Source organism: Staurois parvus, unplaced genomic scaffold, assembly GCF_062004578.1.
Source record: "Staurois parvus isolate SC_StPar_1 unplaced genomic scaffold, SC_StPar_1.0 ptg000291l, whole genome shotgun sequence".
In the NCBI taxonomy this organism is placed as follows: Eukaryota; Metazoa; Chordata; class Amphibia; order Anura; family Ranidae; genus Staurois; species Staurois parvus.
In genome coordinates this window covers 8,287,068-8,359,156 of record NW_028318087.1, presented here as the reverse complement: position 1 = coordinate 8,359,156, position 72,089 = coordinate 8,287,068, and the positions used below count along the sequence as shown (strand labels likewise).

General features: G+C 40.4%; 1 protein-coding gene across 1 annotated transcript; it reads right to left on the bottom strand.

Moving 5' to 3' along the window:
• Positions 1-41,463: 41,463 nt before the first annotated feature.
• ZNF503 (zinc finger protein 503) lies at positions 41,464-47,598 on the bottom strand. Its single transcript, XM_089682572.1, has 2 exons — positions 46,989-47,598; positions 41,464-43,526 (listed from the first exon to the last, which is right to left on the bottom strand). Exons 1-2 carry the CDS (start codon positions 47,253-47,255, stop codon positions 42,138-42,140), a joined length of 1,656 nt encoding a protein of 551 aa, XP_089538698.1. The 5' UTR covers positions 47,256-47,598; the 3' UTR covers positions 41,464-42,137.
• Positions 47,599-72,089: the final 24,491 nt, after the last annotated feature.

The window sequence follows — 72,089 nt, the reverse complement described above, 5'->3', positions numbered from 1 at the left end:
GTCTTGTTTCTTACATCATTTATTCCTAATATACGTAGAAATAATGGGGGACATTTGCTAACACTGGAGAATGCAAAATCTGGGGCAACTATGCAGAGAATCCAATCAGCTTCCAGCTTTTATTGTCAAAGCTTATTTGAACAAGCTGAAGTCAGAAGCTGATTGGTTATTATGTAAAGCTGAACCAAATTTTGCACTCTTCAATTTTAATAAATCCACCAAATGTTTCTGACACCATGTCTTCCAGTGACATTGAATGTGTCTTTTACAAGTCATAGTAGTGTTGATTTACTAAAACTGGTGCACTTAGAACCTAGTACAGCTGTGCCTGGTAGCCAATCACCTTCTAACTTTAGCTTGTTGATTTATGCTTTGGCAATAAAAGCTGGAAGCTGATTGGTTTCTATGCAGAGTTGCACCAGATTTTGCACTTTCCAGTAAATAAACCCCTGTGTGTTTTAACACATTTAACACATTAGCTTGATAAATGAAAAAAGGTGTCTGATTTAGAATTTTTTTTTTTAATCATCTTGTTATGACGCAAGATGTCTTTCTGTTAAACAGCTGGGAGTAGAAAGGGTGCCATGATTAGGCACAGTATAAAATGCTTCATGCAAGATGAAATCATTAATTAATTGCATCTCTTAACGAGTTTGAAGCATACAGCCCAAGTTTATCTGTGCCTATTAATTTGATATTTCAGGACGCTGTCACTTGAAATTAATTGCAGCTAATTAAAAATGTTAAGACAATAGTACAAAAGTGCCTGGGAGACATTGAGCCTCTGATGCCCTAGAACATGGCTTTATTATGTCTTTCATTCTCAAGCTTAGGAAGGAAGGAACTGGTCTTACGGAATGCTGTTCTTTAAAGCCTTTTGCACCACTTGTAACAAGAATAGTAAAAATAGAGATATAGATATAATCAACAGAGGTATTTCTATTACTGTTGACAGACAAGAGAAAAGAGATGTTGGTAATAAAGAAGAAAAAAAAACACAATGTAATTAATTTGCATTTTAAAGGAATATATTAATACATATTCTGGTTTATTATTCTAGTGGTTTATGCCTTGAAAATAGGTTTAAATGTGCTCTTTCTCCAGGACCAGACCCATAGCAGTTAATATCATGGAGTGTTTATTATATAGAATATAATTTGCTATTCAGATGAATTTAGCCGTGTTCCATGTTTTCCATGTAAAATGTGAACCCACAAGATAATTCTGGTTCCCACTTCCACCATAATAATCTCTGGCCGATTTTCTTACACTGGTTGAAGACAAATATGGACTATAGTCTTTATAAACCTATTGAAAACAATGTGAGCTTCACAGTGGGAAGCACTGGTACAAATGGATAAAAGATAGTGTGGAATATTTCATAATCGCCTGCAATAACACCCACTGCAGTATTATTTGGGAGCTATTGAAACCAGCTGTGACCACGTTTATGTGTGCTGGTTATACTCTTTCTATACAAAGATTAATATTGCTATATTACCAGCATAATCTTGTGTATGTTTCTAGTCTCCTTACCACTGATTATATCACTTGAATGCATATGTGTACTCTTACCATGATGTATCTGATCTGACCTTGCAAGCTAGTAGACTTGTACATGTTTTAACAAATATCTCTTCCTCAAACATAATTTTGTCTCAAATATCTCACATTTGTATGATTTATATCTAAACTTATAAATATATCCTTGATACCTATCTCTGGACTTTGGTTACACTCTCCAAATTATAGAAAGAAGCTGCTCTGTACCTGAAACAGTATATCTACAGCAGCCATTCTCAACCATTTTTACATGGAGGAATCGTTGAAATAACTTTATGATCCTGCTAATAATTTTTAGATCTTTGGCCCAGAGCACATTAATGATCCCTGGGAAAAATGTGCCTTACAACTTTTAGTCAGTGGGAAGAATTCCTCCTTACAGATAGCTAAAAGATCATTGGTTTCAGTGGTTACTTATCTGAAAATAAATTGTTCTTTGATCAAGGAAATTCTAGAAACCTCCAGAGGAACCCCAGGGTTCCATGGAACCCTGGTTGAGAAAGGTTAATATACAATATGAAATGGATGCACCCTGCTTCAGCAAAGATCTCCAAACAAATTTGACAAGATTTGGTCTAGGTGCGATGATACTGGCCAACTAGCATCACCCTTGTTTTGACCCAGCTTTACCATTTGAAAACCATGGAGCTTGGATTGTGAGGCTGTAAAGAAGCTTACATCCAGGGATGGACTGACCATTTGGAAACTCGGGCACTGCCCGAGGGCTCGGGGTCAGTAAGGAGCCCCATGAGATGCCCCTGGTACCTTTTTCATAGGTTTTTTTGAGTTTGTGCAAGGACACAGGGGCCCCATGATCCCCTAATGCCCGGGGGCCCCATGAGTTGTCAGTCCACCCCTGCTTACATCTCAGCATTCTGATAATCTGAAAAGCTATGGTTGTTAGAACAAATAAAAGTATCATATTTCAATTCATGAGATCAATGTGATCTTTTATATAGTTGGTAAAAGATCATTTCATACATATTTATGAATTAATCCTACCATGTAGCAAAAAATAACTTCACTGGGTACATTTATATAGTAACTCTTTAGTCACCTGAAAAAAACTGTTACCTTTAAAAGAAGACTTTTTAATACATACCTATCCCGTTATCCACACAATGGTTTTCACTTTCTCTACCATTGCCATAGAATCTTCTGCATCTGACATATTTCTGGGTTTGTCAGATGCCTGGCCTCTCTGCTGTATATTGTGGGGTCATCTATTGACCCTTAAGTCACGAATTAGTCTTGTAGTGACATTACCAGTGGATTGAACCAGGAACCATAGACTTCAGCAGGGGACTCTGCATGGGACTCATCTGGAAGTGTATGGGATACAGAAGATAAGCTGACTTAGCTTAAAAGAGAGAGAAAGTCAGCAGCGCAGGAAATAATACAGGCAAGTATTTAAAGTCTTCTTTTACAGGGAGCTATGCATAAAATGTATTCAGGTGGCAACTGGGTCTCTTTAAGATTAGATCTTGTTTTACAGAAAGGTTGAGGCCCTCTGGAATTGTCATTTCACAGGACCTCAGGAACCTTAGGTTTTATGGAAGGCCTGACGTTTACCACCATACTTCAAACTACTTTTTTATATATAAAACCTACCTTGATTTACTTTTAACTATATGTAAATATCACATTTGCCATCACCAATCACATCACTTCAAATTTTAATTTGACTGGTGGCTTTCAGAAACTGCTTATCTGTATTTTTTTCATCAGGCTTTCCTCATGTGAAAAACTGCAAGAAGGTTTTTACAGCATCAACAGCAGGTAAGTTCTAGAATCACCAGATTACAGAAATAATGGACAGGTGAAGGACAGCAATATCTGAATGAACAATAAACTGCACAGTACAATATACTCCTTCTTGGTTTATGGCTGGAGTAAGGGAAGGTTATAACACTTGTCCGTTTTCTTTTTCTGCCATCTGTGTCCCATTGAGGACATTTCCCTTTACTTCTTGTCCATCAGCCATAACAGGAAGTGAGGGAAATCCTTTAAAAGTGAGGGAAATCCCTGGTAGTCATCAAAGTTACCAGAACAAATCTCCACACTGGAAGATTTCCCTTTTGTTCCTGTTCTAGTGACCACTCAAAATTTGAGATTTTTCTTTCAGTTTTGGTGATAATGATCACCAGGACAAATAAAGAGAAGAAGATGAGTGATACAGCAATAAAAACCTAATAGCTGTTCTAATCCCTCTCCACTATATCTAAAACTAAAGAAAACGTTTTACCTTTAGTTACACTTTAAAATGCACATGTTCCCAGATTATGGACATTAAGTATTTACAAATGCAAGCAGTAAAGTATCTTTAAAAGAAGTTCTCACTGACCTCTGTAACTGCAGGTACTATAGGGTCTTTAATCCTCAAAGATCAATACCGAGGCTCTGAGGTCAGGTTGCAGTCAGTTTCCATTCCACACAGTTATTTCAGAGTTCTGGGTGTGTGAAATACCTGTTGCCCCACCACACATTGTGGTCCATCTCTCCAGTTCATACCTTACTACAGACCATATGAGCCCATGAGAGGAACCACAGTGTTCATTGGGGGAAGGGGGGGGGGCAAGTATTTGATCCAGTCAAAGTGTCAAAAACCTGTTGCAGCCTGAGGAGAAGTAAAGTGTCATTGTTGCAACTCATAGGCCACCAGAAAGGTCAAAGATCACAACAGAGACTCTGTAGTTTATAAGTAGCTTATAAATATCTGCAGTGTGTTTACATTAGAAGATTGAGCTGACAAATCCCAGCTGCGAAAATTGTAAATTTTGAGGATGAATTTCTCTACATAGTGCCTGCAACTACATGGGTCAATGAGGGCTTGGTTTAAAACCCGTTACAGCTTGTTAAGACTATGTGAATACTTTAAAATAACCCATTTACCCAAGGGTTGGTTGTGCTCAAAGAAGGTCCTGGAAAATAACAGGCTTCATACTTACCTTTCTGGAAACCTATGTGTTGAAATTTTTAGATTTCTGCAGAAAATGTTCACAGCTGCTATCTAAGAATTGCTACAGAGTGAGGGAGTGCAGCACTACCCCTGAAGGAGCCGCTTGGTAATTTGTGTTCTCTATTCTGCACATCAGTTCCAAGAACAACCTCAGCCCTTCTGGGACACCTTTAAGGAACACAAGTGTGAATACCTTTAACTTGACTATGAATTGGTATCAAGAAAAGGACACAAGACCGTTTAGTGGTAAATTAACTCAATGTATTGGTACAGGTTAGAGTAAATGGTAGTTTGATCATAAATGAGCATACAGAAAGTAGACTCAGACACAGTCTGCTAGACAGCATAATCACTATGCCAAGTAAGTTAAAAAACAGTTCTGTGCCAGTACTCATGAATCAGCAGTCAGCAATATATTGTTTATATAAGCATTAACTGCAATGTGAATAATAATACTATATTTAGTCTAGAGTTCACTCTAGGAGGAGGTCAGGATATGGTGCAATGTCCCCTGAGAGGTACCTCTTAGCATAGACAATAAGTAAAGGCCTCTGTGTAGCAAGGTTAAAGGGGCAGTATTTAGTCCTAGCTATTCAGACGGCTAGTATTGGGACTCAATTGTACTGTTGGTGCACAGGAGTAAAGTCCCGGTCATGCCCACAGACAGAAATAATATTACTAGATGGCTGTATGGTGAGTTCCTAAAGGACTTGGTCTATCTAAAATCAAATAGTAAATCCCCATAGCAGCAGCTCACCAGTCATATTGCAGCTCACCATCCGATCACACACAGAAATTAGTGCACTCTCAGCTCTGCACCCAGGTGACTCTGGCAGTCAGCACATCTGGACTCAGCACTCTGGATCCTACTGAGACTGCCATTACGCAGCAGTAGTGGTGCACACTGGGCAGTAATGTGCATTCTCCACACTCCCTCATGGAGAGTCGAGCTATGTCCTGTACAGCTTGAGAAAATGCAGTTCTTTCCCTCCTTCCTGGTAATCTCCCTATGGGAAATGCAGTTCAATTGTCAATACAAGTCCACAGTGTGGCTCCCTACCTGAACTTCATTTCCTTACATTACACTGCAGCCAGCATAGAAGTCTATGGAGCTCCTTGACTTCCCAGCTCCCCCTGCTGGCGGGGGGCAGACAGTGAGCTGAATCAGCATATCAGTTCAGTGATAGTGTAAAGAGCTGCTGCAAACTGACATACTGTACCTTGTTCATCATAGCCAAGTACTTGACTTGGGAGTAATAAGCTTGAAACTGATACTGTTATATGAGGCAGCAAGGGGAATGGTAGGGGCAGTTTAATTATCTATATTGACTGGAGTGTACCTTTAATAAAAATAACACCAACTACATTTGTTTATAGGGAAACTTCCACAAAATAATATTTTGTAGAACTGTAAGGGGTAAAATACAAAATGTCTGCTGTCTTTTGCAATCTGGCAGGGGACAGTTGCAGGCATTTCTCTTCATTCTCTTGCACTTAGATCATCTGTTGTCTGTCTCATTACACAGAATGTAAATATCCATCTTAAGTAAACATGATATTAATGAGTGTGCAGGAAAAAGCTTCAGCCATTAATGAATGAGGCCATTACAGGACAAGGTTTTTGTTCTGGTGGCAGACTTGTTTGCTTTGAGCAGATAAAACACATGCTGTATAAATCAATGTCATATATCTTTTCTACTAAGCATTTAACTGTTCTGCCACAACCTGGCTGGTTTTGAGCTCCTCTCTACCTTGGGAGACAGAATTGGAAAGGTAAATGTACACATTGGTCTTTGATCAGTTTGGCAGGACCTCCCAGACCCTCGGCTGCTATGAAGGATATGTCCAGCAAGGTCTCTTTAGAGTAGAATTGGCATTAAACATTTTTAGCCTATTCAAATGCAAAACTCGACTTTTGCTATGATCTTCTGTCTGTACATGGTCAGATTGTTGCATATTTGCATTGTAGGTTATCAGGACATGCAATCGGATAGCGTTTGAATATCTTAGGACCTAAACAATACACGTTATATTTCATTTAGTAATTAATAAGTCAGGGCACCTGGTACCAGGACCTCAGCCTGGTTGTGTCACCCAAATCTTTGTCTGTGATTTGGCCATATCTTTTTCCAGACCCATTTCCAGCAAAAGTCTTGTTCTTGTAATGATCTTCAAAGCTGCAAGTTCTGCTCTCAAATCAAACATGCTTTTTTATTATTATACAGGATTTACATATAAAGAGCCAACAGTTTGAGCAGCACTCTATTTGGCAAAAGACAACAATATAATTGTAATACAATTCAAACAAGAGCCATAGGAGGGCCCTGTCCACAAGAGCTTACAGTCTAAAACAGTAGGGGCAAGGTAATAAATAGCTTACTATGCAATAGTACTTTGCACTGATTACCATGTTTATGTACTTCCAAAATCTCTATGTATTATCTATTTACACCTTTTTCTTCTTATGGAATTTACAGTTTACACAACTACTTAAAAAATAAGTTTATGTACTATTAACCTTTCACACTGCTGCCCTTGTCAGCCTGTGCAGGCATGCAATCATTGATTTGTATTAGAAATAATGTATTGTCCTTTACTCTGTCCTTTACTCAATTCAGTTTGTACCAACGTCAATATGACCTCTTCTATAGTATATATTAGGTTGGCCATATACTGTAGGACTGTATTTAAAAGAGATCTAAACCTTAACTGGATGGCATTCAGTTTCCTAGTGCTGAGTATCATACAATTGCCATTTTTTTGCATCTCAGTGCTGCTGATCACCTTCAGCATTTTGAAGCCACTTCATGCACATGCATGTACTCTAGCAGCAATTGCAAATCTTTTCTGACAATGTCAAAACATCCCTGTGCAATGAGGACCGGCATGGCCACTTATAATCTCCAATAGAAGCGCAGGTGACAAAGTGACAATGCAAGAGAATAATTGAGTGTCAGGGACAGAACACTGATATAAAAAGGAAATGTTTGAACAGGGACCTTCCTGGCAGGATTACCGGTTATTATTTTAAAGAAACCTGCAGAATTGAATAGATTGTATATAATTTTAAAAATTTGTTATGCACTTTTAGTGAGTAGATCTACAACTTTAAAGGAGAAGTAGGGCCAAAGCTCTTTTAGCCCTACTTCTGTGGGTCACAGGAGTGCACTTTTTAAAGGCCACTGTTAGCTGCCATCACAGAGGTGGTCCAGGCTCTGGAGAGATCCCGACTTCAATGTTGGGATCCACACAGATCCCTGACGGGCATCTGGCCCAGCCTCTCAGCGAGCCACTGGGAGGCTGAGCCAGCCACTCCCGACCTCTCCACAGTCCAGTGCTCCAGTGAGCACTGGATGGACAGAGCAGAGAGCCGAAGGGCAAGGCAGACAGTCCCTGGATCTTTGCTCAGTAAAGACCAAGAACAGAGTAATCAGCAGTCTTTGATTGCTCAGTTCTTGGGCTTAGAGGTGTGGGAGACAGATGCAGGATCAGACTGATGCTGCATCCACCTAGATGAGTATAGATGTTTATTGTTTTTGATTCCCGAAAGTATCTTTTAAGGATTATACTGCAATGGACACATATCTTTGATCTTTTATATAAATTTTTGGCATTGTACCTAATAAGTAATTGATATCTTTATCTGATGATTTGGAGTGGTGTTTCTTTGTTACATGGTCCTTTTTGAATAAGTAAATACATTGTTTGTTTTGACCCTAATAACACTCATTTTTTTTAGCGATGTGGAGCATATTGGTTACCTTGGCACAGTGAAGGATGACACTCTACAGGTTCAAGCTGTCATGGGCCACCACATCCCCACAACCCAACATTGTTCACTGTTGCTTCTGACACTTAACCCACCACTTTAAGCTATCTACATTTTGACCATCCTGTGTCCCCAAAGCCCACACATAGATCCTGCCACTCCACACCACCTATTTGTTAAACGTCAGGCAGTTGGATCCCCTTCTGTGACCTTCAGATCCCCTTGTGTCAAAAGCTGCTCAACCAGTCACCATCCTGTGCGTCCGGCACCCTGTTTACTGAACTCAGGAGGCTATGATGTGCTCAGCATGGGCGCAATTCAGAAAACGCTTTTCATTTTCTCAAAGGATGTAAAGTTTTCTGTGATTGGGCAAGGTGGAAATGCAGGGCAGTGATGTCATGATCTCCAACTCATCCAATCAGAAAACACTTTGCATACATTGAGAAATGCAAAGTGTACGCTGATTAACCTCCCTGGCGGTATGATTATTTCAGATTTTTGGTGCTGAAAGCGGTACCATTATTTGGCATGGAAATATGTAGTTTTTTTTATTGTAGGCCTGTCATTTTTAGGATTAACTCACTGAAATCTGTCCGAACAAGAGTCTAGTAAACATTCTGGATATGATAAAACTTGAAGCACAAAATAATAAATTATAATTTAATAAATAATCATAAAAAATAATAATATAATAATAATAAATTTAATTCAATAATATAATCAAACCAAAAAATTTGAAATATAGCGCCAAGTTCGCACATCGCTGAGCAAAGTCGCAAAATCATTTTCAGTGTCTGATGACGAATTTCCCCACGAATCATTATCACTCAATTCTGCAAGTGGTTCTGATTTACTATCACTGTTCTCTAGCTGGTCTAAAACCGCTTTTGACCTAAATGGACGCTTTTTGGACGCCATGGACTTTTCCCAGTTTCCAGGCAGAGAGAACAGTCAAAATGCAGGCAGGGCACAGGACAAAGCACTAGGGACAAAATGTATGTGAAATGCTTTGAAACAGCAATGTTTTGCTACGTAATAATCGTTTTTAAAAAAATGACATTTTTTAAAACTTTCAAATTTGCCGCCGGTTCCGGCGCCCGTACATCCTGACGTCACAGGGACAGGAACACGGAAGCTGGATGCCGGCATTGGCCGGAGGAGATGGCCGGGGACGCTGCAGGGGACACATCACTGGAGCGAAGGGCAAGGTAAGCGCTGCAGGGAATCCCTGAGCAACGCCGCATGGTAAGCCCGAGTGTAGCTCGGGGTTACCGCCTGTGGTACTGAAATTTTACCCCGAGCTACACTCGGGAATACCGACAAGGAGGTTAACGCTCATGCTCACCACAAGACTTGTGTTTAGTGAGCAGCAGTGAAGCCTCTCAGCAGGGGACCCAGAAGTCGGCGGCAATCACTGTAGTAGCGGTGCCTACTACAGTGATTTCCAGTTTCCAGGAGGATCCCACAGGTATGGCACATTGAAGCTGAATCAGTGTAACTACAAAAAAATTGCCATACCTGGAATTCAGCTTGAAGGTAAGCCCAGAACCAATCATCAAAAGAACATTTACAAGGCCATAGGTCTTTAAGGTGAATAGTTCTCTTGATATGTCACCCTTTACCCACTGATACCTACCTTTCCCATGCTTGCCTATTGCTCCATTTCTCTGCATGTTCCTTGAATTGAATCCTTGTGCAAGTTCCATGTTGGTCAATATCAGAACTTACTCAGGGTTAATGACTTTCTCACTATCTGGGCCTTCCAAATGACTGCTCAGGCCCAAGTGATGCATCCAGGAAGCAAGGGAAGAAGGTATTTCCAAGGACTCCAACAGACAAATAGGATGACAGAGGAGCTCAGTGCTATTGAATAATGAGAGAATAGGGTTATTAAGAGAACCTGTCACTTTGCCCATTCAAATGGATGAATGGGCTAAGTGACAGATTCTCTTTAAGAAGGAAGAACCGGTCATACATCAAACAGTATTGGATTAATCTGTGTAAACTCTGTTCTCTTCAGTTCTGACTCCCTAATTGCCAACAAATCCAGTGGACATTCAATAAAGAGACAGTGAGGGGAGCAGCCGAGAACACTTTAAGCATGCATAGAAGTTTAGAGTGTTTCAAATGTAAACCTGAGACCAAACGGTTACAGTTGCTCCTGCTGATCCACATTTTCAAGCATGCAAATGAGTTATAATAAAAAGGCAGGAAAGGAGGGGGGGAGCTTAAAAAGAGCTGCTTATTCTCAGCAACATCTATTGTGGGAACCGCGCTCAGTATTTATCTGTCAGAGAAGATGCTTTAGTGTTGATGCATACAACGTGTGACCATTAATGATGCTGATGTTATATCCTCAGATTAGCATGATTTAAGTCCAATGTGTAATGATGTCGTTGGTTTGATGCAGTGCCTCTGTTTACGAGCTGATTAAATTGGAAGACTTAGCTTGTTTCATGCTCTGTGCTTTACAGCTTCATTACTGCAATCACAGAAGCTGTGAATATGCCCCCATACATCATGTCACAATATATCACTCCTTAAGATTGAAGCTGTGGGAGCTGTTTATCAGGCGCACACAAAGAAGCTATTGGCAAAAATTCACACAAAAACGCCTTGAAATTTTTCTTCTTGTTTGGCAAAAGATTTCATTATTTTAGTTTGTGCTACTTGCTTTTATGTATCTGTATGTTTGCGGGTATTGAATCTTGATAAAATACGTATTTTTTTTTTTTACTGCTTTGTTAGATCTTTAATTTTTCTCCTGTGTTATCACTTGGAATGTCTGCCTCTCTGATATAATGAACTTGGGTGCTGAATTTTAATTATAATACTGGTAATGAGAGTTTACTGTCAATAGGATAAAAAGTACAGTTTTATGTCTGTGCCCATGGTGATGTTCAAAGGGACCCATCAGATGGTGCATGTTTTGCATTGCATCCTCATTACAGAATGAGTTTACTTTCATTCTAGTCATCAGCACCATGGCTTATAAATGGTACCAGCACTACATTAAACCATGACAAGATATTCCAGGTAGCAATAAACAAACTTTGTGAACATCTGATGGTTTGCACCATAGAATTTGGACCATTTTTGGTTCTTTGTGAACATGGCAATAATCTGTAAGGATTGGACTTGGACTTGAACCTCACAAGCAGCCCCTCTGGAAACACGTGTTCTTGGCTGTTTTGTTATGTACAATGCAAATCACAAATCCTTAGGACAGCATCTAATTGAAATACATATGACTGCACAACTGACAAGCCCAAAACTCACTGCAACTGGGGCACAGATCAACTCCTAAAAAGTCCAGTCAAACCTTTTTTTTCTGGTTTTGAATAAAGTGGGAAGGGTTAGAACCTCTGTCAGGTATGTATTGCTATGTGGAGCTTCATTAAAAGAGAAGTATGGACTTTATAAATAAAAACATTTATACTCACCTGATGGATTCAGCAATAGTCTGATGCTAAATCTTTCCCCTGCTGCCTCTGTAGTGAGAACTGAGCAATCAAAGACCACTGATCACTCTCCCCTCTGCTTTGAACAGAGAGCTGTGACTGTCAGTCACCAGCTCTCTGCTCTGCCCTTCCAGCGCTCACTGGGGCGCTGGGCTGTGGAGGGGGCGGGAGGGGCTGGCTCAGGTTCTTGATGGTTCAATGAGAGGCTGAGCCAGGTGCCGGTCCAGGCTTCTGGGTGGATTCAACCGTATGGTCAGGATCTTTTCAGAGCCAGGTCTGGCTCAGTAACATCAGCTGACTTTAGCCTGCTGTCGGCTGAAAACAAGTCACAGGAGTGCAGAATGAAGTGCACTCTTGTGGTCCATAAGAGAAGTACAGCCAAAATAGCTTTGGCTATACTCCTCCTATAATGAGATTTCCCATTACTTAACGTCATGTAATAACAACTGATTCACCAGACAGGAAAAATCTACAACATCAGAACATGTAATGAAAGTTTACAAGAATTATGGCACTTCTTATTCTCTACAAATAGATAGAATTTGTTGTTTTGAGTTTTTGAGGAGAAATTCGCTCACTTATCGAATGGTGAAACCAAATGGTGGAACCATTCTAACTGGGACAGTTAATGAGGATAAATCAACCAAATGGGGTTCCTATCCTTTCCCACTCTGCCTAAGCCAAAAAAAGGTTTGACTAGATTTGGCCATCTTAACCTTGTCTTTATTTTGCCTCCGAGTTATTTTCTGTCAGGGTGCAATAGGGATCGCTGCCACATCATCAGCATCACTTATTACAATAATAGACAGTACTTTTGCTTATGGTAGCAACTGCTGGGGTTTATTTACTGAAGGAATTTAGCCTGTTCACTTAACAAAGTAAATGTTCACTTTGAAAAATGATTTTAGTAAATAAAATGAACCTGTGTTAACTTTGAATGCACTATCATGTTCAAGAGAATTTTTTTAGTTAGCAAAAGATTGGTTGATCTAAGTCAGTGGTCTCCAAACTGTGGACCATGGATCCAATTCAGCCCTTTGATTTCCTTTATCCAGCCATGGGGGTACTATTCCTCCCAATGACACCAACAATGAGGTACTATTCATCCCACTGATACCAATGATAGGGCATTATTCCTCCTCCTAATGACCACAGGCAGCATTTTTTACTCCAACCACCAAGCTTGAGGCATTATTTAGTTCCAATGATGCTATGGTATTTCACTTGAACCAGTCTACCCCCCACCCATGCCTGAGGGTTAGTTAATTGGCCCTATTGGAGAACCCTGGTTTAAGAAAACATGGCTAAATTCAGTAAACATTCACCTTCTAATGAGAACAGTTTACTTCTTTAATAAATCGACCAGACTATTTTTTCCACATTCATGCTAATTGTGCCGATTCTGCTGCTGTTCTGCACCCAATAACCAAAATAACAAAATGCAGTTGCCTTCCCTATATGGTCTAGTATGCTGATGATGTAGTATGATGTTCTACTGATGGTGCTGCCACACCCCACCCATTAAAAAAGGTCAGCAAAATAATTGCTTTTCAATGTTCTTCATCATTAGCCTCCCTGTCCAGTTAAAGGCACTGGAGATCTTGTATTATGTACCTGGTGAAGACTGGAATGTTGTGGAGGTCTCTTTTGCACCTCCTGCCCAACACTCCTGAAGGTGGAGACGAGGAATGTGAGGGCAAAGAGTGGCAAAAGTGTCAGAGTAGCTGAATGGCCGTGTCCACTCTGTAGGTGGGTAGAAGTTTTAGGGTCAAACTGTCTAGAGATCTTTTGCATATTCACAAATCCATTTTATGTATACAATGCACTGTTTTTACATTAAATTTTGTACTAAAAATTATAATGTTTTTCTCATATGAATATCTAATTTTTAGATCACCATTTTTATATACAGCAGTGTATAGTAAAATTTACCCCTAAAGAAGAAGTAATTGATTGAAACACATTGAGTTATCGATTGTATCTACTGGATTCAAACACTTTGAAAACGGTTAAATCTTATGTAGACACTGTTCACTGAATTAAAGCGAATGTCCACTTACTGTAATGAATAAGGAGATGTGTTCACCTTGAGCAGCCAATCGGGTACAAAAAAAATGTAAAAAGACAAATAACAGGATTTTTGCTTGTACATAATTAGATGATTGTAGCAGCTTTACCCTATTCATTTTGCTAAGTGGTGAGCCTCTACTCATTTAGTAAATCAATTCAATAATGAGGAATAAATATTTAAATCAGGACTTTATTGCTGCTTATTTGCTGAGAGAAAATCAGGCAACTAGTATTTTTACACAGAGGTCAATATCAGTCAGCACAATTTTCTCATCACAGTTTTTCTTTAAAGCCCAATTTTAGCTAAAGCCTTTTTTTTTAGTCTAGGCAAGGGTCAGCACCTCTGTAGGCTTTTTTATTGCTGACTGTGACTTCCTGTTCCAGTGACACCAAGACAAGAGAAGGCGTTTTCTGTCACCGGGAGAGTAAGATACAAAGAGAAGTAAAACCTGACAGGTATTGTAATCATTTTCCACTTTACTAAATAAATGTGCTTTTGTGGTTCTCTGTCCTCATAGGGGAGACTCCAAAGACATGCTGGTAAGTTAATTGGCTCCTGTCTAAATTGGCCCTAGTATGTGTATGTATGAATGTAAGTTAGGGACCTTAGATTGTACACCCCTTGAGGGTTAGGGACTGATGTGAATGTACAATATATATGTAAAGTGCTGCGTAAATTGACGGCACTATATAAGTACCTGAAATAAATAAGTAAATATCCCATCACTTCCTGCCATTGTAACACCTTGTCAGCCGGTAGGAAGTGAGGGTAAATCATATAGATTTATGGGGACACAGATCATCCACCATGTGTAAAAAAAACCCTAAAAACTAGTTTTGGTTGTAGTTGGGATTTAAAGTGATTCTAAGGGCACAATTTCTTTTTTTTTTTTTAAACATAACAAACCTATCATACTTACCTGCTCTGTCAAATGGTTTTGCACAAAGCAGTCCTGATCCTCCTCCCCACCAGCATGCCTGGCCCCTTTCCCTGATGAGTGCCCCTATAGCAAGTTGCTTGATACATGGGGAACTCGTGTGTGCTTGTTCGAAGCTGGCTCTGAGTGTCAGTTGACACACAGATCGTGGCTTGGCTGTGATTGATAGCAGGAGGAGCCAATGGCTCCTGCTGCTGCCTCTTTGTCCATTGAAGAGAGAGCCAAGAGAGCCTCTGCTCCCATGCACATCACTAGATTGAGATGGTGCTCAGGTAAGTATAAAGATGGGCTGGGGAGAGCTGCATGCAGAAGGTTTTTTACCTTTTAAGGTAAAAAAAAACATTCTGCCTTTAAAACCACTTTAATTCTAGCAAATTCCATAGTGGTAGGATTTGTGAAACATGGTAGGTGTTCACTTGGCGAACCAGACTGTGAGAAGGGGGGATTAGGTGATCTCTAAACAAAGTAAATTCTAAAAGGTTTGCTCAAATAATTTCTTTCATCAGGATATTGCTCTTCCCCTAAAATTGTCTTGTTCCCACTGAAAAATCTCTTGTTGCCAGTAATCATCACCTGGTTAAGCACATTAATAGCGTTTCATCACAATTTAGCACAGTACAGATTTGCCTTCTTAATTGAAAATGGCAGCATCCTCTCCCTTGCCACACAAATGAGTGCATTGCTAAGATAAACTATAAAGATGAAAAGACATTTTTATTTTTTATTTTTTGCAAAATGCACACTGGTGTGACAGGATAGAGCATTCCTCTATATGCCAGTATGGTGAATTGATGTCACAGTTTCCTCTTGTTTCCACTTTGATTAGAGGTTAGTGTCATATGACACAATGAGAACCCTAAATGCAAGCTTTGAGCTTACAGATATAGGATGCAACAAAAATAAAGGATATTTTTTTTCCAGTTATTAATTTTGAAGCTCAAAAAATATATATTTTTCCTCTATTCCCTTGGTGACCTAACTTACCTGTAATGAAGGATGTCCTACACCAATCAGGCAGCTGGATCCTGTTAAAATCTGCTGTTCAGGGTGCCCAGTCCTCATCCTGGCACTAAACTTCAACCACTGCATGGGTTAAAAGCTTTGGGTTGAACTCAATAGAAAAAAACTCCCAATGGGGACCTGCTCCCTTTTCCCTCTTAACAATTGAGAAAAGTCTATGCATAGCATGCACTGCATGTTACATGATCTCTGAATGTTGGAGAAAACCTCACTCTCTCCATTCAGAGATTGTGTTTTACGCAGTGTACACTATGCAATTGCAATGGAATGGGGTCCCTGTCCAAAGTTTTTTCTGTTGAGTACAACCTGGAGACCCGAACCTATATTAACCACCACAGCACTGGACGTTCAGCACCAGGAAGAGGATCTGGGAACTCCGTATGGAAGATTTCCACAGGATCCAGCAACCTGCATGGGACATCCTTCATTAAGTAAGTTAGGTTTCTACAGTACAGCTATGTGGAAAAAAACATTTTTGCCAAACGTAAAGAAGAACTTCGGGCATTTTTTTTTCTTGCCATGCAGTGAGGCTGTGCCTGCACTGCCTGGGTTAACTGCTTGCTTTTATCTAGGGGTGAGCAGAGTGTAGATATACTTATCTAATCTGCTGATCCTGTGAGAGCAAGACTGGTCCCTGCTGCTCCTGCTCCCCTTTATGCTAGCGTTTTTGTGAATGGACTGTTCCTGATGTCATTACACCCATAGACCAGCTCTGGACATGAGGATGGCAGGAACAGTCCATTGATGGATGTGGAAAAGTACTGTTTTCTGGAGGATCAAAGGATCAGGTAAGTATAGCTTTTCCTTACTCCACTGGACAAAACAAGCAGAAAATAAAAATCTAGACCAAAGTTCTGCTTTAAGCTTTAAAACAAAAGGTATGAACCTGACTTATTGAATCGTGCATCCACATGATAGGGGGTTTATTCCTAATTTTAGAAAGAATAAGTCATGCAAATGATTCCATGACTGTACATTCAAAACTGCAAGCTATCGCACAGCTGCTGGCTACCATGAATGCAGTACACGGAAATTATACCTTTGTAGTGAGGCTTAAAGAATAGAAAGAGAAAATAAAACCAGACAAGTTATGGGACGGTGGGCTAAGCCAAAATTTTCATACACTGAACTGATGATGGCCAACATTTTTTGAATGACTTGGAAGGAATGGCTCTCTCATATTGGGGGCTGTATCTGTACTGTAACCTAGAGGTTCTGGATAGTTCCATCCTTGGTCCTAAAATGAGGGAACCCCCTTATTTTGTAGAATTGTGATAGAATTGAAGCATGTAGATACCTTCTGTTGAAAGCCGACCTTGCTACTAGTGATGAGCTTGGGTTTGATCCAAACTTTGGTTCAGCCAAACCCGAAAAGAAGCTGTCATTCCTAAGCCAATCAGCTGCAGCTGAGACAATCCCTGTCCAACAGCTGCACATATACAAAGGGACAGGGATGCTTGTGACATCATTGCCTTAATATGGCCACATGGCCATACTAGGTCACTGATATTGACCTCATATGGCCTTGTGGCTATATTAAGTCAATGATGTTATGAGCATTCCCTCCCCTTCATATACGTGTAGCTGTGGGGCAGATTCCCTGCCCACAGCTCATTGGCCCAGCACTTACAGATGACTCGTGGGACCAGTCAAACATGGGTTTGGGCCAAACCCGGCCCAGAACCCAAGCTTATTCTATGCACCACAACCTCTCCTATTATGCTTTGTTGTTGCTCCTAGCCCTACTCCATGGAAGTTGTGGTCTTCATTTAGGGCATCCACAATGACCACCAGTTATGTAAAAGCTGTAAACGTTTGGAATGCAGTTGGCTCCGGAGTAAAATTGCATGGCTCTTCCACTATCCTAAAATGAGAAATAAACCTTATTTTTTGGTTATGTGATGGAAGTAAGATGCATAGGGGTTGATTTACTAAAACTGATGAGTGCAAAATCTTGTGCAGCTGTGCATAGAAACCAATCAGCTTGCAGATTTTGCGTTGTCAAAGTGTATTTGAACAAGGAAGCTGATTGACTATCATGCACGACTGCACCAGATTTTGCACTCTTCAGTTTTAGTAACTCAACCTCATAGTTTCTTCTGTTTTAGGCAGGCTCTTCTGTGCTTTACACTGGCTCAGTGGAGGGTTTTTTGGAATCTTAAAACCTACCTCGCCACATCCTGTCTGGTTGTATATTTGTTTTTGAAGAGTATTTGTCACACATCAATTAAAATTAATGTAAAAGTGTGGATGTGCATAGGTGCCTTTATTTTGAATTGTACTACCATGTTTTTTACTATTATTTGCCTAGTTAAATATCTTTATATATGTGTTTGAAACAAAGTGCACAGTTGTATACTTTGAATATATCTTGTGCAAGCTGCATGAATTATCAGTAATATTATGCTGCCTAAGGTTGAATAAAAATCAAACATACAGATATATACAAAAGTAATATTATAAACAAGAAAACAGTTTTCAATAAGTGCAGCCTAGCTGGTGACTGCAGCACTGCCATTCTGCTGTCTCTTTAACACAGGCTGGACCTCCTCCTCTCAGCACTGTCAGGGTTAATTTATATCACTTCTCACTGTTGCAGAAAACACAACCAGCTTTCCTGCATCTTCTAATTGAGATTAAAGAAGCACTCGGCTAATTAGCTCTAAGAAATTACCTTATAATTTAAACAGTTAGGTAAATGTTTTTCTTGCAAGGGTGATCAGTAGAAATGTGTATGTGAGGAGAAGGCATGGAGGCTGCAATGAGAGGGAAAAAAACACAAATTTATTTAATTTTTCAATAAAAATATACATTGCTGCAAAAAACGGAAAAAAAACATTGCACAGTGTTAAGTACCTTTATGGTTGTAAGCTAAGTTCACATTTTTGGAGTTTGCATTAGTCCTCATGCACACGGGATGTTTTGATAACGCTGGTAACGTTAGCTGTGTAAAGTCACGTTAAAAAGGTGAGTTTTTCAGCTTTTTTTAGCGTTTTTGCATTAGCATTTAGAGGCGTTTTCCCGCATTTTTTTTTACCCCAAAAAAATTTTTGTGGTTGAAAAAAGATCCAAAATGCCAGTTAGCAGTGTTTTAGCGCGTTTTGCAGTGTTTTTCAATGTTAGAGCATTTTTACAGCTAAAAACTCCTTTAGAAACCCACTAGTCCTGGGTTTTTTTTTCAGCCAAAAAACATTGATTACAGTCTATGTGTGCATGGACACATAGGATAACATGCTGTGGGGTTTACTGGCTGTAGAAAAAAACGTCAAAAGCCAAAAACAGCCGCTGTAAAAACGTGAAGTGTGCATGAGGACTTAGCGACCCGCTGGGTATTAAACAGCATGAAACATTTTGCCAACCTCTACTAAAAGCTGCTACATGCCGCCCTTGCAAACTCTCCCTTAGCATAAAAAATGTGTTACTGCAGAACAAGACACATTTGGAAAAAGACTTAATAAGTTGTGCCTTAGTTAGGCTGGAGTCTCAACATTTTAAACCGTGAAGGCTCCTCTTTAAACTCCACTCTGGTTTTATTTGGGTGAAGCCATTGGTAAGTGATTTTCATAAAACATAGCTGTAGGTGTCACATTTTTTAGGGTCATACAGTCCACAATCTGCGTCTCCGAGGCAATGCAGTCTGTGACCGCACTACTTTATATATGTAGCACAAAACAATGAAAATAGTACTGCTCCGGGGGCATTTGAGTGTTTCATCCTTTTCGTGGCTTAATTGTAGAGGTCATGATTAAGCTCCAAAAAGGGCAAAATGCAACTGAGGAGTTCTCTATATAGGAGAACAGGAGCTGAAGCCATCTTTTACGCATTTCATTCACATTTTTGCAATGGTGAGTGGGTGTCTGTGTGGAGATGGCCACCATTTTGTTGCACTCGCGCTACTTTACAGTTTATTTCCAGTTGTGTAAAAACAGCTGGTTAGAAAAATGGAAGTTTCCATTGGTTACCCTTCTTCTAAAATGCAAATCAGGGGCTGTTATCCATACCCTTGCTTCCATGAGTTAATGGCCTAGAAGAAGTGTGAAGCCAGTGAGTAAACAGTGAAGGAAGGATTGGGATAATGAACCTGAACCATTAAGATCTTTCTTAACAAATTCCCTTTAGCTGTAAAAGTTGGAATTCACTGCAACCCAAAAAAAAGATATTTACTTCAGGTCACTCTATATAGCATAACACAAAACACAAAGGAGTCAAACCCATCTTTCTTTTATAATAGGGCAATATCCCATGCATGTATAAAAGAAGAAATATTGTAAGGGCTCAGTTAAGATGAGTGATCTGCAAATGTAATATTACACATTCAGTAGGACCGGTGTAATGTTCCTACTTAGCAGTTGTCCATATTTTCAATAAAATGAAGCAGCAGGTCTCTGAAATACTATAACCTGTGATCAATAAGAGCTCATTAAGGATGAGTTTTTCTCATGAAAGGTGTCTTTTAAAGAACCATAAATTAAATATATGACTTATGTTACACCATCACCTTAAACATAGAAAAAAAAAGGCTAAATGACATAGCCCAGTCTTCAAAATTGGGTGTGTGACATAAAAAATAACCAAAGAAAAAGCTTAGGTCATTGTCATTACATAATCAATACCAAATAATCATTCTAAGTACCAAAAAGTCAAAAATAATGTATATCACAACTATTTTATGATATTGATTTTTTTTTACCTTTTTGGTACTTAGCATGATTATTTGGTATTGATTCTGTAATGGCAATGACCTAAGCATTTTCTTTGATTATTTTCACCCTGCTATTTTATCAGAGCCATTGCAAAATACCACTGCTTCTGGGTAGAGGGGTGCCGTGTCTTCCCTCTAGGGGCCTCAGGCTTTGTCATTGACACATGAAAAAGGGAAAGATATTGTCAGCCCTGTATAAGTTTTGACACCATCCAACTAGGTGCTCACCCAGAGTCAGGACTGCGGATAAATGGAGTAGCGGGAGTGGCCAGAGAAAATGTGTTATAAGCAGGGCTTTGTTTCTCAGAGAATAGATGCAGAAACTCCCTCCTTCTGTATCATTTCTTGTCTCCGTACCCTACCCATCTCTGAGCATCGTCCTATAGTTCCACCCCCTCCCCACCTCCCAGGACCGCTTCTCATAGAGAATACACAGCAAAGTATCAGTTTGTAATTTGTTAATGATAACAAGAAAAGTAGTAAAATAGATCTCCTGCAGCCAGCAGCAACAGACTCCCCCAGCTACAATGGACCTTGACAACAAAATACCAACCCATCAACAATAGACCCCCCAACAGCAACAGCAGCTCTCCTAGCAGTCAGCATTAATAGAATAGACCCCTCCCTCCACAATAGATCCCTTCAAGCATCAATTTATCCCCCACCAGCAACCATAGACCACTATGTAAAAATAGAGACAATAGAGACAATAGATTCCCCAGCAGCCAGCACCAATAAACCTTCTGACACACACCAGCATCCCTTGACATTACATACATTCAGTGCTGGAGGTGCCGGAACTGTGTTCCCCCGCGTTCCCGCTGAAAAAAAGCCCTGTGTACAAGTAGGTCCAGGGGTTGGCTTTAAAAAGACTGTGTGTTGTATAGGGTGACTGTTAACCCACTGAAAACCACTGCTGTGAGTACACTTTTATGGAAGCAGTCATTTAATAGATGCATGCAATGGTCTCTATTATTTAGGTAATAAACTCATTCACTCTGGCACATGAGCCAGGTAAGTCTGCTTCTGTCAGAGCCTATTCACATTATGTTGATATTTCCTTTATGTAGCATCCTTGTATATTGTTATTGACTTTGTATTCATACTCAGAGCCTGAAAAGCAGGACATTTTTTTTCAGATAATAGGTGTAGGAACTCCCGCTTTCCGAGTCACCCCTGGTGTCCGTCCCCTACCCACCTCCGAGCACCCTTTCTGGGCTCCACCCCCTCCCTGCCTCCCAGTACCACCCCTTGAAGAGAATATATTAAGCAATTTGTATGAATTTGTTAATGATAACAAGAAAAGCAGTTAAACAGACCCCCCAGCAACAACAGATCCATCCACAACAATAGACCCCCCAGCAACAGTGGATTGATCCCCAGCAACAGTGGAACCCCCAGCAAAAATGGACCACCTTTAACCAAATACCCCCCAGCAACAATAGACCTATGGTAGCAGCAACAGATCTCCCCACAGTCAGCATCAATAGGCCCCTCCCTGAACAGTAGATTCCTCCCAGCAACAGTTGTCCCACCAGAAACAACAGATACTGCACCAGCAACAATAGGCCTCCCCAACAGCTATAGTCCCCCCCCCCCAAAAAAAAAGATCCCTCTTGTGACAAAAGGCCCTCAGCAGCCAGAATCAATAGACCCTCCAGCATCCCTCAGCACTCTTTGCCATTAGATACATTCAATGCTGGAGGTGCCAGAACTGCATTACACTGAAAGCCTGCTGAAAACTAATGAAAGGTGAGGTGCAATTGGCTTTATTTACTAAGGTGAGAAGGTGGGGGGTGAAGTGCAACTGTTCTTCAAAATATCCAGCAATATGGAAGGGAAACTCTTGTTATTCAAGTTTCCCTGCACATGAAAACATAGCAGCAAATCTCTAGTCTATAAGGGGTAAATCTGGATATTAAATTCTGGCCATTTTAAAGCCAAGGCAAGCTATTGCAAAAAAAAAAAAAGGAGGGGGCACGGCAAACTCATCACTACCATGGGGGACATTTAACAAAACATTTTGTTTTATCTCTGACAGCAGGAAGAAGGTCCTTTTAAAGGATAAGTTCACCTTTGGGAACATGTTACAATACATGTTCCACCTGATTTTTGTAACATGTTCCCACTGCCAGAGCTGCTGAGTGACAGCTAGTGGGGGATCTTCTTACGGACGTGTCATTCATTCACAGAATTCTGTGAATGCAAAACTACAAGTCCACACTGCCTTTGCAGCAGTCGGCATTTAATTCTTAATTAACTACCCCAGTGTTGTTGAGCATCATGGTAATGCATTCTCTCTTCCAGTCAGTGTATATCTGCCTGTCCATATGAGGTACGAGCTCACAGGACCACTGACTGGTCTGCAGGAGTCTTGCATGGCACCAGAGATCAGCAGATTTCTAGGCTCTTAGTAAAAAAAAATATAATAAACACAAATTTTTTTACCTGCAAAATAATGTGCATTTGTTATTTTTTTTAAAAAAGGTGAACTTAAACTTTAATGCAATTTTGATGGTCATGGGACACTGAAAAATACCAATCCTTAAAATTCCTTTGGAGTTTCTTTTAGGCTGTATGAGGTGTTATGAAAAAGTGTAATTTTTTTGTATGTTTACTTAATTTTCGTCTTGCGCACCTACTTATGCAAATCTCTTTCTTTGGTGGTGGGAATATCTTTGTAGAACTATAATGTTCCACATTGCACATTCTTATGTGGGTAAGATTCATTGATGATGTGTTTATATTATGGTAAGGTCAAAAGTATCTGTTCATGGAATTTGTAGCCACCTTTGAATCAAAACAATATTGAGATGTACTTCACAAGTGAAATTAAATATGATTGCATACATTTTTTGGACTAGGAGATTAGGAGGGTGAAGGAGACAATATTAATACAACAATTTATCGAAAACTCACCTCCACGAATAGCCTGTTACATTGGGGAAGTTCATATCCAGCAGCCTTGAAAAGAGGAATCCCCACTGGTCAATTTATGAGAGCAAAGTGAAATTGCTCAACGGAAGGGGCATTCCAAACTGACAGTCAAAAATTGTTTGACAGATTTATGAGACATGGCTATCATAAGACTGATTTTATTAAATCCTATGAGAAAGTGAAAGAGATTGCGAGGGAATTTCTGTTGGGTTAGAAGACCAAAAAAGTGGATGACCAGCAAGGTACGCCTACGTATCAGGTACATACTCAAATCAATCAGGGCATCAATATTTCTGAAGATAAATATCTATCACAGATCCTATCCAAAGACCCTAAGATAACCTACAGATGGGGCAGGAATTTGAGAGACATGTTAGTACATAGTCACCTAGACAAAAAACTCTAAAACATCAATGAAACACACTTGGCTGCCTTAGAAACCAAAAGGTAGTTTCAGGTGTGGTCACTGTAAGGCATGTCCTTTCTTGAGCAACACCAAGGAATTTGTTATCCCTAAAAATGAGCAGATCGTTAAAATGAGAGATTATTATAAATGCAGTACAGATGGGGTGATTTATGCTTTAAAATGCCCATGCCCATAATATATGTAGGAAAAACAATTCACCCCAATAGGAGATGAGTTTGTGAACATGTGAACGATATTGCTCGAAATAAGGATAGATCAGTAGCAACACATATGATACAAAAACATGATGGTAAGGCACACCTCCTTTACTTTTGGATTATTGACAAATATAATCTGGGTCCTAGAAAAGGAGACCTAGCTAAATGTCTTTTGAAACTTGAAGCAAATGGATTTTCTGTCTAGGCTCAAGGGCACCTTATGGTTGAAATGAAGGCTTTACCTTCCTTCCTTTTGTGTATGATTAGGGAGCTTTTTGTTTGATCTTGCTCCATAAATGCTCTATAATGGTATGAACCGTAATTTTGGTCCTTAATTAGTGGGGTATTAACATTGTTTGAGCGCACCAGCAATGTGTATTGTGTTGTGGATTGATGTGCTGCTGGGGTGTTGTTAACATAGGGACATGCACCCTCATCCGGCATAGATGTGTTATTTGTCAAAGATGATGTACTTCATTTTTTACCTTTTACATTTATCTTGGGTTAAACAGAGAAGTGGCACCACAATCTAATTCAAAGTGGAACTCCACTCTCCAAATCAACATTTATTATATTTAATCTTTATGCTGCTACCATTAGTAAATAGTTAGGTAAGTATATTATATTTACTTGTTTTAAACTTTTTTTTTACATTTCTTCAGTTACTTCCTGTTTTTTTGCCTAGGTAAATGATGTCATACATCCCAGGAGTCTCCAAGAGGGGAGAAGAGGTGGAAGGGTTTTCGCAGCTAAGCCTACTCTTCTGCATGCATGCTTGAGTGAAGGGCAGATAGATTCTAGGAAGAAAATGCTACATGAATCATCTGCCCTTACTCAAGATAGCCACTGCCAGAAATGCTAGGGTGGTGTTTTTCAAAGGGATTTCGCAACAAAATAATGCATGGAGATATGGATGGATGGGAGAGTGTGCTTTGAATATTACAAATAAATTAAATTGTGCTTTTGGTTTGTGGTGTTCAGATACAGTGAAGATCCGCTTAAGTCAGCTTGAATAAAAGTCTTTTTAAAGTAGTTTTGGTTCACTTCTCTTCACAGACCACTTTAGTAAATCAAGCCTCTAATGTGAAAAGTCAATATGTGTGATGCGCCTTCATGCTGTACTAATGGAACAGTAGAAAATGTTTATCCAATTTGTAACAGTCTTGTTTGTTGTATGAAATCTTAATTTGTTGAGAAGTGAACTTGTGTGCATCTTGTTTCGCAGTTGTACAATGCCCATTAATATCATTAATATCATTTGAACATACAAGTTTGCACAATCATTATGATTATTTATTGATTCCATTTTTGGATTTTGGAAAATCTCTGTCAAGAGAATTATTTTTAAAGCACTCTACCATTTGGCAGTTCGTTTAGGCCAGGTCTGCATATTTGTGGTGTACTCAGTACATGTAGTATGTTAATATGCATTGAACAGGTTGCCATTACACCACAATGGACAGTAGAAGAAGGGGAGGATCAGAAAAGACAGGATCAAACATCCTTTTTTACACAGCTCACAAGGGTTTGTTTTATCAGCAGATGGATTAGGGACAGTAGAAAAAGGGGAGGATCAGAGAAGACAGGATCAAACATCCTTTTTTACACAATACGAAGGATTAACCCCTTAGATTCCACAGGGAGTATAACAAGCATGCTTTACTGCATACACAGACTTATGTTACTGTCGTGGGTTTAGTAACACTTTAAATGAATAGGCTTTAATTGTATGCACCTTGATCACATGTGAATCGCACAGGAGTGCACCGCGCTGCAACTCATGATGTGAACCGGCCCTTACACGGAGGAGCTGGAGCTGCAGGATCAGGTGACTGAATTGGATTAAAAGAAGGTAAATGTACATAGCTTATCCAGGATAGGTCATGGGGGGGGGGGGGGGTGTTGAATAGTTAGGTGTAGCATTTACTAGCACTCTAAGGTATAATTTATGTAAAATATGGGAGCTGGAAATGCTGACTTCATTTTTAAAGGTGCGTGCTCTGGGCTATCTTACTACTTTTTTAAAGTTGAACTAAAACCAAAACTTTTAAATTCATTTTGCATAAAGTAATGGAAAGTTGTAACCCCTGTCAGGCTTTTTTCCCCCTTTATTTCCTGTCCCATGGCCAAAACAGGACGTAAGAGGAAATCCCTCCAAAGTGAGAGAATCCCTGGATGTCACCAGAACTAGTGTCCCCATTGGAAGATTTCCCCTCTATTTCTGTTCTGGGGACAACCAACATTTGGGATTTTCTTTCACTTTCAATAATAATGGTAAACAGGACAATCAGAGAGGGTGAATCTCCCTAATCTCCCCCACAGACAGCAATACAAACTGCCAGGTGTTCTAATCGATCTCCACTCCATCCAAAACTAAACTAAACATAACAAAAAGTTTTGCTTTAGTTATACTTTTTAACTGTGTAGTTACTGATGTTAAACAAACGTAGTTTCTAAAAAGTGATTCCCTCTCCCCCTGGCAGGTTAGTGACTCACTTGGTAATGAAGTCAGGACGAGGATAAAAACCACAGTGCCTTCCCCTTTAAAAAAAAAGTCAGAAATGGCATCTCATGCTTTGGCCTCACCAGCGTCTTCTACATTAGAGTGGTCTATGTCTGACTCTGGCAAAATTAATAGAAACAAAAATCATAATCAGAAAATATAATATACACAGAACTAAACACTGTTTTTTATTTATTATTCACCAGCAGAATACAGATGAAAGAATATCTTAAAGTGACAATCACCCTGACCACTAGGTGGCATGAAAGGGCTATTCATTGATGATCTGCAGCCACCTTCCATGGGCAGTTACAGCATCTGGATTTTTAATGAAGGTTTCACTATGATCTTTGAAACACTGAAAAATCTTGGAAGTCTGTTCCTTGATATGTGTTTAATTTTTTCCTGGCATAAAAATATCCCCAGGCTTGAATTAATGATCATCAAAAGGTACTTTTCTCAGACACGTTTGAGTAGCAAAATAAGGATGGGCGAATCTGCCTGAGCTCAATTCACGAGGAGTTCACCAAATTCTGTTTCCAATTTGAAAAACCTGAACTTAGCAGCAAATCTCATTGAGGTCTATAAGGGGAAAATCTTGATGTTAAATTCTGGCCATTTTCAAGCCTATAGGCAAGCTATTGTCAAACAAGGCCATGAGTAGCTGGGTAATGCCATGGAGGACATTTAACAAAACTTTTTTTTAAATATTGTACAGCAGGGAAAGGGTTCTTTTAATTGTACTTCAAGGGTGACATAGAAAAAATGCCAATCCCTGTTTTAGGCTGTATTGGGTGTTTTGGATCATTACAATTCTCATAGGCAGTGACACTGTATTTTTGCATCACATATTTTATTTATTAAAAATCACATATTTTAGATGTGTAATTGAGTTTTTAACATTTACATTTGGTATGGCTTACATACAACAGCAGCAACCCAATCTGATTCATTTCAACTTGAAAAGGGCTTTTTTTGATAGTTTCGGCTGTGATATCTGATTTTTTTTTTCGTATGAAGCAGTAATAGGTCTGAACTGATTAGTGGAAGTAGTGGCCACAACAGATCTAAAAGCTATAGAAAAGTTTAGAAAAAATAAAGCTAAAGCACTCAACTTCCAACAAATTGGACAGAGGCACAACAGTTAAGACCCCCAAAGTCCATAGTATGCAAGTGTGATGCTACTGCCCTTAGACTTCTAATGGAAATAAGAGATCCACACACCTGTACCCACACAAGCTGTTAGACAAGACATTCAATATGAATAGGTGGCCAACAAGGTGGCTGATGCTCAAAAAACCTATTTAATACAAATCCATCAGGAATAAATAGGGATCCAATACCCAAAAACCACTATTGCATTTCAGCCCTTGTGGGCTATAATCACAGCCAATAAAACCCGCAAGTGATGAAACGCATCAGCAGCTTTTGTGTATTGGATCCTTTTTTACTTTGGATGGATTTATAATAAGGATGTTTTTATGAGCATCGCACACCTTGTTGCCCACCTTTTTATTAGTTAAATGACCCAACGCTCCTTTTTTGAATGACCTTATTTTGTGTGTCAAGAACAACTCTAGTTGCTGTTTACCTGTTCCCCACACCCCTTCATGAAGTCTGTTTTTGTTGGGGGTTTTTTTCTGTTTTTTTATGGTTATCCATGGTTTTATTTTTTGCTAAGTTAAGAAAACTGGTTTGGAGTTTAGTGTTTCAGGGTTTCCTGTTCTAGTGAAGCAGCTTTACCAGACAGAAAGTGAGAGAAACTCTCCAACAGCCACACAGACCAAAGTAACCTTTTTTAAGTTAGGTAGGGGAATGCTAGCAACCTGTCAGCTTTTTATTGTTTTTTTGCATGTTACAGATTTTCCCTCAAACTCTATTTCGGGAATCAAAGTGTCACCAGGACAGGACAGGGAAATCTCTCTAACGCAGCCCCAGATAGTGATAAAACCTGACAGGGTTTCTAACCTTTCACAAATCCCTCACAAGCTAGAAAAACAAGCTTTGGCTATAAATATCCTTTTAAATGCAAGGGCAGCACTGTGGCTATGTGGTTAGCACTTCCACCTAACAGCACTAGGGTTGTCAGTTCAAATCCCAACCATGACACCATCTGCCTGGAGTTTTCATGTTCTCCCTGTGCCTGTGTGGGTTTCCTCCTCCCTCTCTAAAGACATGCTGGTAAGTTAATTGACTTCTTGTTTAAATTGGCCCTAGTATGAGTTAGGAACCTGATATTGTATACTCCTTGAGGGTTAGGGACTGATGTACAATATATATGTAAAAGTGCTGTGTAAATTGATGGTGCTATATAAGTACCTGTAATTGTAAATGCAGCTTATGTAAAAACCTACCTTAGGATTGCTATCACCCTCTTGTAATCCATTGTACAGTAGAAAATTGATTAGGACATAGAGGGGCAGTACTGGGGGCCAATCAGGTGTGCCTTCTATATATGTGCTGATAGGAGGAGAGAGCAGAGGTTTTAGTTAATTGGTCTACTGAGGCGGCTTTCTGTCCAATCAAAAACTGATGGCAGGGAGGGACCAAGCTGTATTGCTCTAATTGCACAAAGAAAAGTCAAGTCACCAACCTGACTGTACTGTCTGACAAGGCAGTGTAAATATGAGAACTGGCTGAACAAAAAATACAAATGCAGATATGTTTTAGCTGTGTTCAGCTCCAAACCGACAAACAATAATGTTAATTAGTATTTACTTTTTATGCCCCAAATAGATACTTCTCTTAGTAAAAAAAATGGTTTCCTAAGGAACATTTCAAAACAATACTTACCATTACACGTGGTCTAAGATCAACACACCAGAGAACCTAAAGAATAAAATGTCTATCATTAACTCCTTCTCAACCCTGGAAGAAGTTAAATGAAGTGACTAATGAGTTTGGACACACATTGTTGTCCCTGGCATACACAGGGGTGTGAAATGACACAGGCATCTCTTTCACGGTGAAGATTCTGACAAAGTGTTGACAGTGACATCTTCACTGAGTCTTGTACAATAGGCAGGCAGGCACCACCTCTGCAAAGCTTTCACACCGTGCTTCTTCACCAGAGCAGGGAATGAGGCGTGTGTGATTGTTTCTGTCTGTGTCCATGTGGGTGCGAATTCTCTCTGTGCTTCTAGAATAGGATGTCCAGGCCTGTAGAAAAAAAAGGTATGCGTTCGGTTATTTATTACATGTATAAGCACTACTGTAGCAGCTTAAATGATGACATGATATTCTAAAAAATCTGATTACTTTTTCCTGTATTTAAAGGTCCGTTCACACAGGTCAATTCATGTTTTACTACAACGTATAAAACGCAGTGCAATTCATTTTGAATAGCACCCTAACCCCTAGTCGATTGACTGCAAGTAGTGCACCACAATGCACAGATACTGTTACATGCAAATACAGCATATTGATTGCAATGTACTAGTGTGTACAGGCCCTTAATGGAAACCTCTATCGAAAATAACATGGACACTGCCAGTGCTGACATTTCTTTCTAGCTATATGGTTGTCTCTGGTTTCAGCATATTTTGAATTGCTGATGAAGAACAGGCAACCATCGATGTCAGAGCAAAATCAGAACTTCTGCCAATGTCTCAGAAAATACTAAAACCATTGGTTCAGCAAGACAGCCAATCAACTAGCATTTTTAAAAAGAAATGGCCAGCAATGGCACCTTCTGTATTTCTTTCACAACATGTCTGCCTTAACACACAACCCTTGACACAAGAAAGAGGGAAAACTATTGATTTGTAAATGTGTTGTTCACAGTAGTCTATAGAGAAATACTTTGCCTGTACTTTTGTTTTGGGTGGCCCCATAGAAGGTAATTGTATGGTACTAACTGCATGTGACAGGTGTTTATTCACAATTTTTCACACAATTTTCCTGTTTTGAAAAGGGGTTCTAGACCCCAATCAAGTGGGTGATGTAAAAAGTATAGGAGGCATACCATTAGCATCCCTGCCCACTGTGGCAACCCAAAAGACACCAGGTAAGTGCCACACTAGAGTGTTAAGTGCTTGAGTAGAAAAAAAAGGGGAACAAGGGAAGACATTTGTGGACTAGTGCAATAAATCTTTTCAATTTATTTGAATGCAGCAGAAAAAATAAAAGTAATATACTCACATCCTCCAAATGACCAGCGTGCCTCTAACTATCTTAAACAAGGTCCAAGATAGCCTGGCCAAAGCTGTAGCATGTCCTACAAATGCTGCTCTCCTTACGTGCACTGTTGAACGTTGCTGAGCTGGTTGAGCGTTGCTGTGCTGGTAAAGCAAAGAATAGGAACTGTGTGTGCCCGCAGTGTCTGAACGCTGGATACACAAGACGTCCGGAGGACTGTGAACCACTTGCTGGCTGAGTATGGTGGGTTGGCATGGTCATACTGTGTTTTTGGGGCATGTCCCTCCTTCTCAAGGAGGCTGTGCTAGGGATCTGACTCTTCCTGAAGAAGTTATATTTTTTTAGCCGGTTCAAATGCAAAATCAGGGAAATGAAAAAAACACAGCAAGTGAACATTTAAAACACTGGATTTTCTGTGCTTTAGAGTATATTTTTTATAAAATGGTGACGGTCTCTTTATGTATACATTTTCAGACCTTTTGAAGGCTTCTAGTCTCATCATCCTTTATATTATACTGAAAGAATTATGTTTTGGTGACTGTTCAGTGGAGTATACTTTTCAATATGATGTACATAGGTGTCCTTTTATGAAACTTAGATCAGCGGGGATCCTGAGGATCGTTGCTGATCTCCAATCATTGATGGTTTAGGAAACAGAGATAATCAGCGGAGAACATCATCTCAGCACACAGATGGCCAGTGTATGAAGGAGCAATGTCAGTCCTTCACTGGCGATCTGTGTTCTCCCTCCAGATTCTCCAGCCCAGAGCTGGAGAATCTGAGGAACCTCAAACAAAGTAGTGGTAATTTACCGCTGCTTAGTAAACGGTGTTTGACTGATCTCTTACTGTAATCTCGTGAGATTATGAGATTATGAGATTATGGTAACAGGAGCCATTTTCTAGCGTTCAAAGTGTTTGTAGATCGCTTCTCTCCTCATTAGGAGAAGCAATCCATACCGCTACACTCGGGCTTACCATGCGGCGCTGCTCCGGGATATGTTCTTCTCGTACCTTGTCCTGTGCTCCCGCGATGTCCCTCCTGCAGTGTCCCCTGTAATGTCCTCCGGTGGATGCCGGCATCTGTCTTCTGGGTTCCGTCCCCTGTGACGTCGGGACGTACGGGGACAGAACGGCAGGAAATTTGAAAATGAAAAAAATTGATATTCACTAAATTCACTAAAATAAAATAGTAAAACATTACTGTATCAAACCATTTCACATACATTTTGTCCTGTGCCCTGCCTGCATTTTTACTGTTCTTTCTGCCTGGAAACTGAGAAATGTCCATGGCGTCCAAAAAGCGTCCCTTTAGGTCAAAATCAGTTTTAGACCAGCTAGAATACAGCGATAGTAAATTAGAACCACTTGCAGAATTGAGTGATAATGATTCGTGGGGAAATTCGTCATCAGACACTGAAAACGATTTTGTGACTTTGCTCAGTGATGTGCGAACTTGGTGCATATATTTCAAATTTCAGTGTTTTTGGTTTGATTATATTATTGAATTAAATTTATTATTATATTATTATTTTTTATGATTATTTATTAAATTATAATTTATGATTTCGTGTTTCAAATTTTAACATACCCGGGATGTTTACTAGACAGATTTCAGTGAGTTATTCCTAAAAATTACAGCCTACAATAAAAAAAATACATATTTCAATGCTAAAAAATGTACCGCTTTGAGCACAGAAATATGGACATAATCAGACCGCTCACCGCACAAATTACAGTTTGATTGTATAATCTCCTTTAGATCTTCTTACAACTATGTACTGTAAGGGCCTGTGTTATTTGGTAGCAATTGATTGAATTGTCATGAAAGATACATGTACAAACACTCCAAAAAAAGTCTCTGAATTGCCTAGCTGCACTTACTCTAAGTGTGAATGGAGCCTTACATGCTATTCACCCATTAATATTAGGTTTAAAATATCAGATGTGCACGCACCCCAGTACAATTATTGTAAAATGCAGAAAGGTACAGTTGGCTGGTTCTGAAACTGAAGGACTTTCCAGGGACAAATATTCAAAATCTGGGACTGTCCCAGGAAATCAGGAACAACTGGCAATCTTACACTTTTCAACTTTATGGAAAGAGAGTTTTACTGTTCATACGTTTGTGGATAATCATTTACCCAGCACCATTCTCTCCAACAGCTGTCCACACTCTGTGTCTAATGACATCCCTTCTACCTGTAGCTGCTGAGTGACATCTCATACATCTCTGTACATGCATCTCTACCCATTAATGCTGTACAATCAGCTAATCAAACACCATTCTCCCCCTGCTGTTGACACCAAGCTCTATTTGGTGTGTCAGATGTTATAGTTGTCTGCTTGATGCTGATGTATGATAATTTATTTAAGCTTCACATATTAATTAGTTGAAGGCTCAATTGTAGCTGAGATTCCTGCATCAGGTTTCATGTGAGTGGCTTTTCTTTCCCGTGTGGTCAGAAAGTGCTTTCTGAGTGAATACATTTTGTTCTTTAAATTAAATACCATAAACCACTTACATGGGTCTAAAGAGCCGGCTAGCTTTTTTTTTCTCTTAATTTTGTTACAGAAGATTAATAGGTCGTGGAAAGAATGTACTTTTCCCTAAATATATTTGATTTTAAGAAGTATTTATTTTACTTCTGCGTTACTTGGGAGACATTAAACTTACTATTTGGATAATGAGACGCAAGTCTCATTATTTAGTTATTAATAATCCAACTTTCCTATAATACCGTCCCTATACAATTCAGGTTATGTGTCAGTTTTTGGGAGGGTATGAATTAGCTCATAGCTTGTAAAAAATGTAAAGGTAATAACAGCCCAGTAGGGCTTTGAATGTTTTGTTTTTGACTAGATGAAAGTCCAACTCCATGTTTTTTAAAATGCATACAAAATTTCCTGCCAAATTTAAAAATAAAAAATGCAACTCTGGCAGCAATGCTCATCTTCTCTCTGGGACCATGGCTCACAGTACTCCTAGACAGCATGGTCCTCACAAGTGTCATGCTCTCCAGGAGTAAGAACCACCAGGTCATCAGACCAGACAATACACTGCAGGATTTAGGGTACATAAAGATGCATTTTAATAAAAGAATATGTTGGTGGGAGTAAAGATGAGGGGGTGGGTTTTTACACTAAAGGTGGGGTTGGACTTAAAAGCTAGCCATAGACACCAGTTAATGGTCAGACATGCTTGTACAATCCAACCATCCCACCATGTTTTCTTGGCAAATTTGTAGTCTAAATAGGAATGAACTCATTGTACAGGCACTTCAGTTCATGACAATAGAGGTGGAGGATGGAGAGCCAGGTGCAGACAGTCCCAGAACATGAGAAATCTGGAGATGTTTGACAGGATTTCCCAACATGCCTGACTGCCTTGTTCCTGAAGAACACATATCGAACTCTATATAGTGGATCCTCACATGATGAAGCTGCAAAAAAGACAGACTGGGAGACTATCAGTGAACCTTGGGATCAAGGAATAGGTGGTTAACTTTAGGAATTAGGTTAAATCTCAAAGTTGTTGTAAAAGAAAGACATTTTACCTTATTGCTTTCCATTATAAAAAAAATGTTCCAGTAGCAGTATAACCCTTCCACATCACTAAATACTTGCCTCACTTGAACCAGCACTGTGTCTGTCTATAGGGATTTTTTCCTCTCTCCCTGCATTTACAGAACAGATATGTCAATCAAATCCTGTGAGCAGGGGGGGGGGTTGAGACATGTCTATGGGCACACACAGCCCAGCTCAGGAGTGAGCCCACACGTCTGCCCCCATAGTGAGTGGTTTGCTATGGAAGGGTGGCAGACTCTGAAGACAAGGAGCCGAGAGTGCTGGTTGAGGACCCCAGAAGAGGAGGTTTGGGACCACTCTGTGCAATTCCATTACACACAGCAGGTAAGTATACCATGTTTGTTAATTTAAGAAAAGACAAAAACTTTAGAACCACTTTAATGGGGGGAATAGCAGCACAGTGGCTAGATGGTTAGCACTTCCGTCTGGCAGTACTAGGGTCATTGGTTCAATTCCCAACCACGGCACCACCTGCCTGGATTTTGCATGTTCTCCCTGTGCCTGCGTGGGTTTCCTCCAGGTACTCCGGTTTCTTTCCACACTCCAAAGACATGCTGGTAGGTTAATTGGATCCTGTCTAAATTGGCCCTAGTATGTGTATGTATGAATGTGAGTTAGGGACCTTAGATTGTATGCCCCAAGAGGGTTAGGGACTGATGTGGATGTACAATATATATGTAAAGTGCTGCGTAAATTGACGGAGCTATATATGTACCTGTAATAAATAGGGTAATGTGCACCTGTTCCTTAAAAAAAAAAGTGTGCTAAGTGATGGTATAAAGTGCAGATATCTAGAGGTGCACATGCTTACCTTAAGCAGCCTGCTGTCCCTGCTGCTACACCTAAATTTGGAGCCATTCACAAGTCTGGGTATGTTACAATTGTACAATCATTTTGTAACATACAGTATGTGGCAAGCTTTAGACCTTAGGGTCTGTTCACACCAGTGTGTTGTATCTGCACTAAAATGCATGTTCACAAGCCCCAAAAGCACAAAGAAAATCATTCTATTATAATCTATGAAACTCTTTACGTCAATGGGTTGCTTTACAGAACCATGTGGTGTGTTGTTGAAATAATCTGCTTGCTGCATCCATTGTGCACTTTTGGAAAAATAAGTGTTACATTATAGTCAATGACAACACACTAAAAATGCAATACGCGTTTTAATTAGTGTTCATTATTAGTCGAAATTGAAAAACAGAAGAGGAAATGCGAAAACGTGTTTTGCATTGTGTTAAATTTGAAAGCACTGCATTTTCAATGCATTATGCAAAAGGCTTAAGTGTTTTCTAGAACATTGATGAACTGGGCCTAGGTCCCCTATCTTTTGATGGTCACATGTTGCATTCACATCCAACTGCCATCTGAAGCCAACTCTAATCTTATCATTTACAACAGTCATTACTAACTTACAGTATATGAGGTTGGGACAACCTCTAAAACCATATAGTGCTGGTTGGGCAATATTGCCCTCTGAACAAGGGCAACTATAGTGACTATACCAAGGGTCTACCAGTCTGGATATCAAATAAACCTAACATAATTGAAACAGCATTGCAAACACCTCTTGCTGCATGTTGTATGTGTCTAAGGTACTACAATTAATACAAGTAATTAATTTTTATAATAAATAAAATTAATAATAAAAATAATACTAATAATATTGCCAGTGCAGTTTTCTAAATTGCTGAATCATGTTTATTATATTAGATCTCAGGTGAGCCTGTGTTTTTTGGCACCGAGCTGTAGATTCATCCAAGAGTCAAAGAGTAGAGTCAAACCATTTACACCAGGGGATGTATAATCAGCCAAACCATACCAAGTACTGATTCACTTTAAACACAACTATAACAATTAGCTTTTGTTTGCTAAAATGAAAATGTAGGATTCTGGTGCTTACCCTATGGAGTCTCGGGTTGTGACATGTACAGCATTCTGTACCGTAACCACTAACAGCTTTTTTTTTTCTTTTATTAACATATAAGCATATCAGCAGTAATAAATACCAGAGTAATAATGTCACCCTGTCTTATTTTCTCCAATTAAATTAGTAATTCCAGACCTCTTGTATCACAGTATCTTCTTCATATAGTTAGATCACAGGCCATAGCATCATGAAGAGTTTCTGTGGAGTTGATTGATAAAGAAAAATTGCCAGTGGCAATAGATTCCTTTAACTGAATGATGGTATAGAGTTGGTTGCTGTGCGCAACAGTCCCAAATGTAAAAAATCTGCCCCCTGGATGTTCATCTCCCATGAACAGTCCTTTCATTGGACATATATCTTGCTTATCCCAATTTCAAATGACAGGACAACTGTGACATGTTCTCTCTGTTAGCCCTCAAAGGGAGAAATTTTGTACAAAAAAAAATTGAAATAGATAAAATATTTCTGAAGTGTTACACTGTACCTTCTGATGTGAAGAATTCTTCTTGTAAAACAAAAGATCCCACCATGGATAAAAGTAACAATTTCAGGAGGCTGAATTTGTCTCCCACAATCCCTGATAAGATCACCCCATACTACCCGAGACAATTGTTTTCTTTGCTGGCAATTTATATGAGTGTTCATGGAGTTTGGAATTACATGCCAGATAAGACTGTCGTTTCTGGAAACACACACATCATCTCCCTTTATCTGTCCAAATATATTTATCTCAAGACACTTTCCTTGTTATAGATCAAAGATTGTTTCCGACCGTAGAAAAATGAAGACTACAAACCTGGAGAGGGTGAGAAAATATATCACCTACTAATATTAGTCTAAAAGTAAATAAATTGCAGCCCATGGCTTCTTTGAAAAATGGCTAACATTTTTTTTCTTTCATGCTGTTTTTCACAATCTGCTGTTGCTAGATGGATGTCTGCAATTTAAAATATTATACTTTTGTGTTCTGATGTGTTCTACTAAGAAATAACAATGTTTAGCAATAAATAAGTGCAGCCCAAATGTTACATGAGCTAGGTGCAACTTTCCTACCTAGACAGCCAGTGTTCAGTGGAGACCCCTACTGGACAAAATAGAAATCGTCACGTCTAAATGCAGCATGACAAATATTAGGCTAATGAAATATCTCTCAGTATCAAAAAAATGCCTGAGACGTGATCAAATTGCTCCAAGATTTCTGATTCACCACCTTGTATGAAGTCTCGAATTATTCGACTTCGTGATTCATTGCAAATAGCTTTGTTTTTCTCTCCTTCCTGAAATGTAAAGCAGTTTGGAACATGACAGCAATGGCATTGTAAGACGTTTTATTCTTGACAAACCAATGCATCGTGGAAGAAAAAAAAAAGTACAATTGCTGAAATAAAAATTAATTCAAATCACTTGATGAAAAGGAAAGTGGAACGTGTATGTAATTGCATTCCATTTAAGTCTCTTTCAAGTATTTCCACTTGCAGGTTCCTGTAGGCTCCCATTCATTTCTTTGTTATCATTAATTTGTGGTTTTATTCGACACTGAAGCTTTGTGACAGAATTGTCAGCTAATCTTTAAGTCATCTCCAGATGGAAAAAAAATACACATCAGACAGATTGGAACAGGATTCGTTTATATCTCAAGGTGGGTGTAAAAAAAAAATAATAAAAGGGTGCTAAATATTTTTTGCTCTTTCCTGGAGTGGTTGAAGATGATAGGAGATGATTTCCAACAGTTTATCGATCCTGGAATTTCACTCAATTGTCCTTTACTAACAAATCATCATTGGTGTACTTCGTTTTCACCACATTCATCCGAACATTCATTGTAACTTGGTTGTAAGCAGTGCTAAAAACAGCCCATAATAAGTTTAAACTGATAAACCAATACAAAGAAAGTTCATTTTGTATATAATGTCATCTTCAATGGTACCCTGAAACTACACATTTATATTTATATACACAATTATATAGAAACACACATATACTCAATGAATACTTGTGTATGTAGATATATATGTACAGTTTTAGGTCCCTTTGAAGATGACATTATATACAAAAACATAAAAGTGCCCACCTTAATAAATACACACACACACACACATATATATATATATATATATATATATATATATATATATATATATATATATACCTTTATAAAAAAAATCTTTAATGTGGGCACTTTTATGTTTTTGTACAAACCATAAAAGTGCCCACCTGAAAGATAACCCCCTCAAAAAATAATAATTATTATATATATATATTTAAGTAGATGGCATTGAAGATGATAGTATATACAAAAACATAAATGTGCCCACCTGGACAAATATATATATATATGGAGAGCGATAATATAGGTGAGGTGCACAACGGTGATCAATCACAGTGCATAGCAATCAGGCCCTCCCAAAGGCCATATATAGAAAGAAGGAAAATGGATTGCTGCAATAAAAGAACTTTTAATGTAGAAAACGTCACTCTTTTGTATGGTGATTTTTCTACATTAAAAGTTCTTTTATGTGCAGCAATCCATTTTCCTTTTTATATATATATATATATATACACACACCTTTCTAAAAAAAAAATCTTTAATGTGGGCACTTTTATGTTTTTGTATATATGTCATTACCTCAAAGTCAGCTTTAAGGTGGGCACTTTAAAACTATCCCAGTCCCACTTTGGGGTACAACTAATAAGCTGATGCTATCAGCTCTGGTGTATCTATTTTACTTTTACATTATCCCCAAAACTAATATGCAAATCTTCATGCACAAATAGATGTACATTTAGAACTATGAAGGCTGAATAATAAATAAAGGTCTCCGACAGAACTTCAGCTTATCTAGATAGGAAAAAAAACACATCAGGCAGATTCAAACAAGATTCCACTGATATCTCAGGGTGGAAAAATATTAAACGGTGCTGAATATTTTCTGCACTACCCTGTAGCAGATGATAGGAGATGATTTGCAACAGTTTTATTGATCTTGGGATTTCACATCAAGTACACTCAATCGTCCTTTAATTATAAATGAGGACTATTATCGGTGTACTTCGTTCTCACCACATCCACTCTAAGAACGAAAAAAAAAAGTTGCATTTTGGTCAAAGTAATCATTGCTTGTAACAATTGCTATTAATAGCCCATAAGAAGGTTTAAACTGATTAGCAGCTAAGCCAATGTATGTTGTGGTAGTTTTAGAAATAATGTTATTTCCAAAAAAAGAACTATTTATATACTTACTCCCTGAACAGTTGCATATACCTACTGTATGTGTGTGTGTCAAATATATTTATATATATTTATTTTTTTAAACACAGATACCTATGTGTGTGATTTTATATATATAAAGAGAGAGAGAGAGAGAGAGAGACACTCACACACAGGTATCTGTGTTTAAAAAATAAAAGAAAGAAAAAAAGATATATATATATATATAAAAATAACACAGATACCTATGCGCATGTCTAAGATGTGTATATATCCTATTTTTATATAATGTGTGTGTAATATATATTATGTGTATTATATGTATATAAATTACACACACAAATGATACGTATGCATCTATACATGTATGTATATCATAATTTTATTTTCATATATATATATATATATATATATATATATATATATTTAAGGGAAGAGGGGTATTGTTGGTTTATGTACCCGGACACACCTTGGGGAATGGTATTGTGGTGCTGCTGCCTAGTCTAAACTGCTATTTTTACAGCATCCAGAAACACAACTATGCAAATATTAATGCACAATTTTATTTAAAGGTAAAACTTTGCTCTTTGACTTCCAAAACAGTAAAAAAAAAAAAAGAAAAAAACCTCACGTATAAGGTAAGGATCCCTGAAAAATAAAATGAGCACTGTGTGTGTATAAATGTATTTTTTTCCTCCAAGTCCCATATCTCCTGAAAGTATTTGGTCACCTGCTTGGTTCAGGAATGAGATGAGTGTCAGGCCTGTGTCATTCTTAGAAGTTGTCATAGACAGATCGCCCTGTAGCAGCAGCTGCTGGTGACACAGTATAAGATCAGTGTTGGTTTGGTGGCCTCATTTGCACCCCACCCTCCAGTCCCTGGGCTGATTGTTGGTAGAAGTCAGGCAGAGCCCGGTGTGACATGCAGGGAAAGGATCCATCACACTACACAGAGAGGAAATGACTGCAAACCAGCTACACGACGCCTGTGCATAGCGCCATAGCCAGCGTGAAATGAAAGCTCCTACTTCCCAGCTCAGGGAGATCGCATCGCATTAAGTTCAGGTGTTTGTTTTAAGAGATTTAAATTGTCAAACATCATCAGCCCATGCCGATCATATAGGAGATGACCCCTCCTTTAATTTCCACCCTGGACTTGTCAGATCACTTAGCACCGATTGTCATTTCCCTTAGACATCTGTACGTGTGTAACGCTGACCACCATCCCTGTGCGCTGATCTATAGCAAGATTTCATAGAGATCCACTAAATTATATTTTCCGGCAATCGTCTATAAACGGAGGTCAAAAATATTAAAATGCTTCCTACAAATATTTTTTTTATTATATTTTTGTTGCCCACCGTAAAAGGAAAAAATAAATAATTTAGCACATTCGGATCACTCTGAATGATCATATAAATATATCAAACAGATAATATTAATTATAATAATAATTAACCTTGTCCTATGGAGTGGGAATTTGATGCCACAAATAAATATTCGATCTAGAAATAAAATCTGGTCACTTTTAATTTCTAGAGCTTTACATTTCGGTTTATGTTCATTTATGGCTGTTTTATATCTTTCCAAATTGGACCTTAAAAATCAATTGATATTATTAGCTTTAGATCAAAAACCTGCAGTTAAAGTAGATTCATTTTAATCCTGTTTAAAAGCTACGAATTACTACAAAAATATAAAGCTATAAAACTCGCACCAGTAATTATATTTTCCCCATTTAAAAAAAATCTAATTATTTAGGTTTTTTTTTAATCCTTTTTAAGAACATTGTGAACAAATTAGGAAATGGAAAGATACATTGTATTTGTTTGTTAAAAGAAAAAGACTAGGTATTTAGGTATAAAAAATTAAACCTGCTAGGTATTTAGGTATGAACAATTAAACCTGCTAGGTATTTAGGTATGAACAATTAAACCTGCTAGGTATTTAGGTATGAAAAATTAAACCTTCTAGGTATTTAGGTATGAAAAATTAAACCCTGCTAGGCATTTAGGTATAAAAAAAATAAAGTAATAAAAAAGTAAACCATGTGTGTAAATTAAATATACTGTTTCCTTTTAATTTTGAAAGCAATACATTGTGTGTTGGATACATGATGCAAAATGACCGACCAAGCTTGCACACAGCTTGTCATATTTTTTTTTTTAGGGGTGAATATTATGCACAAATGAATGGATTTAGACCAGAACAAAATAAGGCAAATTAGGAATTTTTGCAATAAAATCTTTTTTTTTTCTTCCAGAATACATACAAAAAATACCAATTTCTCTCTTTTTTTTACCGTTTACACCTTAAAAATAACGGCAATTTGAAATTATGACAAACTGCTGGTTGTTTTAGTAACAAACATGCACTGTATGTAAGATTTTGGAGGGGGGAGGGCTTGAACCCAAACAGACGTTAAATAAGATACAATACAATAAAAGCAGTCATTTTTTTTTTTACTTTTTTTTTTTGTTTAAGTAACATTAAAGAGATATGCGTTATTGTGTCCCTGTTATTTATAACTCTACAAGGGGAGTTGCCACTTTACCTGTCCAGAAATGCACTTTTATGACCGAGTCTGCTTGGAGCTAACATAAATAAATAACAGTGTCCATGGATCCAGTCCTCAAATGAACACCAAAATCTATTTTTTTTCAATAGAAAATAAAAAAAAACAATCAAGTCTTTTTGTCTCCATGGGTTGGAGTCGCCCAGGTAGGTAGTCACTGGTATCCTAAAGCAGACGCTGTTGTAAGTCTTTGCCCATAGAGTGCATAGGGGGAGTAGTAGTGTCCTGTGGCTGCTGGCACTGGCACTGGGGCCCCCCCTGAAGGAAGAGGGCTCTTGGAATAAGGGTGATAGCGGCTGCTACTTAGTCCCAAGGGGTGGTGGTGAGGGCTGCGTAGAGTCAGATGGCTGGGGGAGGCCCCTGTGGGTGGCATGTGCATATGGCAAGCCATGGCAGCGGCGGCCAGGGACGAGGAGCTCGGGTATCCAGGCAACAGTTTGTCCGCGGAGCCTGGGAAGGCTGTGTGTGTCCGCAGGTGGCCCAGCAGTTCCTCGGAGGAGGAGAAGCGCTTGTCACAAGGGCCTGTGGCTGAAACCCAGTTGCATACATGGGGCAAGGGGTCGTTGGGAAGCATGAAACCATAGGGGTAGAGGGGGTGCCCGGGTAGAGAAGGTGGTGAGACCCCATGGAGGGCATGACTGGGGTACACCAGGGGGTATCCAGATTTGAGGTCATGTGCACAAGTGGCGCTGGCACCCAACTGGGAGGCGCAGTGGTAGCTGAGGCAGTAGGGGTCTCTACACAGGCTGGCAGTCATTACAGAGGGTGGAGAGGCCCCTGTGAGGGGGCTGGAGGCAGCAGACTTACTGGGGCAGCCTAGGGTACTCAGCTGGGCTCCCACCAAAGAGTTCCCCTTGGTGGGGTCCAAGGAGACTCCATGTGCCAGGAACTGTGGAGGGTAGCCGGCATAGGCTCCGGCTAGGGTGCCAGGGTAGGACATGGCAGCCGGAGGCAGAGGAAAGACCGTGTGGCCTGGCTTGTAGGGGGACACCGGGGCCACCAGACCGGATCCCAACACGGAGCCAGAGGAGCTGGAGGACGAGGAGACCGGAGTGGGGGAAGGAGCAGCGGAAAGGTTCTTACAGCCTGAGGCCCCCTCCGAGTGAGTCTGCTGGAGCTCCACGCTCAGCCTCCCGTGGGATCCGCCATCAGACGAGGAGCTCTTCGCACATTGCTCCGCGTCCTTCTTCTCCGAGCACTCCCCCGAGGATTTGGACTCAGAGGATGGTGGTGGCGGGGTGCGGGGGGAGCTGGGGCTTCCAGTCCGGGGGGTGAAGGGTGGGCAGGCGGCGCTGGGCACCCGGAATCCAGACTTATCGCCCGAGCTGGACTCCTTCTTGTCCGGATGCTTGGAGTACGGCTTGAAGCTCGACTTGTCCTCCGCCCCGATGTCACTCAGCTTCAGCGGACCGGACTTGGACTCCTTATCAGACCCGCTGGAGGAGCCGGTCACCGACGACAGCTTGGAAGGGGCCGGGTCTGGCTTCCCAATCTGAGAGCAGGTCTGGGCCAGCAGGGCCAGGGGGCTCTTCTTGGCATCCAACTGGAGGAAACAGACATACAGGGGTCACATAGGGCCACAGCACCCCCTTTATACAACACACTACATTCTATGTCAAGGCAGCTCTATGTATACTATTACAAGCATGGGGCTTATGTATATGTGTATGAGATGATATATAGTATAGGTTTTTAAATATATACTCTGTGTATGTATATATATATATATATATATATATATATATATATATATATATATATAAAGTATATTATATATACACACAGCACAGATACCTATGCATATATATATATATATATATATATATATACACATACACACACACACACAACATAAAAGTGTGTATCATTTATTGCATATACGCCAATATAACCAAATATAAATATTCATATATCATACAAATATTCTCACACACGTGATGGTTGTGAAAAATGTAAATAATAATAATATATCAGATGAAATGACTTAGGCATAGAGATATTTAAACCTGATCGATCACACACGTATCCCCATACACAGTCAATGGGTATAGTAAATGCCCCCAGCCACCCCAGGGCCACTGGTTGGGGGGTACTGGGTGATCCCCCTCTGTCATCTGTAATCCAGCATGAGTAGTCAGTGTAAGGATCATCTATCACAGGGTGAGCTCATGGCTGAGGAATGTAGGTGTGCAGGCACAGGGATGGGGGTGGCGGGGTCATTGGGGGGTGATGTCTGTCCTATGGGGGGTGTCAGAGAAGTCGGGAAACTTTGTGTAGCAGAGGCAGTCCTCCTGTTGTCCTATCATTCCTATACTACAGTATTGTCCACACACAGATCGTACGATCTCCTCGAAGGGCTCCCTGGCAGATCGCTCCCTGTACTCTAATATATACATGGCGGTATAGATTATATATTCTATATGGACTGTGTAGATTATATATTCTGTATGGACTGTGTAGATTATATATTCTGTATGGACTATGTAGATTATATATTCTGTATACATTGTGTAAATCATATATTCTATATACATTGTATAGATTATATATTCTATATGGACTGTGTATTTAATATATTCTGTATACTTTGTATAGATCACATATTCTGTATACATTGTATAGATCAAATATTCTGTATATTTTGTATAGATCATATATTCTGTATACATTGTATAGATCAAATATTCTGTATACATTGTATAGATCATATATTCTGTATGCATTGTATAGTTCAAATATTCTGTATACATTGTATAGATCAAATATTCTGTATACATTGTATAGATGATATATTCTGTATAGATGATATATTCTGTGTACATTATGCAATTCATATATAATATATACATGGTGATATAGATAATTTACTCTATATGGACTGTGTATTTCATATATTCAGCATACTTAGTAGCGATCATATATTCTGTATACATTGTATAGATCATATATTCTGTATAGATTATATATTCTGTGTACATTATGCAATTCATATATTCTATATACATGGTGATATAGATAATTTACTCTATATGGACTGTGTAGATTATATATTCTGTGTACATGATGTAAATCATATATTCTGTATACATTGTATAGATCATATATTCTGTGTAGATGATATATTCTATATACATTGTATAGATCAAATATTCTGTATACATTGTATAGATCAAATATTCTGTATACATTGTATAGATCAAATATTCTGTATACATTGTATAGATCATATATTCTGTATACATTTTATAGATCATATATTCTGTATACATTGTATAGATCATATATTCTGTATACATTGTACAGATCATATATTCTGGATACATTTTATAGATCATATATTCTGTGTAGATGATATATTCTGTCTGTGTACATGATGGAAATCATATATTCTATATACATGGTGGTATAGATCATATACTCTATATGGACTGTGTATTTCATATATTCTGCATACTTAGTAGCGATCATATATTCTGGATACATTGTGCAGATTATACATTTTATACGGATTGTATAGAACATATATTCTATGTACATGTTGGTATAGATCGTATATTCTATACGGATTGGCCTGGAGGTTGCCCATACACACACAGAGGCCCCATGACACTGAAGGGAAGCAGAAAGTCCCCGGCGGATCCTCCACACACGAGGGATGGATGGTGACAGAGCCGTGAATTGTATTCCTGCTCCGATAATACGATCAGATCCCCAGAGTGCGATGTGTGAGCGATCAGAGATCGGGCTGTGAAGTGTCATTAGCAGCCACCCGGTATGTGCGGAGTGTGGAGGGGCCGGGGACTGGGGGGAGAGGAGACATCGGAAAGTCATGGGGGGAGGAAGATCCTCCAGTGATCAGGGTGTCATGAACACTCAGGGTGTACCGACTATGGGGGGTCACATAAAAGATCAGGAGATATGATGGGAGTAAGAAGAGTCAGCCAATAATCAGGGTGTCATTGATTACAGCAGATTGAAGTCCGGGGATTACAGGGGAACCTGGGATCAGAAGTGGAGAAGAGATGAGGAGAGGAGTTGGTGAGAAGGAAAAGCCATGCAGGGATCGGGATGTCATTGACTATGGGGGTCATATTAAATACCTAGGAATATTGGGGGAACCTGGAATTAGGAGTGCAGTAGCAAGAGCCATCCAGTGATCGGGGTGTTACTGGTTATAGGGATCAGATTAAAAATAGGGGATTAGGAGATGAGTCTAGGAGAGGAGATGTGGAGTAGGACGAGCCATTTAGAGATCGGGGTGATTATAGGGGCTCAGGGGACCCTTGGATTATCCCTCCAGTGATGGGGTGTCACAGTCTATAGGGTGTCGGATGAATGAGGGGGGGAGGTATCTGGGGGAAGGGGCTGATCCCTTCAGTGATGGGGTGTCCTGGTGCATGGGCTGTCGGATGGATGAGGGGGTCAAGGATCTGGGGGGACTGATCCCGCCAGTGATGGGGTGTCGGATGGATGAGGGGGGGCAAGGATCTGGGGGGGGCTGATCCCTCCAGTGATGGGGTGTCCCGGTGTATGGGGTGTAGGATGGATGAGGGGGAGAGGGATCTGGGGGAGCTGATCCCTCCAGTGATGGGGTGTCACAGTCTGTAGGGTGTTGGATGGATGAGAGGGACAAGGAACTGGGGAGGGGGCGATCCCTCCAGTGATCGGGTGTCACAGTCTATGGGGTGTTGGATGGATGAGCGGGAGAAGGATCCTGGGGGGGGGGGCTGATCCTTCCAGTGATGGGGAGTCCTGGTCTATGGGGTGTCGAATGGATGAGGGGGACGGTTCCCTCCAGTGATGGGTAATGGGGTGGGGGGTGGGTTCCCTCCAGTGATGGGGTGTCCAGGTCTATGGGGTGTCGGATGGATGAGGGGGACAAGGATCTGGGGGGGGGGGGTGATCCCTCCAGTGATGAAGTGTCTCGGTGTATGGGGGGTGTCGGATGAGGACTGGGGTGGTTGTGGGGTCAGTGTTGGGTTGGGTCCCCCCAGTATCCAGTTACCTCGATGGGGCTGACCGGGGTGGAGGGCAGGGGTTGCAGGTATTCGGGGTGCAGAATGTGTCCGCTCCGGGCTGTCAGCATCTTCAGCACTTTGATGGGCAGTCGTCCGGCCTGGCGGAGGGGATCGCTGGGGGGTACGGGGTGGATGAAGGCTCTGTGATACTGGGGAACCTGGGGGGCTCCTCCGCTTCGTCTCCCCGAGCTGTCTCCGCTGTCCGGGGCTGTAGGACTCTCACGACTTCCAGAAGCCACTGGCGAGCTGATCATGTCCCCCGGACAGGCATTGGTGGGGTGCAGTGGGGGGGAGGGGGAGACCGACCCCAGCCAGGTAGGTAGAATAAGGATCCCGGAGAATAATCCCGTATTAGATCCGACCAGGAGCAGCCAGTGTCGGTGTCAGTGTCCTGATGTGATATCCAGAGCTGAAGGAGAGAAGATCCGTCCCATCCGCTCCCAGCGCCCACTACTCCTCCTTCCTCCTCCCTCCTCCTCTCCCTCCGATCCGCTCGGCTCCGCTCCGCTCCGCACACAGCCGCAGCTCTGCCACACTCAGCCACTTCAAAAGGCTCCGAATTACAGCGGAGATTAAAGCCTTTGCCGCCTTCCAATCAAATGGGACCCCGAGGTGATTGGAGGGTCAAGGGGATGTGACGTCCCCCTTCTCTCCTCTCCCCCTCCTCCCCCTCTCTCGGTGGTTTCGCCTCTCCGCTCAGAGCTCAGCCTCGGATTACATTTTCTGGTTCGTGTCCCCAGCTGCTCCTCATTTTCCACACTTTCTCCGGTCTCCTTCCGAGCAGAGCGATGATCCTGCCACGGGATGAACAGCGATTCCACGAGGCGCAACTCCTCAGCCACACGGAAACTCTGGCCACAAAAACGCATGTTGCACTTGCACACCATTCACACCTGAGTGGCATGGAAAAGCATGCTTTTGCCCACACATCAGTACCAGTGCCAGTGTAAAGTTGCATTAAAGTCGCACTACATGCACAGAACTGTCATACTTTCCTATTAGCAAAAATAAAAACGCAAGATGCATCACAAACACAACATTTTTGCTGGGTTCTATTAAAGTCTATTGCACAAAAAACGCAATCTGCTGCAGAACAAAAGTCCCTGACCCTGTAAAAAAACATTCTCCAAATGCACAAATGTGAACTAGATCCATAGGAAATCATGCTAAATGGAGTGGAGTGCTGTAAATGAAAACTGGAAAACGCAATGAAAAACGCTCAAGTGTGAACCTGGGGTGAAAACGCTGCCTTTTTAGGCAAATAGGCATTATATTTTTTGCTGCTGTAAAAATAGATCATTGTTTTCAATGTGCCTGTACACACTATATATGTACCGTATAACCATGTGCTGCGCATAGATCAGTGAAAAAAATACAGAAATATGTGTTACCGGACATCATTTTTACATGTGTGCGCACATATATATATATATAAATACATGCGTACACCATACTCCCTTGATTGAAATACAGCTGGAAGATATTTTACATATGTACAGGCACACGCACAAATACACGCAAGTGCTATACAGTCCTTCTTTCGTCATCTTTTTCTGCCAGGAATGTCCGATATTCCAACATCAATGCATTGTGCTAGAACCCCAATGGCACCTCAAACCTGGGTAGTAGTTGTACATTTTGTCCCACATTTCTACACAACAAAACACGTGTAAAATGCCAAACTCACTTGGCTCAGTGCTGAAAAATTGGTACTTGAGCTTCCTTGGCATGTTTGTCATGTGACAGGCATTCAAGTCAAAAACACTTAAAAAAATTATTATTTCAGGTACTTATATAGCGCCGTCAATTTACGCAGCGCTTTACATACATATTGTACATTCACATCAGTCCCTAACCCTCAAGGGGTGAACAATCTAAAGTCCCTAACTCACATTCATTCATACACATAATAGGGCGAATTTAGACAGGAGCCAATTAACCTACCAGCATGTCTTTGGAGTGTGGGAGGAAACCCATGCAGTCACAGGGAGAACATGCAAACTCCAGGCAGGTGGTGCCATGGTTGGGATTTGAACCAGTGACCCTAGTACTGCCAGGTGGAAGTGCTAACCATTTAGCCACTGTGCTGCCCTAACATGCAACACAAAATGCAACACATTGCATCTCTCAGCATTGAATGCAGCCCAACCAACTCTACGAAGTTCAAAAAGCAGATCTGATGCTGGCAACACGCGCTTCGCTTTTCTATCTGATCAATATGTGAAACAAATCTACACAGGATCACATAGCCATTACGTCCCATCTGATCAACTTAGATTCAATTCAAGCTTACCATATACCAACCAATCGAATTGTACAACCTCTTTTATGGTGGCCATACATGCTTTGACAGATTGGTTGTGTCCTCTTATTATACAATTTAGGTAAATCTAAATGAAATTGTACAGATATTGTATAGTCACATTGTATAGTGTCTGGCCACCATTAGATCATATTTGATCAAACCGAGTTAATCAGCCAGTGACTGACCGCTTTGTATCAATCAGCAGCACTAAGATACCTTGGTCATGATTCATATTTTGATTGACAAGATCATGAAACTACATGGTGAAAACAAAGCATTGATGTCAGTCTTAACAATAATACACCCGCCCAGCATTGATGTCAGCCTTCACAATAATACCCCCCCCCCCCAGCATTGATAGTCTCCACAATAATACCCCCAGCATTGATGTCAGCCTTCACAATAATACCCCCCCAGCATTGATAGTCTCCACAATAATACCCCTAGCATTGATGTCAGTCTCCACAATAATACCCCCCCAGCATTGATGTCAGTCTCCACAATAATACCCCCCCAGGATTGATGTCAGTCTCCACAATAATACCCCCAGCATTGGTGTCAGTCTCCACAATAATACCCCCAGCATTGGTGTCAGTTTCCACAATAATACCCCCAGCATTGGTGTCAGTCTCAACAATAATACATTGCTAGAAATATGTGTGCTTATGAAAAAACATGCAAAAACACTTGTAGCATGTGTTTCCAGGCATTCCCATTGAAGTCTGTGGTGCCTCTATATGCTAGAAAAAAAAAAAGCTCTAAAGAGTAGGGATCATGGTGTTACTAGGCACTGGCAGGCTTACTGCTTACTGTACATTAGGCTAAATTCACACCTATGCAGGTTGCGTTTGAGCCATATCCGCATTGTGTTTTGCTTCATGTTTTGGTGCCTGCGTTTTTTATGTGTTTTTCGTGCGTTTTGTTTTTTTTATTCATTTTTTTTTCTTGTTGCTAGGCAGATTTAAAAGGAAAAATGCAGTAAAAATGCAGCAAAAACGCAATACATGCTTTTCTGTAGTGTTTCCATTGAAATCTATAGAACCAAAAACACAACTTTTTGTACACACCGGGTGAAAACGCACAGATGTTAACACATCCCATAGGAAATTATGTTAAATGGACTGTACTGCGTTTCTGCAAAATGCTTAGGCGTGAACCTAGGGTTAGAGAGTCCAAGTGTGAACAGGGACAATTGGGGCCAGTTCATACTAGAACATGGTGTAGGAATGGAGAGTTCACACATTCTGCACATCCCACCACGTTTTGTGAACTGATTTCGGGGGGTCGTTAACTTAAAATACACACCTGCAGTGATTTGTATGAACGGGGTGCGATTATAATGGGGTGCGGAAATCGCATAGAAACCAGTGCAAATTTGCACCGGGCTTGAATGATCACTTCAGAACAGTGGCGTCCTGAGGCAGGTGCAGGGCGTGCGGCCTGCACCGGGTGACACCGGACCCGCTCCACAAAAAGGTAAGTTGTAAAGCAAGCTGACGATCCCCGCAGGATGGGATGCGATCCATCCTGCGTGAATCGCCTGCTTTCTTTACAACTTACCTTTTCATGGAGCGGGTCCAGTGTCACCCCATATAGGTTGCATGCCATCGATCCCCGCAGGATGGATCGGACCTGCAGATTGGGGAGCATAATGTATCGGACTCCGATCCATTACGCTCAATCCACAGACACCAACCCTAGGGATGCCCCTGTTGCAGAATCACATCACGTTTGGGGTGACATGAAGCACATTGCGTGTCTTGATGCGACTTGGGATCACAAACGGATTCGCAATGAATCTGTCCATGATTGTGAGATGTAAATGGGCGGGGCCTTAGAAAGAATGGTATTGTGCATATTAACCGCAGTCAGGCATAGGGAAAAGAGTTGAAAAACGCCCAAATGTGAATGGATGTGCTCATGTGCATGAAAAACGCATGTTTCTGCACTTTTTTTCATTCGCTCCCATATGACTGGGCTAACATCGCCCCTTTTTCCCCAGTAAATGTGTGCAGGTAGGTAGTCTGGAATGCTGGAACTGACATCGGTGTACTATGAGCTGCACGGATTGCCAGGCCTGCATGTCGTGGTGTTTCCCCTCTCCGCCCTGATCGGAGTGGAAGTCCCCGGCACAGCTCAGTAGAGGATTCGCCCTCCCGCACAGCTTCTGCAGATCATTCCGTCCTAGAACCACAGCGAGCCGCCGCCGACCAATCGGAGCGCTGCTGACACAATGAGCCGAGCGCCGAGGCTGGGGAGTGCTGGAGTCACATGTTTCCAATAGAGGAGCCGCTTCCTCCCTGTCACCTTCCAGCATCAATTGTCAATGTGACTCCACCACCATCAGTCACTTATTTGTCAGCCTCTGTCAATCCGCTCCTGATTTATGTCAGCTTTTGTTGCTGATTACAAGGCTGGTGTGACTTGAAGGGAAGAAGAGAGAGAGGAAGGTGGGGAGGGGGGGGGGAGGAGGAGGGGTGGGGGGGACTATTCGTCTGAAAAGAGTCATTCAGTTTAAGGAAATAGATCGTCCACAGGCTCTGCTCCATTTATATGCCGGCCAGGGGCGGATCGCACCGGCAATAAGGGTCATCTGGCACCTCAGGGGTTACAGAGGGTCAGGACAAGGTCGGCTAGACACCCCGTGTGTGCCGATCATGACCGATCCCTGCACAGGGACATCACACGGATCGCTTTCTTTACGGAGCGCTTCAATCACATCGCACCCTGAGCCACCGAGTCACATCGCACCCTGATCCACCGAGTCACATCGCACCCCGAGCCACCGAGTCACATCGCACCCCGAGCCACCGAGTCACATCGCACCCTGATCCACCGAGTCACATCGCACCCTGAGCCACCAGGTCACATCGCACCCTGATCCACCAGGTCACATCGCACCCCGAGCCACCGAGTCACATCGCACCCTGAGCCACCAGGTCACATCGCACCCAGAGCCATGGTCTATAAAGTCGGGATCGCACCCCCAGAGATCGGCTTTCCCAGATCGCAACCCCCCCCCCCCCCCCTTCCCTATAGCCATCATAGAACAGGAACTGCCGGTTGTAGCCCGGCCACGCACATCAGTGACAGTTGCGCTGCCGATCAGTCAGTGACAGCGCTGCCTTCACTTTACACCCGATCACCCCATTCACTTTATTGACTCCAATCCCTTTCCAAGCTCACAGCCGAGTGTAGGAAACAGCAGCAGAATATCGGAGTGTGAGGAGGTGGATGTGTCCTGCCAGAGATCTGGTGGGAGGAGGAGGGAGGGGGGGGGATGAAGATTGACACATCTGGAGAATCCCTGGAATGTCAATAAAACTGACACTGTGCACAAATGATTGCTCCGGATCAAAGACATCGTTCCCTCCATTCATCCAGCATCTACCATCCGATCACTGTTACCACATTACTGCTCAGACATTCCGCCTGTAAAACAGAGATTTTCATTTCATCCACCTGGCTGCCAGGAGCTGGGCCAGCACACACACACATTGTTCATGGCCAGGTGAAGGATGCAGAGCAAGGGCAGACTGACCATTAGGAAACTCGGGCACTGCCCGAGGGCCCGGGGTCAGTAGGGGGCCCCATAAGATGCCCCTGGTACCTTTTTCATAGGCTTTTTTGAGTATGGGCAAGGACACGGGCCCCATGATCCCCTATTGTCCGGGGGCCCCATGAGTTGTCAGTCCACCCCTCATGCAGAGTCCATACATAGATAGGAGGATAGTCTATACATGGATAGATCTTTACAAAGATAGTATTGTCCATACCTAGATAGGATAGATCTATACATATAGGATTGTCTATACAGAAATAAATCTATACATAGATAGGATAGTCTATATATTGGTAGATCTATACATACATAGGATGGCTTTATGTCAGCTGGACTCACTCTGCAACATTACCGACCAGACATAATACAGTACTATATATTGTATGGGGGAGAGGTCCTGGACCATTCTACAGTCATCACCAATCACAAGTGTATAGAAAACAAGAAATATATATATATAACCACACACAGAGAATTATAGCTATATAGAGATGGCAACTGTATCAACCAACTATACACAGTATATTTTATATATATACATATATATATATATATATATATATATATATAGTGTTACATCTCTGTAGGGATTATATGTATTGTAATATATATATTATAGTTGATAGAACTTTGCAGAAAATGTAAATATAGAGGGTTAAGATGTTATAATACTACATTATATAATGTGGATGATTTTATTTAAATATATTTATGAAGAAAGGGATAATATATTTGATATATGTACACACACATGCAGAGAGATAGAGATAGGGTACTGTGCAAATATACCTATAGATATGATAAGAAATAAATGAATATATATATATATATATAAAGAGAGAGTTATAATATTTAAATAAGCAAATAAATAGAATAGGTTATTAGGTAAATGTCTATCCATATATGCTTCTATAATTTATCTGTTTATCTATCTATCTATTGATGTATATTATGGATTCTATTGTAAAGAGACAGAGATAGTATTTTTGGACGAGCAATTCTATTTACAGTATAGGAAGAAAGGATAAGAAGTAACTATCTAATATTTTTTCCATACATCTTCATTGAAGGTTTAGTACGTCTTCTATGTGTTGAGGTTTTAGTACAGGTCTTCTATCTATGGATGTTTGCTTGTATTTAGTACATGTCTTCTATCTCTTAGATTGTAAGCTCCAAGGAGCAGGGCCCTCCTATCCCTCTTGTATTGAACTGTATATTTGCTATATTGTCTCCCTTTATATTGTAAAGTGCTGAGCAAACTGTTGGCACTATATAAATCCTGTATGATAATAATAATGTTTTGAGGTTTGCCTGTATTTAGTACATGTCCTCTTATCTATGGATGTTTGCCTGTAATTAGTACATGTCTTGTGTGTTTTGAGGTTTGCCTGTATTTAGTACATGTCTTGTATGTTTTGAGGTTTGCCTGTATTTAGTACATGTCTTGTATGTTTTGAGGTTTGCCTGTATTTAGTACATGTCTTGTATGTTTTGAGATTTGCCTGTATTTATTACATGTCTTGTATGTTTTGAGGTTTGCCTGTGTTTTGTACATGTCTTGTATGTTTTGAGGTTTGCCTGTGTTTTGTACATGTCTTGTATGTTTTGAGGTTTGCCTGTGTTTAGTACATGGCTTCTATGTTTTGAGGTTTGCCTGTATTTTGTACATGTCTTGAATGTTTTGAGGTTTGCCTATATTTAGTACATGTCTTCTATGTTTTGAGGTTTGCCTGTATTTTGTACATGTCTTGTATGTTTTGAGGTTTGCCTGTATTTAGTACATGTCTTCTATGTTTTGAGGTTTGCCTGTATTTTGTACATGTCTTGTATGTTTTGAGGTTTGCCTGTATTTAGTACATGTCTTCTATGTTTTGAGGTTTGTCTGTATTTAGTACGTCTTCTATGTTTTGAGGTTTGCCTGTATTTTGTACGTCTTCTATGTTTTGAGGTTTGCCTGTATTTAGTACATGTCTTGTATGTTTTGAGGTTTGTCTGTATTTAGTACATGGCTTCTATGTTTTGAGGTTTGCCTGTATTTAGTACGTCTTCTATGTTTTGAGGTTTGCCTGTATTTTGTACGTCTTCTATGTTTTGAGGTTTGCCTGTATTTAGTACATGTCTTGTATGTTTTGAGGTTTGTCTGTATTTAGTACATGTCTTCTATGTTTTGAGGTTTGCCTGTATTTTGTACATGTCTTGTATGTTTTGAGGTTTGCCTGTATTTAGTACATGTCTTCTATGTTTTGAGGTTTGCCTGTATTTTGTACATGTCTTGTATGTTTTGAGGTTTGCCTGTATTTAGTACATGTCTTCTATGTTTTGAGGTTTGCCTGTATTTAGTACGTCTTCTATGTTTTGAGGTTTGCCTGTATTTTGTACGTCTTCTATGTTTTGAGGTTTGCCTGTATTTAGTACATGTCTTGTATGTTTTGAGGTTTGTCTGTATTTAGTACATGGCTTCTATGTTTTGAGGTTTGCCTGTATTTAGTACGTCTTCTATGTTTTGAGGTTTGCCTGTATTTTGTACGTCTTCTATGTTTTGAGGTTTGCCTGTATTTAGTACATGTCTTGTATGTTTTGAGGTTTGTCTGTATTTAGTACATGGCTTCTATGTTTTGAGGTTTGCCTGTATTTTGTACATCTTCTATGTTTTGAGGTTTGTCTGTATTTAGTACATGTCTTCTATGTTTTGAGGTTTGCCTGTATTTTGTACGTCTTCTATGTTTTGAGGTTTGCCTGTATTTTGTACATGTATTCTATGTTTTGAGGTTTGTCTGTATTTAGTACATGGCTTCTATGTTTTGAGGTTTGCCTGTATTTAGTACATGGCTTCTATGTTTTGAGGTTTGCCTATAGGTGTAAATATTTCCTTTCTTCTCTTCCTCTGTAGAATCCTCCTCCCTTTTATCCCTGGTTTACACATGTAAACGTGTTATTCTTTTGCATTTGTCCCTTGGTGTGACACCATGGGCCACACAGGGTGGGACAAGTTGGAAAGGTCACATCAACATGAAGCCCATGTGACATGTAAGCAGCAGGACAAGTGCCAGGGGGGGATCTGACTGGCTGTGCCTGGACTCCATCCCAGTCTCTGGACCCTTTGAGTGCTGCTTGCTGTATCTGCCCCTGCAGAGATGTGGGATGAGGAGGAAGCCTTCCTAAGTGTCCAGTCTTTTCTCCAAGCCCCATAGAGATGTGTAGGGTAGAAGTCCTGGTGGTGAGTCAGGACTCAGCAATAGATTCAGGATCAGCCTTAGGAGGGAGGATAAGAGGAGATAACACAAACCAGAAGGATGGAAGTGGAGGCTGACAGGCTGGATTTTCCCCTCTGCTCTTACATAGTGCCTGTTACTCTCCTCTCCCCACATCTCCCTCTTTTGTTGTCAAGTCGAATTGATAAATGAAGTGCAGTAAAAGTCTGCAAAAAAAGAGCTGAAGCCTTCATTTGTGTTCATTTGCATTAAAGTGCTTGGAACAGCTGTTTTCCTTACAGGACCAGAGAGACTGCTATCTGTTTCCTTGGTGTGTTTGCCCTGCCTCCTGGGGTGAAATATTTAAGATTAATTACCCTAAGGTGGTGGGAGATGTGAGAATCGCCTTTTTTTATTTTTAATGGGCTGGGGAGAGCCACACAGAGACCTGACTTGTGAAATTCAGAGGTGAGACAAGGCTTGTATTGCTGTGGATGGGGTGGTGGTGGGGGGGGGGGGGGGGGGTGATTCATCTGGGAGCATGGGGCATCCTTACATCACATCCTCCAGCTTCCCCACTGCTTGGGAGGTGCTATTAATTACATTTCACCATGGGTGCAAAACATGCAAATACATTTATACATAGTAGGTACAATTCACAGAAATGAACACAAGGATAAGGATCTTTATTTTAGGACATTAACCTTAGTTTCAGTTAGGTAACTGTTATTTTCAAATCTCAAAAATAACTGTCATTTTTTTTCTATGGATCCTAAACCTGGTGAGTTAGCTATGTGTTATGAGCCTACTGATGTAAATGTACAGTATATATGTAAAGTGCTGCGTAAATTGACGGCGCTACACAAGTACCTGTAATAAGTAAACAAAATAAATATTGCATATAACACCACCACTTACCTGTTTTATTATTATTATAAAGAATTTATATAGCGTCAACTGTTTGCACATCGCTTTCCAATATTAAGGGTGACAGTACAATACAAGAAGCTTAGGAGGGCCCTGTTCCTGAGAGCTTACGGTCTAATAGTACTTGTCCACCTTGCCTCAAGTACCTCCATGTCCATGTGTTACTAGTACCTTCTGACTGTGTGTTGTTATCCAGAGTTTTCAAAGGTAGGGCACACAGAGGTGATTAAAAAAGTAGTTCCACGATACAATTTCATGTATGTACAAATATAAACAAATGTTAAATGATTGATTTTTACTAAGACCTTTTTTTTATTTTAAAAAATATGCAAAAGGTCATGCATCCTGTTTCCTGCTGTAGGAAATGCAGTTTATAGTTAACCTTTGTTTTTATATATATATATATATATATATATATATATATATATATATATATATATATATATATATGGTTTTGGTATTTTATAAAGGTTTTACTACCATTGAACAATACTTCCTACAGCTGTAACAGGGTTATTCAGCCCATAACCTGTGGCCTTAATCCAAAAAAAAAAGAAAGTTGGCAGTCTCTTTTAATGGCCATGCTTAAGCACGGCCTGAAAACATATTTTTAAAGTGTATTTGCAGTTTTGCAGTCGCATTGGGATAACACCTGCTTTATATTTGTTACATGTTTCCATTCACACAAAACTTAGGAAAACAATATTTAAAAATTGCCGCATACATTTTTACTTTCCATTTTCTGAAAACACCAAAACTGAAGGTCTGTTAAGGAAGGAGCTAGAGAGTTATGTTCACAATAACTAACGCTGTCTGTACTGAGCTGGCAGACCTCATTATCAGTTGTAAACTAGATTTTCACACTGTCTGTTCTAACAAAAGGTTAAGGGCCGGTTCACATTCTAGAAACACAGTCCAGATGCGTTACTGATGTGTTTCCACATGCACGTTTTTGATGCGTTACGGTTTGTTTTTGATGCATTCCGGTGCATTTTTATGCATTTTTTATGCGTTCCAGTGAATTTTTTATGCGTTCCAGTTCATTTTTCCCCCTCTTTTTTTCTTAAATTTAAATAGGGGCATGAGCATTCCAGTGCATTTTCGATGCGTTTTGGTGCGTTACAGTGCATTTTTGATGCATTTTACCATGTCCAAGTACAATTCTCTGCAGAAAAAAATGCACCGTGTACTACTTTTTTTTCTGCAACCGGAACGTACTGGAACTACAAGCACTGATGTGAACTATGACATTGAAAACCATATAACCTACTTTCTGTGCATTTTGGATGCAGAAAAAAGCAACTGAAACGCATGTAGTGTGAACTGGCCCTAAAGAGCTCAAAGCTTGGATGCTGCATTGTATGTTAATGAGTGAAAACTCAAGTCTTTCCCCACCTTGTCCTTCCACTTTTATTTTGAAATTGTTCTTGCAGTTTGCCCAAAGGCCTGCTGCAAAGAAACAATTAAAAAGGTTAAAAAATATAAATATTTAAAATATTTTTTACATAGGCTGTGTGAAGCGGAATACACAACAAACATGTCCTTTAAATTGCCAGCTCTCATGAGCAGGGCCCCCTTAACCTTCCTGCCTTGAAATGTAACTGTACTGTTGCTCTTTATTTTGCTGTACAAACTGTTGGCCCTCTGTAAATCCTATACAACAATAATAATATTAGGGTTTCTCAAACTTGACTGCAAAAGTGGAACTTTTTTCTGCTGAAGCTGTCATTGCTGTCTTGGTATTCTCAAAGCCCTAAAAAAAAAAAAATCACAGGCCAAAATAAAATCAGCACAATTAGGCCTCATATGTAAAAATGTTACTGATCTTATTATGCATGTTTTCTAGCACAAAAGTTCCTGCGTGATGATCAGTAAATAGTTGCGTCCTGTTTTTTTTTTTCTATTACCTGCATCTGCTATGCATGTATATGTATGTCCTCCGATGCAGATTTCTGGATTTGTGTTATGGATCTATGCAGTATATTTTACGCACCTGTGCGTAAGTCTCCATTGAAAACACTGCACCTGCGTTCATATCCATAAATAAAAATGCTTGTAAATGCGTTTTTTTTTTTTTATGGCCATGTGAATGAAGCCTTATACTACAACTTGCCATGAATCGTTTCCTCCTATCAAAAGCAAAAAAACAAATTGCGGCAACTGCTCACAATGTGACCAATTAGGAGCACCATCCTGCAGTTGATTGCTTGATCACATTGAACTAAAGTCAGATTGCTTCCCTTGCCTGTCTGGTGTTCCAACACAGGCAACTCATCGCTTGCGTTTTTTTTTTGTTTATGATTTGTACTGTCTCCCTTTATTCTGTTGGTTTTTTATTATTTTAGTTTTTAATAATTTTTTAATTTTATTACCGCTCAAACTGTTGGCGCTATATAAATCCTGTATACTAATAAAATAATTTGTCTGTCGCACAGCTCGTAATTTTCCTGCGCATGTTGTGTCTATTGATCGCGCTGCTAATCTCGCTAGTTGCTCGCGACTAGACTAGCACTTGTTCCTGCTGGCTATTTTAATAAAGGAAGAATATTATTTTGCATCTTGGCGTGCGGCATTCCTGTTGTCGGTCGTTTGTCGAAATCGTGATTCACTCCCGCGCGCGCCCACCATTTGGTGAGTCGGGGGGCTGCTGGATGCTAATAGCCCAGCGCAGTGGCGATGGAGAGAGCCCCCTTTGCTCCTGCATCTTATCATTCCCCCGGATTAACAGGAACCTCGTTTGATCTCCGCTGGTACCTTTCTTAGGGAGACTTTGTAATGTAACATTTCACAGAGCAGAAAAAAGCTGCGAGTGAAGGCGAAATTAATTAGAGAGCTTCCTGGCCTCTTTTACCTACCAGCTATTGCGAGGCATGTCAAGTCGATTTTATTTGCACACAATGGGAATGATTTATTTTCTCTTAGAAAGGAGTGGGGCTGGCAGAAATGTGAGGATGAAAAAAAAAAAGTTTAAAAAAAATGCCTTGAACTATTCACAGTAGAGATGGCTAATCAGTATTGAGACTCGGGGCATTGGGCAGCTGTTTCAATGCGGGTTCTCCTTTCATCTGAAGCTGTATGGAAGCGCTCAATTAAAAGCCTATCAGTTTGTAAGTAAATCAACGCCTATCAAAGTTGTCACATCAAACAAAACGATTATTATTGCAGCCCGCCTACCCTATTAATCTCCTACTTGGATAATCCTCTTGACAGGTCAGGCTTGGTGAGAGGGAAAGCCTGGACAGGATCTGCCTAATCTGGCCAAGGGGGGGAGACACAAGAAAGGGGCAGCAGGGACAGAGCTGGCTAGGCTGGAAGCAGCTCCCCCCATCACCACCACCTGTGTGTATCTTTAGAATGGCCAATATACTAGAGAGGGGAGGGAAGGGGGTCTATTCCAAAATGTAGATTGGAAGCTCTGGGGGTTTCCTGCTGATACTACAAGTGTACATAGATCAGAGCACAGGCAGCACAGCACTTCCTCTAGCTGGGGTAAGAAGTTTACAACCTAAGGAGGGGGTAAGCAGCTAAAAATGCATTTTATAGTCCATGGAGGAGGGGGGGGGCAGCTTTTATATTCTGCTGGAGGATACAACACACGGAACAGAGGGAGCACACTGAACTCAACATCCATCAATACATTGCTGTTTGCATGCATGTGTTGTCACTTTTTATTTGCTGTGGATGATTGCATGATGTGACCATCAGAGGACATCCTGTGTGTTCCTTCCATGCACAGTGAGGCATCCCAGACCGCTGTCCTCTTCCACGATGGTGGAAGTCACTGGGGATGTGATTGGGTGTCAGTGACCTGAACACATCTAGTATATTAGCCTCTTGATGATGGAAGTGCTGGAATCCCATCAGATGTCTCATGCTGTGGCCGATGGTACTTCTAGTTGTAGAGCTGGAATCAGTACACATCGGTGTGATTAGGTCCCATTACCATCCCAGTGTACACCTCCTCCTCCAATACTCACATCTCACTGCTCTGCACAGCACTCTCTGTTCTCTGACTGGGGGGGGGGGGTATTAAAACTGGAGAGTGCAAAATCTGATACAGATCTGCAGAGAAACCAATCAGCTTCCAGCTTTTATTGTCAAAGATTCATTGAACATTAAGTTAGAGGCTGATTGACTACAATGAACAGCTACACCAGATTCTGAGTGCTCCAGTTTTAGTAAATCAACCCCCATGTTTCTTCTCCGCTTCTGACTTCCCCTCTCATTATTTGTCTGTTTTTCTTTGTCTATTCATTCATTCTTTCTTTCTTTCTTCTTTCTTTCTTTCTTTCTTTCTTTCTTTCTTTCTTTCTTTCTTTCTTTCTTTCTTTCTTGCTTTCTCTGTGGTTTTCTTCCTTGAGTTCTCCCTCTCCACTCCACTTTCTGTCTTCTCTTTTTATCTCTTTCCCTCCATCTCCCCCTAGTCAGTCAATCTCTCTTACTCCATGTCTCTCTCTCTCTCTTCCTCTCAGTCTCTCTCCCTCTCCCTCCACTGCTCTTTCTCTCTCTTCATCTCTCTATCTTCCCTCTCTTTCTGCCTCTATCTCTCTTGCTGTTTCTCTCCATCCTTATCTATATCTCTCTTTATATCAGGCTCTCTCCAACTCCATCTCTCTTTTTATCTCTCTCACTCCATCTGTCTATTTCTTTATCTCTCTCCATCCCTTTCTCTGTCTCTCTATTTCTCCTTCCTCCTCTGCCTCTCTCTATCTCCCTCTTTCTCTCCCTCTTCCTACCAGCCCCCCCCCCCCCATCTCTCTCCTTCTCAATCTATCTCTTCCTCTGTCTCCATCTCTCTCTGTCTTTCTCCTTATCTCTCTCTCCATCTCTCTCCTTCTCTCTGTCTGTCTCTCCCCATCTGTCTCTCTCTTTCTTTCTCTCTGTCTCTCCCTCTCTCTCTCTTTGTTCCCATCCTTCTATCACATCTGGCCTCCTAGCCTCTATTTCTTCCCTGTGCTGACGTGTAATTTGTACTAATCGATGGGGATCGGAGTTTTTAGATAAACTGGAAGCAGTGATTTTAAGGCAGTGTCACCATGCTTCCCACCTCTGGCAGAGAGAACCCTCTTTGTTTATTCATTACCTATTGAATTCCTGATACTTTCACTTGTAACAGAAGTGACAGGACGCCTTCAATGACACTGCTTTATGGTTATCATTTAGCATTTTATTTCCAACCTGAAAAAAGCTTTTCTGTTCTCAGACAGCTTGATTGAAAAGCACACATTTCAAAGCATAACTTTTTTTTTTTCTATTTACTATAGAAGCCTTTAGGCTGACTGGGGAAATAATACCAGGCAAGCACATATTTAGCTACAGCAATCCTTCAAAAGTTCACAAAGTCAAATAAATAAAGAGACAATCTTGACTTTCTGGTCTTTTCTTGAATTTATAGCCCTGCCTGACTTTATTGACAAACTGTAAAGTCCTCTGTTGTTCTATACGTCTACTCCAGTCCCTGCAATGTCACCCAAATCTTCCTATAAAAGAGCACAAGAAATAAATGTGTCTTCAGACAGACAGACAGACACCTCCCAGCACATTGCTCGCCTCTAAATGCTGTTTTCGAGGTGTGAAGAAACCATTTGCATATTCTGGACTGAAGCACACAACACTCCATGATACATCTAAATTAAGCAGGCTATTATTACAATTATGTCATGTCCATGCTTGAAACACATTAACGTTTAAGGTGAGGCATAGCAATTGATGCGAATGAATAATTTATGTACAATAAGCAGACTTGGGGACGAGGACAAATATATATTAGGGGAAAATATGTAAACCTTGAAAATACATATGTTTTTATAGATATATGTGTGTGTGTGATATATATATGTATATATATATATATATATATATATCTCATACACACACATATATATAAATTATACTTATACACACATATGTATGTAGGTATACACGTATGTTATGTGTGATGTGTAGAATATATATCTATAGTAAATTTGTGTGTGTATATATATATATATATATATATATATACATACACACACCCATACAGTCCATCATACATGACAGATGTGTATGTCCTTTAGCATGCATACAGGATATACATATATATATATATATATATATATATATATATATATATATATATATATATATATATTGTTTCCATGCTAAATACCATACATGTTTGTTATGTATGATGTATTGACTGTATGGATGTATGTATATATATGCATTATACACATATGTATGTAGGTATACATGCTAAGGGACACATACAGTATATTATTCATGATGTATTCACCGACTATGTATATATATATATATATGTATATATATATATAAAATACTTATGCACATATATGTATGCAGGAATGTATGCTAAGGGACGATCATGTATGCTATGTATGATGCATGTATATGACTGTATAGATTTTTTTTCTTTTTACAAACACACACACACTAATACATGTGTGTGTGTGTGTGTGAAAATAAATATATATGTAAAAAAACACTGATATACGTACATGCATAGTATCCATATATCCATATTTGTATATATATATATATATATATATATATATATATATATATATATATATGTATATATAGTATAAGCATACGGTATGACACACACACAGCAGCAGCAGATCTATAGGAAGGGTGTAGGTTGCTGTGGTTCCCTCGTGTTGTACGTCTCCCTCCATACACACATCCATATGTGTCCGTCCACCCACGTCCCCTTGTAATTAATGTCATTTTGCATACAGTCATGTCTCCCTCCTGAGGATCATTATTGCCGGCACGATAATTTATCTCCACACTCATCAGCAGCCCAGCACAGCCATACATCATCCGAGTGAGGTGCAGTAAAAGTGCAGAATGATCTATAATGATGTAATATATACATTAAAAGGGTGTATGGGTGATCAGAGTTTTGCTAAAAATGTAAAAGGCCCTCTTGATTGATAACAGGGTAGCTGTTTTTCCGCAGAGCCTGTCAGCTCTTGACACAATGCCTGAGTTATTAGGGCAGAGAAGGGCAGCCATAAATTTCCAGCGTCAGGCAGAAAGTCTCTTTATTGTCTGCATGATGGATTGGTCTCTGTACTAGACTCCAAATACTTCGTATCACCCTTAAATGGGAACACATTTTTCGTGGCCATAATTCATGTTTTTTAAATAGAAAGTTTGAAATGCCTGCCTATATTTCACCACCCTGACATATTTATGAATCACTCCCTGCATGCAAATATAATTATTTAAAACACTGAGGTGACATATGGGGAAGAAATGTTCCAACTGCTGTTAGTGGAGTGTTTTTTAATTCCCCAAACTGAGCATTGATCTGAGAGCTGAGAGCTGCCTCCTGCTTAATGCTGCACAGGGGCTTTTCCGAAGCCTCCCACAAAAAGCCCCATTTAACTCTTTGTGTCAAATCCCAATTCTTCAGCACAAAGCTGGCCTGCCAGCCTTCCTACATGCACTGCATTACATGGGTCATCACATGTGTTCTCCTACATAGGGACAGTCCCATGCCCATTCCGTCCTTCAAATGTAAGTATGTACAAAATACACATTTAATAGCAAAAATACAGAAGAATAAATTCTTCTATATTTATGTATATGTATATCGTGAAAATCATTTCACGATATACAATGTATAAAAAGTATTCTAAAGGAGCATTAAACCCCCAAACCAAAAACATATTATAGTGCAGCTTACCAATTCATTAAGTGACACTAAAGGATATCTTTATTCTCTAAAAATAATCCATACACATGCACTTAATGGCCCTGTTATCTATTTGTCATGAAATCTTTTCTTACTATGTTTATCTGACTCCTTGTAAGGCCTTAGTGAGCTCCGGAACCTCTCCTTGTCCTGCTCACTTCCTTTTGTTTGGAACCAAAATGGATTAAAATTCTACCAATTGACTTCTGAACAAACCTCTTTGTTGGTTGATTTTTTTTGCTCATGCAGTGCCACAGACTATAGCTGGCAGTGCTGATCAGTGTATTCTGATGACAGGTAAGTCTCCCCGCTGTCAAAATACAATACTTCAGCAATGAGGACCCCCCTATTCTGGGCGAATCAAATAATTTTTTTTTAACCAACTGGTTGAAAGAAAAAAATGACTCATCCATAGGCTGCCTTAGTTACAGTCATATACATGCACCATATAAGTACCTGTATTAAAATAAATGTGCACTGCTCTATGCACACTACATATCCCATAGTCCATAGTCACTAGTCCATCTCAGGAACCAGTAAGAGAGGGTGGCTATGTTCCTACGTACAGTAGGACCATGGAGAACTAATGTAGTCACTTTCTAACAGGAAGTTGCATCACAGCAGCTTAAAAAAATGAATTTGAAGGAGACTGAGAGCAAAAAAGGGGAAGTTCCGCTTTAAGGACTACTCCCCAGCTCCCTGTGAAGAATTGGCACCTTTGGAGAGTGAGGGGGAGTGGGTACGTGATTTTGACAGGTATTCACTCCCACTTACGCCCCAATGCCGAGGTGATTGGAAGCAGAATTTCTCCTTCTCCACTCCCTCCCTGCAGTCTTCTGGAAGACTTGACAGGTCCCAGAAGACTGCGGGACAAGGGACATTGCTGCTCGCGCATGCGCAGTGGGCACCCAGCTGTGAAGCCACAAGCTGTCACAGACAGGTAACCACCCTTAAAATGCCAGCACCAAGGACAGAGGATGGCTAGTGAACCTGGATGGGGTGAACACGCCGCTGGATCGAGGGACAGGTAATAGCTTTTTTTTTTAAGTAATCAACTACAGTTCTTGTAGCTGATGACTTTTATTTTTTTTAGAGGAGACCGGAGCTCCGGTTTAAGAATACATACTTAGAATAGAAGAGAATTTTATTTTAAACCAGAGTATAATGTAACTGTAATGGCCATGCCATCTATTTTTCATGAAAACATTTCTTATTATTTCTTTTTCTGCCTCCTTGTAACATCCTTAGTGAGCTCCCAACCCTCTTTCCCCTTCACTTCCGTTTGCTTGAAATTGAGACACATTAGTTACATATGTTGAAAAAGAAGTCCACCTTGTTCAACCAACAGAAAATGTAAAAGGCTCAAACTTAAAAAAAATCTATTGTTCTCTGTGGTGCTTGTTTGTGTGATCAGGTGTGCACAGGCACCATAGAGAACAATTTATTTATTTATTTTACTTTTGAGCCTTTTTGGAGCTTCAAACTTCAAGCTAGAAATTGCTCAGGTGTGAATGCAGCCTCAATAGTAAACAAAAAACCCCCCAAAAAAATGCAATTTTGAGCCACATTTGTACCACCTCCCAACTGTTCCCCCTTAAGCTGCAATAGGCAGTGGATAGGGGTGTTTACATACCATGGTTGTGATGCTTTGCATTGTCACTGAAGGTGACACATTCAGGTGAACCGGATTCTCACATTTTTCTAATTGAATCCAATCCAATTGTGAAAACCTTTATAAATAGACCCTTAAAGTAGAACTTCACTCTCTCGATCAGCCTTGACTATTTTGAATCCTTATGCTGCTGCTATTAGTATATAGACAGTAAAGTATATCATATTTACTTGTTTTAAACTACATAACTAAATTTATTTAGTTACTTCCTAGTTTCCAGGCCTAGGCAGATGATGTTATACATCCCAGGAGTCTTCAGGAGGGGTTTTCTCAGCTAAGCACACCCTCCTGCCTCAGCTAAGGGCAAATGGATTCCAGGAAGTAATTGCTACATGAATCATCTGTCCTTACTCAAGATGCCTATGGCCATAAATGCTAGAGGGTGTTTTTTAAAATGATTTCAGTTTGAATATTAAAAATGAATTAAACAGCGTTTTTGGTTTGTGGTGCTCAGATACAATGTAGTTCAGCTTTAGGTTTCCCCTCATTAATATACTGTATAATGCAGAAGCCTGGCATCTAGATCTTTAACCCTTAGGTCAGACAGTGTTCAAATCTAGTTTACAACTGATAATGAGATCTATCAGCACAGTACAGTGTTCATTTATGGTAAACATTAATTCCCCAGCCCCCTCTGCATAGCAGAGCAAAACTTTAGTTTTGGAGTATTCAGAACAAGAAAAATGTGAACAGCAATTTTTATTTTTGTTACTTTTTTAAGCTGAGAATATTTTTGCAAAGATGCATACGGTCAAGTTTGGACCAATTTAGGTACATATATGTCATACCTGGCCAATCCTTGTGGAAGCTGGAAATCACTGTAGTAGTCACCGCTACTACAGTGATTGCCGCTAGCTTCTGGGTCCCATGGCGATCAGCTGCCCTGCAGCATTGTGAACACAGGAGGTCACTTGCTTGGCATGGGGCCATTTAGAAAACACCTTGCATTTTCTCAGTGAATGCAAAGTGTTCTCTGATTGGGTGAGATGGAGAGGCAAAGTGGTGATGTCACAATCTCCAACTCACTTTGAGCATGCGATCTGCTGTGTTCCCCAAGCAGCAGGGCAACGCCTTGTCATGGGACCCAGGAGCTAGCAGTGATCACCGTGGTAGCAGTAAATATCCATACCTGGAATTCATCTTTAAGTCATTCTATATCAGTGAGAATGTGTAACAAATATAAAGTAGGTTTTATCCCAGCTTGGCTGCAAAAGTGAAAATACACTTTAAGTGTTGGATCCCTGCCACTGAAATGCTGTAGGTTTCAACTTTTTAATACTGTGTTTAATAGGGAGGTAATGGCTCTAGGATTCCTTTATTTGTAGGTGATGTATAAGTAAAACTTGATAGAAAACCAAATCCCCCCAGGCCAGCTGCATACATCAGAAGGATTTCAGTCATTTTAATTGCAGATTCCTATCTTGTTCTGTTCTGTACATTCTAACATGCCATTCCATTGAGTTGCTGAAAGAAAGTGCTAAATAGGAGGATCTGCCTGCTTTAATCACATGATCCATCCTAACGTTGAAAAAAAAACCCTACCCTTGGCATCCCTGTAGATGTTTAGAAGGCTTGGTCAGTATATTACCAAGATGGATGGGTAACTACAACCTCCGGGGTGCATTGCAGTGTCAATGGGGGACATCAAAATCATGTGCCCTAGTGGTGACATGCATTGTTTCAGTGCAGAAAGACACAAGTCACAGCACTCTGTGTGAATGAGGCCTTAGAAACTATACATACTGTATTTCTTTGCTTTGGGTCCATGCACACTGGCCTACAAAAATACCAGTTCCATTGGCAGAAAAAAATTACTTATATAGAGCGTTTTTTTACAGGAGTTTAAGAGAGTTTAGGAGCATTCAGCATTTTTTTTCCTGCCAGAAAACTGCAAAACAAAATAATTTGTTTTCTGCCTCTAAATGCTGAGCTTAAAATATGCCTCATTGGGCTCCATTCACTAAATTAGATCGCATGCGGTATTTAGGTGTCTGGACCCATGCCGTTTTGCAGTATTTACCGCAAAACTCCAAAAACGTTGCAGTGCTTTACATATTGAACATTTACATCAGACCCTGCCCTCGAGGAGCTTACAATCTAATACTCACAAGAATCCTAGAGCCAAGTGAGCGTTCATTGAGCTTAGCAAGTAGGATGAAGCTGCATTTACTTCAATCAGCAAATCATGTACTAGGATTTGTTAGGAATGGACTGGCCAGCAATGGTGGGCCTCACCTGCCTTTTGATCTGCCGTACCAGGGCTGGCCAGCGGGTGCTCCCAGCAATCAGAGACTCAACCTTTCAGCCAGCTAACACCTGGAACTGATGATGCTGGGGTATTTAAGGGATGGCCAGACCCACAGACTCTGCCTTGGTGTTGTGTTTGTCCTGGGCCCTGTATCTGTCCTGCATCCTGTTTCTGTCCCTCTGCCTGACCCTCTGTACTACGCTGCTTGTTACCTGTTTTGATCTCTGGCTTGTGACCCTGACCATCCCTCTGCCTGACCCTCTGTACTACGCTGCTTGCTACCTGCTGAACCTGGCCTGTGACCCCGACCATTCTCTGCTTGCTCCCCCTGTACCTACCTGCCCAATTGATATTGACCCAGCCTGCCTGACGACGCTTGCTTGTATGTACTGTTATCTGTGGGTGGTTTGGTTTGGTTTGTTTGCACTGTATTATGTTTAGTATTGCACTGCGTTTATGTTTGTATGGTTAGTGTTAATAAATTGTATTGTTTATCACATATCTGAAGTCTGCGTTTCCCTGCATCAGTCACACACCTCTGGTCATACCTGGGAGCCCTGACAGGATTAATCCTGTCTTTTTTCTCTTTTACATGATTGAGTATTCAAGTGACCATTGTTATGTACTATTATTCACTTTGTAAAGTCAACAGCCTGTAGGCAGGTGGAAGAGAGAGTTCCTCTTTAACTCCTGCCTGGAGCCAATTTACACAGTGCTTTACTTATACTGTATATTTTATATTCACATCAGTCCTTGCCCTCAAGGAGCCTACATAGTGGTTGTAAAGGCTCCAGGTTTTTTTTGTGTGCAGCAGTGCCCCCAGACCCCCAATACTTACCTGAGCCCGCTCTCGCTCCAGCCATGTGTACAAGAGCCTCGGCTTTCTGGGGACTCTCCCACGTTGTTGGCTGAGACAGCAGTCACAACCAATGAGCCAATGAGAGAGAGAGGTGGGGCAGGGCCGAGCCACAGCTCTGTGTGTGAATGGACATGCAGAGCAGCGGCTCAGGAGCGAGTTTGCTTGGGTGCCCCAAAGCAAGCTGCTTACTCTAGGAGCCCTAGGCAGAAGGGAGGAGCCAGAAATGTTGGCAGTGTTCAAAAGAAGAGGAAAATTTGGACTGCTCTGTGCACAGAGCAGGTAAGTATAACATGTTTGAAATATTGCTACAGGGTGGCACAGGTGTGCAAAATCATGTGTATATATACACGTGATTTTTCAGTTCCGGGTAGGCGGCCGCCATTCACGGCCTCAGCTGTAAACCACCGGGTCCCGGCTGGTGATTGCTCGTCGGCACATGGTGATCGTTGAGTATCTCCAACGGGGGAGAGACCTGTGTATAAACAACACAGATCTCTCCCCTGTCAGCTCCTGCACACTGCTTTGTATGGCTCTGAATAACATCCTGAGCAGCAGGGAAGGAGCCAGTCAGCGAAAGGCCTGAAAGAAGCTACCAACTCACAATGCTGACAGAACAGGACAGTGCGAGTACTCCTACACCCCCAGTCCAGATACAGGGAGAGAGTGATCAGGTGCAAGACCCAACTAGTTCTCATCCAGGACTACTTCATTATTAGATCTTGGAATCCCATGCCCAGGGATACCCTCATTGCAGCTGGGTGAAGAAGAGGATTCATCTGGGGTCTGAGGAGGTACACCAAGGGGAATTCAGTGCTCTTTAACAGAAACAGTTGCTATTTTTGATCCACTTTTTCTTGTACAGTTTTGTTGCTAAGTTTGTCCTCAAGTTTACAGTTTATTGGGCATCCCATATACCCCTAGATCGCATCCAAGTTGTTGACCCCTCAATAAAAAAAAACAGCTAAGAACCAGCTAAAGGACTGTTTACTGACTCTGAATGTGCAAGTGTGGAAAATGAGTGTTGTCTGACTATGCAAAACTTAGGGGGACCCAAAACAAATCGAGCAGCCCTTGAGAAGGTACTGCTACATGTAGTTACACGATACTGTGTGTGTAAGGGATAAAGAGATAACAAATACAGTTAAAGTTCATGTAAGCCCTGAACTTGTAAAAAAACCCATTCACTTTAACATAGAAGTAAAGGCAAAACATTTATATATATATATATATATATATATATATATATATACACAGTGGGGATCAAAAGTTTGGGCACCCCAGCTAAAAATTTGTATTAATGTGCATAAAGAAGCCAAGGAAAGATGGAAAAATCTCCAAAAGACATCAAATTACAGATTAGACATTCTTATAATATGTCAACAAAAGTTAGATTTTATTTCCATCATTTACACTTTCAAAATAACAGAAAACAAAAAAATGGCGTCTGCAAAAGTTTGGGCACCCTGCAGAATTTATAGCATGCACTGCCCCCTTTGCAAAGCTGAGACCTGCCAGTGTCATGGATTGTTCTCAATCATCGTCTGAGAAGAACAAGTGATGTCAATCGCAAAGGTTTTAAATGCCCAGACTCATCTGACCTTGCCCCAACAATCAGCACCACAAAGCTGGAGAAGGCTATAAGAAGATAGCAAAGCATTTTCAGATGTCAATATCCTCTGTTCGGAATGTAATTAAGAAATGGCAGTCATCAGGAACAGTGGAAGTTAAAGCAAGATCTGGAAGACCAAGAAAAATATCAGACAGAACAGCTTGCAGGATTGTGAGAAAAACAATTCAAAACCCACGTTTGACTGCACGATCCCTCCAGAAAGATCTGGCAGACACTGGAGTTGTGGTACACTATTCCACTATACAGAGATACTTGTACAAATATGGTCTTCATGGAAGAGTCATCAGAAGAAAACCTCTTCTACGTCCTCACCACAAAAATCATCGTTTGAACTTTGCAAATGAACATATAGACAAGCCTGATGCATTTTGGAAACAAGTTCTGTGGACCGATGAGGTTAAAATTGAACTTTTTGGCCGGAATGAGCAAAGGTACGTTTGGAGAAGAAGGGGCACAGAATTTAATGAAAAGAACCTCTGTCCAACTGTTAAGCATGGGGTTGGATCAATCATGCTTTGGGGTTGTGTTGCAGCCAGTGGCACAGGGAACATCTCACGAGTAGAAGGAAAAATGGATTCAATAAAATTTCAGCAAATTTTGGATGGTAACTTGATGCCATCTGTGAAAAAGCTGAAGTTAAAGAGAGGATGGCTTCTACAAATGGATAATGATCCTAAACACACCTCAAAATCCACGGGGGATTACATCAAGAGGCGTAAACTGAAGGTTTTGCCATAGCCTTCACAGTCTCCTGACCTCAACATAACTGAAAATCTATGGATAGACCTTAAAAGAGCAGTGCGTGACAGATAGCCCAGAAATCTCAAAGAACTGGAAGACTTTTGTAAGGAAGAATGGGCAAAAATACCTCAAACAAGAATTGAAAGACTCTTGGCTGGCTACAAAAAGCGTTTACAAGCTGTGATACTTGCCAAAGGGGGCAGTACAAGATATTAACTCTGCAGGGTGCCCAAACTTTTTCAGATGCC

Excerpts from the sequence above, each read along its gene's own strand:
- ZNF503 (XM_089682572.1), bottom strand. The coding sequence starts at position 47,255 with ATGATCAGCTCGCCAGTGGCTTCTGGAAGTCGTGAGAGTCCTACAGCC. Across the intron at positions 43,527-46,988 it reads CCCCGGTCAGCCCCATCGAG|TTGGATGCCAAGAAGAGCCC; the intron begins GTAACTGGATAC and ends TGTTTCCTCCAG.